This window comes from Equus caballus, chromosome 23, assembly GCF_041296265.1.
Source record: "Equus caballus isolate H_3958 breed thoroughbred chromosome 23, TB-T2T, whole genome shotgun sequence".
Lineage (NCBI taxonomy): Eukaryota > Metazoa > Chordata > Mammalia > Perissodactyla > Equidae > Equus > Equus caballus.
The window spans coordinates 45,598,324-45,670,412 of record NC_091706.1 but is presented as its reverse complement, the minus strand read 5'-3'; the positions used below and the strand labels follow the sequence as shown (position 1 = coordinate 45,670,412).

At 34.3% G+C, this 72,089-nt stretch overlaps 1 non-coding gene across 1 annotated transcript; it reads left to right on the top strand.

Moving 5' to 3' along the window:
• Positions 1 to 48,859: 48,859 nt before the first annotated feature.
• Positions 48,860 to 48,994, top strand: LOC111770256 (small nucleolar RNA SNORA70). Its single transcript, XR_002803415.1, has one exon. It is a non-coding gene; the product is annotated as a small nucleolar RNA SNORA70 (small nucleolar RNA).
• Positions 48,995 to 72,089: the final 23,095 nt, after the last annotated feature.

Here is a 72,089-nt window from a genome sequence, read left to right as displayed (position 1 = left end):
ATGAACATGAGGGGGTGCAGGTATCATTATGCCTTTGGGTTTTCAAGTTCTTTGGATAAATACCCAGCAGTGGGATAGCTGGATCATATGGTAGATCTATTCTTAATTTTCTGAGGATACTCCACACTGCTTTCCATAGTGGCTGCACCAGTTTTCACTCCAATCAGCAGTGTACAAGGGTTCCCATCTCTCCACATCCTCTCCAACGTTTGTTGTTTCCTGTCTTGTTAATTATAGCCATTCTGACCGGAGTGAGGTGATACCTCAGTATGCTCTTTGACATCGGTCTTAGCAGCATATTTTCAAGTCCCATGTCTGACCAGGCAAGGGAAAAAAGAAAAAATGAGCAAATGGGACTACATCAAACTAAAAAGCTTCTGCACAGCAAAGGAAACCATCAACAAAATAAAAAGACAACCTAACAATTGTATCTCTATGTATTGATGTGACTGATTGTTCATTACATAGAGTTAAAATATGAAAAAGTGGATTTATATACAGTGTTAAAATGTTAACAACTGGAGATACATATATATATATATATAACATATCTATAAAGGGGCTGTGTATATTATATATACAATATATGTTATATATATGTGTGCATACATATATATTCTGGGAAATGCTTATCATTTTATGTTTGATTCATCTCAACTAAATTTATGCTGCATTTACTGAAATCTTTGTGGCACTAGGATATGTTAGGGGCTTACACATTTTTTTAAAAAAAACACTTTTACTCATATTTTTACCATCTTCCTCAAAGGTCATAGTTCTTAAAAATAGAAAGTTTATCAATAATTAGATAAATTTTTGGATATTGATATGAGAGTAGTCCTAGTAAAATTAGGAATATGGAAGTGTCATAGTCTGGACATGTTTTAATTATTAAAATAATAATAGGGAATGGTTCCTAAAGTTTTAACAAAAATATTTGTAAAGTGATATTATGGAAACTAGCTCACTGAACTGTTCACAATGACTTTTAGATTTTGTATTATTAATTGAGGTTCCTATATCTAATAATTCTTTCAACCAAAGGACAAAATGTTTTAGTTTATTTGATTCTCCCCCAGAAAATAGTTTACCCTGGCTTTCTCTAATTTGCATATAATATTCAGAAAATATAGTTGTCAAGATGGAAGTATTTGCATAATACAAAGACTTGTTTTAATCAATTTTCTTTATTAAGCAGCTTGTATACTTTGACACATTTATCAAAAGGGGATTACATACTCATAGCAAACAATTTCCTTAATCAATGTTAATGCATAAAATGATAGAATATAATTTTGATTTTAAATATCACTAGATATTATAGTGCATCTAAAAATGAATGTTTATATTACTTTTTTGTTTCCCATTCTAGCAAATTTTTCAGGGCAATTGTTGAAGACAGCTTTTGTTTCTATGACCTCAAACTGTAAGAGACTAAATGAAAACCTCCCAATATAATTCAGGATAGAAAGCTCAAAGTCAGACAAAGTCTTAGACAGACAGAGGTGGAGGGAAGAGAGAGAGAGTGACTGAGTATTCCTAACGTTATCTTTAGTCAAGTTTTTGGTTTTCAGACTGAGTGGATTTGTAAATTGAAGCATGTTTTTCAATGCTATTTTCTAACTTCACGGATTCATGTGCATTTTCAAATACATCAAGTCCAAAGAAGTATAAATTGAATGATATTCTCATTGTGGAAAATAGAATTAAGAGAGAGAGGACAAGCATTTTCATTTATCCAACTAAATAGTAGGCTCTTGTTGATTTTGTTAAGAATCTCTTTTCCTCTGACTTTAGTAAGGCAAACCATTTATTTGATTCATTGCTGACAATAACACTTCTCTGGAGATAATTCTCTTCCTCTGGATACAGAGCAATGTGTTTCCAATCCTTTGTACAGCTTCCCTAACAACCCAGAATTTATTCTTTTACCTGTCACTCCTAGGATGCAAGTGGCCATTTTCTATAACTGTATAAGGTTTCAGGGATGCCTAGAGGGCCGGTAGTTAATGTCAATCAAACTATTTAATGGTGCCCATATGTCCAAGGTGTTATATGGAAAAGAACATTGGCAAAATCATTTAAAAAGAAGAAAGAAAATTGATATCAATTGTAATAAGTTCAGCAAACCCTGAATAGGGTTTTTAGGTGGAAGGAAAGTTCAGACTATGTTCAGTTTATGAAATAAAAGCTGGCAGAATTCACTTCAGATGAGATAGTGTCTTTGTCAGTTCAGGTTGGGGTAACAGATTATGATAGACTGGGTGGCTTAAACAACAAACATTTATTTCTCACAGTTCTGGAGGCTGGGATGTTTGCCATCAAGGTGCCAGCAGATCTAGTGTCTGGGGAGGGCATCTTTTTAGTTTTCAGAGGGCCTTTGCAGAGAGAGGAAGCAAACTCTTTGGTCTCTTCTTAGAAGGGCGCTAATCCCACCGTGAGGGCTTCACCCTCATTACCTCATCTAATCCCCAAAGGCCCGAGCTCTGAATACTGCCACATTGGGGAGTAGAGTTTTGACATATGAATTTTGGGGGAACACAAGCATTCAGTCCATAACATAAACTATCAGTTTATTTGGAATTATCATTTGGTCCCTGTTCCCCTCTTCTTGGCTTGCTCATGTCATTGTACCCAGAAGCTTGCAGAGAGATATCAGTATATTTAGTTGTAAACATATTCATATCCATTTGCATCTTTAAGATTGCTGTAGAGCTTAAACACAGCAACAATATCAAGTTTCCTGTATGTGTGTAACAGATTCAAGTATGCAAAACCACAGAACACTTACTTTGTAATCTCTTGCTGGACAAGGCAAAGGAAACTTTAATTAGCTAGATACCCTAAATGTATGAGGAGGACCATTAAATACCTGGATAGGAGAAGTCTGTGACAATTTTTATTTTACTTCTAGCTTCATACTATTTCATAACAATATGACTATTTTATATAAAGATCTGTATCAAGTAAGAACATGCCTCCCTACAAATTCTTTGTTCTTTTTTTGAGGAAGATTAGCCCTGAGCTAACCACTGCCAATCCTCCTCTTTTTGCTGAGGAAGACTGGCCCTGAGCTAACATCCATACCCATCTTCTTCTACTTTATACGTGGGATGCCTACCATAGCATGGCTTTTTGCCAAGCGGCGCCATGTCCACACCTGGATCCGAACTGTCGAACCTTGGGCTGCCGAGAAGCGGAACATGCTCACTTAACCACTGCACCACCAGGCAGGCCCGTAAAAACTCTTGAATTAAGTATTTCAAGTGCCCTTTATACACTGCTAAGAAAGAGCTGGTAACATAGCAAGTCTTGTCTACCAAGGAGATACATGACATAAGTAGAGATTCATAATACCCCATGCTCTGATTGTATGACCATGAAGTTCTATTGCAATAATCTATTTTTATGTAGTAAATAAAGAAAAAATGAAATACAGGCTAGTTTGACGTATATATGATGCATATTAATTTCTTGGAAGAGATGAATAAATTGTCATTAGACAATTGACAATGTGTAGTGGGAAGTACAAGAACCTTGGTATATAATAGAAGTAAACGTATTAAGTAAAATAAGATTGTTGAATGAATAGGTGTCCTAATTAAGTAGAACGAGCTCAGAAACTACAAGGCCTGGATTTAGTTTAAGTTCTTAGGTTTGTTCCCTGCCTCAGGATGTGCCAATCATTTAATCTTTCAAGTCCTTATTTTCCTCTTTTTACAGTGGAATTTGGTCAGATTTTCTCTAGGACACTTTTTATAATTCTACTCATGATTTAGGACTGTACAGATGAAAAAACCAAGCCTGTTTTTTTCTTATACCTTATAAAACTGTAAGGAGAATATTTTGAAATAAATGTTTTATTGAAAATATCATGCTTACAGCTCACATTTTCACAAATTAAACAAATCAATTTAACCAGCAGCTGGTTAAGATCTGGAGTATTTCCAATACCCTCAAAGTTCTATTGTTCTATATAGTTACTATATCCCAAAGCTAGATACTATGATGGCTTTTATCACCATAGATTTGCTTTTCAAAAATTTAATATGTCTGGATTTTTTCACTTAACATGATGTATTTTGATGTTCGTCTTTTTTTGTGTGTGTAGCATTTTCTTTTTCATTCTTATTGCTGTATGGTATTCGTTGCTCATGTATTTCTAGACCTATTTATAGCTGAATGATATATAATAAGTAGTATATATATTATGTATATATATTCAGCTATATAATATCTGTATATATACACATATCACATATATATATATATATATAAATGTATTGATCTATTCTGATGTTAATGGAGTCATGGGTTGTTTCTAGTTAGGGCTGTTATGAAGAGTGTTGCTGAGAATATTCTTATATATACTCAGCCAACAATGATTTTTTGATCATAGGATAATTAAAGCTTTAGTAGATACTGCTAAATAGTTTCCAAAAAAGTTATGTCAATTCATATTCCCATCAGAATTATATGATAGTTATAATTGCTCCACATGATTGTCAGGAAATAACAATATTGACTTTAAAAATTGTAGCAGTTCTAATAAGAATGTGGCAGTATTTCTTTGTGGTTTTTATTTGCACTTCCCTGCTGAGTAATGGTGATGAAGCAATTTTCATAAGTTTATTAGACATTTCATTTTTCTCTTTTGTGAAATGTGTATTTAAGTCTTTAAGTATTTTTTGATTTTTCTTTAATTGTTGATATTTAGAACATTCTTTATTAATACTAGTCAATTATTAGATATATGTATATAAATATATGGTCTCATTGTATGGCTTTCCTTTTTATTCTCTTAACTGGTACTTGAATGAAGAAAATTTATCATGTCAAAAACATTTTCAAAAATGACAAATTTTTTCAAAATCTGGGCTAGTGCTCGTGGTAGTCAAGCTGTGTATTTCCATTTTATATCTACTACACAAGAGAAAGTAGCAAATATATTTCATTATTCTAAAATTTTTTTTTAACTAAGAAGATCATTTTGTTATCTTATCAAAAGATGTACCTATATATTATCATTACATACTTTAAACTACTAGAAGAAACACATTATTTTATAATAAAAGCAAATTTTATTTGATAAGAGTAATGAATTAGGAATTGTACAGTTACTTTCTTGCAAGATGTACTATGAAACTTGAGGTACAGAGTATCATCAAGAAATTACTTTAAGTAATTTGAACCAGATAATTGGAATTTTTCTAACTTTTAGTTGATGTTGCAAAGTACAAAAAGCAATTTATTTCAACAACTTTAGATGATTATAAATGTCAGGCTAAGTCAGATGTAGAATTAATTTTTCTTCATAGTATATAAGTGGTATATATCTGTCAGAAAGATTTGATATCATATTAGTGACCTCTTTAAAATATATGTATTTTTCATAATAAATGTCAATCTAGAAAGAAATAAGAAACCCTTTATGTATTATAATAGTGGAATTCAACTCATGGTACTTTGGGCTAAAGAGAAAAGTCCTTGATCTTTTAGGTGGGTGCTAATTAGTTCCTAAAACTAAATCTACCAAGGAGGCTTGTTAAAATTGATTCTGAATAATGATCTACACACTTTCATCGCTAGTGTTTGACACGTCTGGCAGTATCTCCGAACTTTGCATTGGCCAAGAGGCAGCCTAACTTCTCATCCTCTAAACTGAACCCTTCCTGTCAACTATTAAGAATTAGTTTGACACCTTCTTTAACAAGCTGACAAACCAGACATTCTCAAACGGGATTATTAATATCAAATTATTTTTATTAATTGCTAATTTAACCAGAGATTCAAAACTCTACAAAGCAGGTAAATGAGACATAACATTTTAGGAATGTCAGACTGAGAAGGCAAAAATGACATTCTGTGTAGTATGTGTGGTGGTTGATGACATAAATTTGGATAATAAGCTTGAGAGTTTGGTGATGACATAAGTTAATGGAAATAATATCTGTGTGTATATATCACATTGGAAATATTTTCCATTATCCATTTGTTATTGAAACTATAGTAGTAGTCATTTCTTTTCTTTTTTCTCCTTTTTCCATTCTCTTTTATTCCTTTCTATTCTCTTCTCTTTCTGAGCAATTCAACCATAAAGCCATTCGATGGGCAGATAAAGAGAGGCTTCTGTGCTAGAAGTGGGGGATGAAGGATCTGATCGCCTGGAACAGACAGTTAGAGCCTAAACAGGATGAAAGTGGAGTCCACTCAGGGGACTTTTTAGCATAGTTAGAGCTTATGTGGTCCAGAACAGGTGTCGTAGCCTAAGCAGATTGAGGAGGAAATTCACATGATGGGGTCGGTTGTAGCCTAAGGGTGATGAAGACACCCTATGGGGATGGAGTTGATGATGGAGAAGGAAGATTCACAGGGACGTTGATCAAATGAGTAAACGTATTAAGGATAATGGGATCTAAGTATATCACGTTCAGAGAAAGATGTTACAAATATGAAGATGGAGAAAACTAGATTAAAACCTATTTATTGAATTGCAATTGGAGGTATAGGTATGAACTCATGTTTTTTAAAATATGGAGATACATACAGAAATAAATACAGAAGTAAATGTCTCTGTGTGTATGTATAGTTCTATGCACTGATAGAACGTAGAAGCCGCAACCGCAGATATAGTAATAAGCATATCTAGCACCTAAATCTTGGCTTCTCAAGACCATTCAAAAGCAGAAAGACTCCTCTGAAAAATGACTGATTCTGTGGCTGGGAAGAGCAAGTGCAAGATGAACTTGGAGCATTTTTTTGTACCAGAAAAGACCAGAGTGCTCAAAAAATAATTGGGATATGTCAGAAGGATACAGGGATAGGCTTGTGTGTGCTCTCACTGGCCAGATATTGGACAATTTGAGCGTTAAAGTAAACATTCCATAATGATTTTAATCCACTTAATAAAATAGGAACCTATGAATCAACATAGATACAAATAAAGAATAATTAAAATTTGAATGAGAACCAAGATATATCATATGACAGTGAATAATGGGAAATTAACATGTAGAGATATGAAAGGAGGGGAGAAGGCATATGTGTGCTGATGAATAGAAGAGTGACTACGAATTCTAAAAGTAATACTAAAAATATTACAGAGGCGTATCTTAATGCTATATTAATACTAACATTCATGGAATACTTTGTGTCAAGAACTGTGCTTATTTTATTTTATGTATAATTTTATCCTGTGAAAAAACACAAGAGGTTAGACTTATCATCATCTCCCCCATCTTTACAAACGAGTAAAATAAGGACTGGAAATTGAAGTACCTTCTTAATATGGCGGAGTTATTTACTCCATTACCAGTTTGCCACCCTGTGTTGTATTGTTCTCTCTCTCAAAAACATCATTTGTCACTTTTAGCTACTTTGTGCTACATTTGTAAGGACACACCAGCCGACCGGTTCTCTATTTTTAAATTGCCTTTTTTTGAGACCTTTCTTAGAATATTGAGAAATACAAATAAATTTGGGTAAAGAAAACCATTTCTGTCTAATGTTGTCATTATTATAGTAAAACCTATGTTTGAGACTGCTTTTCAGAGTTCCTGATTTGACTTACTATATAACTGGATTGCAGAATTGCAAGGTGATTTATAACATGTTTTATTGTATTTGATTCTCCATGAATAACAGCACATGTGTTACTTTGGCTGATAAGAACCTTTTCTATTTTTCTATTGCCTAGTCTTTGGAAAAAGGGTTTGCAGCATATATTAAAGAAAAAATACTTTAAAGTCTCATATATTTTTTTATGCAAAGCATGGCAAAAGCTCTAATTCTTTATCCACTGTAGATAAAAGTAAATAACTACCCAAGGTGGATGTATGAATGTTAATATTGTGATATTCTGGTATGCCTTATAACCTCTTCTAACGTTTCTTTGTGTTAAATGAAACTTTATGAGAAGTGTAATTTGAAAATTATTTTATTGTGTATTGGCATATGAACTAGATTTATGTTGTGTTTATTTGTGGTTTGCATGGAAGAACTAAATGCCTGATAAAATAGTATTCATTCAAAAGAAAAAAAGTAATTATAGGTGCAGGAAAAATCCATCTAAATAATAAAGATGGAAAATGTTCCCTCATGATTGAGGTGATAAGGTTTTAGCCACACTGAGATTGAGTGTCTTTCACGCTATTTATTTCTAACAAGCTACAAGTGTGAACTTCATGGAGAGTTGAAGGAGGATTGAGCTGTAGGTGATGACAGTTCTGTGTTTATAACATATTCATAACCAACAAATGAAGATGAATGCAGTCTTGGTTAATGCTGAAATATTTCACTATCCTGTAGGTATGCTTTAATACTCCGTTCACACAAGGAATACTGATTTGGTCTTTTCAAGTAAATGAGTTAGTAAAGCATTTGAATATGCACTTATAAATCAAGTTTAATCTGAGAATAAATGGACACTGTTGTGTTTAGACAAATTACTGGGCGTCCAAGGACCTTCCAAATATCAGAAAACAAGCAGTTATCATGCTCAGATTTTCCTCTCTATGATGAGATTTGATATGTTTTCTTCTAGATATTTCGGTGTGCGTGTCATATGCTAAATCAGTATGATATATCATATCTATGTGTGTATGCAAAAGTGTACAAACAGCTTCACATCAATTAATTTCCACAGAGTGGACACTAGCACCAAGATCAGAAACACACTATTCCTAGCACCTCAAAAGTCCCCTCTTCTCTCTTCCAGATATTATTCCTCACTTCTAGAATAACTGTTATCCTAACTTTGAAACTAATTTAATCAATTAGTTTCCCTGTTTTTAAAACCTAAGTAATTAGACTAAAAAATACGTATTCTTCTGTACCTGGCTTCTTGTACTCACTGGTAGGTTTGTGAGAACCATCCGCGTTTTCGTATTTTGGAATATCAAGGCCATAGGACGTGTGCTTATTTAGCTTTAATGGATTCTTTTCAGGTAGTTTTCCAAATGGGTTTTGTCAATTTATACTCACAGCAGCAGTAAATGAGAGTTTGTTTGTGCCACACCTTAGTCCATGTTGATATTATCTGCCTTTTCTTTTCATGTTAGCTATTTTGGTTAGTGAATAACAATATATTGTGGTCCTAATTTGCATTTCACTGATGTCAGAATTGACACACCTTTCCATGTTTTATTGACAACTTTCATATCACCATTTGTGAAATTTCTGCGTGAACCTTTTATCCATCTTTCTGTTGGATTCCCTACTTTTTAAAATAGATTTGTAGTAATTTTTATAAGTCTTGGGCATCAACACTTACATATATGTGTTGAAATTTTAAAATTCAAATTAAATTCCAATTAATTTAATTTTAATTCATTTCATTGTAGTCCAATTTATCAAAATTTCCTTTATGATTAGCTAAGCCTCATATTTTAATATATTAATAAGCATATAATATTCTCCATTAAGTTGAATTTATATAATGGCTGGAACAGTCACTAAAAACGCTTCAAATTGCTTTTTCTCTCATTTTTATCTATGTAAAGTATGGTATAGATGAGATGACATCACACAGCAGAGCCATGACTAAATTGGATATTGGATATTTTCTCTTATAATTAAGCCAGGCAATGCATTGTGGAGAGTGGAGCAGGTTGATTGAATTTAAAATCTAGACTTGTGATTTTAGAGTACCTGAGCTACTAAGTAATCACATTTATTCTCTCTCTCTCTATATATATGTATCATATATGCATTATAGATTTTTCCAAATATATACATATATATTCATGGGAGATTTTATATATAATATCTTAATACAATAAATTAATTATAATAATGTAATATAATTATTTATGTTATATATACATATATATATATATATATAATATCTACCCTGAGTGCCAAACTCCATATATTCCAGCTGCCTGCTAGACATCTCCTCCAGCTGGATGCCCTGTAGGAAATTTAATATCTCCATATCTAAAACAGAAATATTGACTTCTTTCCTACTCTTCACCTAGTCTGTCAAATTCTTCGGTGTTTTCCATCTCAGTCCTTGGCAATTCCACCCATCTGGTTGCTTGAGACAAAACAAAACCCTATCACTCATTCTTGATTCTTCCCTTTGACTCTACCTATAAAATTAAGTTCTAAATTACTTCAATTCTCACCTTTTACTCAACCACCATCCTAGACTAAACAATGTTCATCCCACCAAGATTACAATAAGACCTGCTTAACTGGTTTATCTGATTTACTCCTACTATTCAATCTTTGCTGAGCAAAGTGGTCTTTCACAAAGGTAAATCATATCACATCACTTTCCTGCTTAACTCTCCAGGAATAGCCCATTCAACTTAGACTATGATCCAAAGGCCTTTTGCTAACTGATCTGGTGCACTGCTGGACTTGGACCTTATCTCATTTAATCTGAGCAGGTTAGGATTGGTTTACCTTCCCCCCAAATGCCTGGCACCAGCTAATTTGCCAACGAAATAACTTGATTGACTCCCTCTTTCCCAGTAGCTCCTCAGTTTCTATCAGGAAACCCAACCTCTTTTATCTTTTTTTTATCTTACTCCCAGATTTTGGGACCTTCATCTTTCCCTTCTTGTCTTCCAGGGATTGGAAACAAGATTATTTACCTTTTACCTTTATTCTATTTCTTATTTTTATTATAGCATTTATTCTTTGCTGGGTTCCCTTCTTGATTTTCTTTTCTGATTCTCAAGAGCTTAGCATGGAATTCAAACTAGAAAAATTGTTATCACTTCCATAAAAGTTTTTCTGCATGTCTCCAATCTGTTTATCGTACAGCAGATGGAGACCTGTCTATAGGAGCCTTTCCTTGACTCTTGAGCTTTTACTTCGTTCTTAGCTAGATTTCACTGTTAGTTAACAGCTCAAAGCAACTGTAATTACCCATGAAACCTGGTGATAATGCAAGTCTAAGCATACGATGATCCCTTGCTCACCACTTCAGGGCCTATGTGGGTCAATGAGACTCTTGCCAATGAGCTCCTAAAAGAGTAACTGACCTTGATGTCCCATTGGCTGAAGTGGTTGCTCCTTTAAATGGTGAAGGTTGATCCTATGAATAAATTTCCCAGGCTAGTATGACTAATAATTATCGGAATTGAAATCCTGGTCAATCAAGTACTACCGTATAAAAATTCCAAGCTAAATTATAATTTTAAAATCTACCAGGTTGTATTACATGTCAATTTCAATGTAGAATGTTGAGTATGGCTTTTGAATACTTTAAAAGCAATTTGCGATGTTTTATTCTAATGGCAGGGTATTTTCAGGAAATTTCTCATGACTTTATTTCTGTGAAACCACCTATTTACTCTTTATGTTTCGTTTTGGTCTTTATGTTTCGTTGGTGACAATTTCTCACAGCCTTGACTCTGTAGACAATTCAGATTTGGTCTTATTGAAAATGCCAATACCTAAAAATATTCATATTTCTATTTTAAGAAGAATTTATAGACAAATAAGTCTGAATATGACATTGAAACATCATCTCATCAATACTTTGGACTTCTGACAAAACTACAATTAAATTACCCCAGAAAGGTAACTGTCTATGTTCTCTTTACAATGACAAACAAGACTCAACTTTCTCACCTCGAGAGTGATATTCCCTCCTGTGTCAATTCAGAAAGTTCCTCTTGATTACTAAATTGAACTTCCTCACTATTACTTGTTTATTTCTATTTTCCTCATCTCAGAAATTTTTGAAGAAATGCTTCTAGCCATTGATAATAGAAAATATTTGTTTTTGGATTTCATTATTTTTTGTTCTTGATTTTGTTAAGGAAAGCAAAATTCACATGTAATGCAGCTAAAGGCCAATAAGACTAAGTTAAAGCCAATTTTTAAAAGCTATAATTGTTTTCAGGAAAAAAGAGAAAATTAAAGTCAATTGACTTGGGCAAACATAATCATAACATAACCTAATTATCGCTTATTGTTTCCATGATTCAGTTTCACGCCTATGAAATGAGCAGAAAAATCCTAAACCATTTCCCAGTGTTGTAACATCAAAGGGATTCTGTAAGTGGTGGTGTTTTTCTTGCTTGAGGAGGAAGGATCTTGGAATTAGAAAGACTGAAATCAAATCCCAATTCTGGCCCTTACTACAGTGTGAAATTACTTGGTCCTTAAAGCTTCATATTTTCATTGTAAAAATGGGAATAATCATAAGTATGTCATTAAAGGTCATAGTTTCATAAAACAGCATAATACATGACAGGGATTCAACAAATTGTAGTTATGTAAAACTACTTTATAAACTTGTAAACAGCTATAAAATATAAGATTGATAATTGCTATCATTATTTCTTTCAAGTACTAAGATGAAAGTCACTCTAAAAATTGTTAATGTGTAAAACAATGATATTTATAGTTCAGCCTAATTTTTCTCTTTATCTCATTCTGTTTTGAGAAAAGATGTGCATTTGCTTCATAGCATGAATTGTGTTTTCTTCATAAGAAGACTTTAAAATTGCTAATAATAATTATGAGACCGAGAAGTCCCTATTGCAGTAAAGAATGCTTTGTCATTCTAATAAGTCTTGTCATGAGCAGAGGTGAGCAATTTAAAGGAAGACATTATGTACAAATTTTTAAAATGTATTATTGTAGCTCATGAGCAAAGTTCATGCCCTAATTTAGTTGCCTGATTCTGCACCTTATCAAAATGATATTACAGTTGTCTTCAATTAACTTTGCCTCAGTAAAACTTACAGAATTGGGTCATATTAGAAATTTAAATCTGATTTTTGGAAGAATAATTTTGAGATAAATGATACTAGCATATTTTAAATGTGGTATTTCTATACAAAATCAAATATATCTTAGGAATACGGTTTTTACTTTTCAAGAAAATGATGTACTTTTTAAGTGTCTCTCTCTATATTTTATAATTATAATGAGTACATTTCACTTTAAAATATTCATTCTAAGTCTCTAGTGAGATACTTCATCTTTTTATTTTCTGGGTGATAATATCGTTAATTCAAAGACCTTGGCAGCTAACACCAGATTCTCTATGGAATCTAAGCCTGTATCTACTGTGTGTTTTAATGTCTTGGTTTTGGTTCCAGTATTTTGGTGTTTCAAGTTTTAAAAAATTGATGTTTTTATCTTTTTTAAAAAACATAAACTCCTCAAATGATGTTATTTTTCCCCATAGAGAGTTCATCTTTCCCTCTGGTAGGCAGAAGAGCTGACAGCCAGAATGAAGTGCCTTCAAGCCAGCCCAGCTGACTAGAAGCGCTGAGGCTGGCTTTCCTCTATGTGCCGTCACATGAAGAAGATTTGTGAACAAAATGAATGTCGCCTTTGTTTTAAGACATTATGTGTAGGAGGAGTTTCTGTTATATAGAAATTGATAATGGAAACAATAAGCAACAAATAAATAGAATGTACACATTTTTTGAAAAGGTTTTTAATACAACATACAAATATTAATGTTTAGGAATAAAGCAAAATATTAAGATAGCTCCAAATTATTAAAATTCCCTCCAAGTTAGTCTGTAAATCCATTGCAATTTCTATCAATATACCTAGTTCTGTAGAAATTATTAAGCCGATTCTAGAATTTAAAGATAGATTTATTGCATAAAGGCAATCTTTATGGGAAAAAACAAAGCCTGAGAATTTATACTACTAGGTGTCGGTATTTCTACATAAAGCTATAGAGATTAAGACTATTTGGTGTTTGTTTTCGGTGCCATGGTGAAAAAAGATAGATAAATGTAACATAATAGAGCATCCAGAAACAAACAATGCATACATGGTCACCTATTTACATCTAAGGTAACATGATAGTACATTGGGACAAGGATGGTCTTTTTAAACAATATGTTCTGGATTCATTGGGTATCCTTTTGGAAAACATTAATCTTTCACCCTACCTAACACCATGAACAAACATTAACTCCAAATAGGTCATAGCCTGTATAGGAAGGTAGAAAAAAGAAAGTTTCTACAAAAGAACGTAGACAGTGTCTTTATAACTTGGTGTAGGTAAAGATTTCTTAAATAGGAAAGAACATAATGAAGGGAAAACTGATAGGTTAGATTATATTAAAATTAAAAAATTTTGTTCACTAAACAAAATCACAGAAAGACTGAAAAGACTCATATCCAAAACTTTTATATCTATTACATATACATATTAATATATATTGATACGTACATATCAAAAGACTCTCATCCATAATATATTTTAAAACCCTTCACATCACTAAAGTAAAGAGACAACCCAATAAAATAATGAACAAGAAATCTCAAGAGGCACTTCACATAACAGAAAAGAAAAGATAAATAAGCTTTTGAAATGGAATTCAGCTTTATTCATTATCAGGGAAATGTAAATTAAAACCACAATGCAAATTACTATACATCCAACAGAATGGCTAAATTTTAAAAAGGCAGACAATATCAATTATTGATAAGATGTGAGAAACAATTGAATTATCATAACTGCCATGGTAAAGTAAGTTCATACAAATAACCTGGAGAAAACATTTGCCAGTACCTACAAAGCTAAACCCATATCTACCCCATGACTCAGCAATTCCATTCCTAGTTAAACACCCTACAAAATTAGGTGTATACTTCTCAAATATAAAAGTAACCAAAGTATCCATCAGTGGTATAGCATATAATTGTGGTATATTCACACCACAGCAAACTGCACGCATCTCACAGACAAAATGTTGGAAGAAAGTGGCCAAATACAGATGAGAATCTACTGTATGTTTCCACTAATCTCAATTTCACATTTTCTATATGTATGTTATAATTAAATAACAAATTCCAAAGATACAAAGAATATTTCTGCTTCTGATTCTGAGGTTGCTCATTCACCATCCTATTTCAGAAGGTCCTGACCCTAATGATTTCATATAAAGATTTTATTTACTCATATTTGACACAAATTGAACCACAGTTTAAGTAAATTTGAGGCAAGAGGTACTAGTTGAAATTGTAAATAAAACAATAAAGCATTTCTCTAAGTTTGGTTTATCTTCTGTTTATGTCCGTTTCTGAATGACTGTAATTGATTGTTTTATGTCACATACAATGTTTCACTGTGTTTGAAGCATTACTCAATCACAATAAGTGCATGTTATACCCATTTTATAGTTGAGTAATTTATTCTTGTTGGACTCCAATGACCTTTTTCAATTTTACAGTAGTAGAGAAATAATTTTGCATCAAGCCCAGTTTTTATCACTATGAAACTAGAGTTCATTGCCACTGACAAAGACGTATTCAAAGACATGTGCCTTTGTAATTTACTTTTTATTTGAATATTTCTATTAATACGGTATGGCCACAAGTACAATAATAAAAATAACATGTGTTTAGTACCATATATTTTGTAAAGCACTTTTGTCTAAAGAGTTACTCTCCCCCGCAAAAAAATCAATCACTTGGCCTCTTAAAAACTTTTTTGCCTGTTTTAAAAATTAAATTCACATTCTGCAATATACTGCATATTTTATAGTATTCAAGATATTCAAATTTCTCAACTCTAGATTTGGTTGCTTATGCTTGCCTGGGTTCAGGTAATTAGTAAATTGTCTGCTATGATATGTGGCATAATTGATACAATTTAATAGAAAGTAATTTTTAAACCCTGATGTACTTCTCAGAATTACAGTAATGAAATTAATATCTAAAGGTCGCAATAATGTCAGTTTTGGAAAGCATTCATTCAGGAATGAATTAAACATGAGTCATATTTTTTCATATGATTGATTCCAAAAAATAAAATCAGAATTTTTTAAAGATGATTTATACATTAATGTTCATATAGTGTTGACATTTAATTTTGGTAAATAAGTTTATCTTACAATGTCTAAAAATCAAGGAAGAAAATTCTTTAGAAGGCCACATCATTGAAATGTATTTATGTGAACTTATCAGAATAATAGAAATGCAGAGTTTGTATAAAGGTGTAAATTTGCTTTTATCCTATTAAATTGAAATGAACTAATGATTCATATTTTATATGTTTCAGGAACATCTAGTTCATGTCATAATAAGGATAGTAATAAACTGAAAGATCACTGTGCATTCTGAATCATAAGTATAATCAATTGTTTGTGGATGTTTTAAATTTTAGCTTCATTGTATTTTCTGTGTCTACAAAAACTGTTAATCTGATTATTGCCACCAAATAAGAGTTAAATATTATTTCATATATGACGCTTTAGGATGCAATCTTAGAAATGATAATAGTTGTTTATTTGTTTTTAATATTAATGATTATATCAGATCATTTCCTAATCAGCTGATTTTACAGGATTAATAAAACCAAACAGCAATATGTAATAATGTAAAATTTCATTGTAATATTATTCCATTCCATTCTGGACTTCCTGAAAATTTAAATTTCAAATGTGCTGGCATTTTTTCCTTTCCTTTTCTTTATTTCCATTTTTGTATATTTATGGGAGAAATATTTTCTAAGAAATTTAATAACATAAATGAGATAGCTGAATTTATAACAAAACAAATGTTATCACAACTAAAAATACAAAGAAAAATGGCATAGTTATGATTATTATGCAGCTAAATTTTTCTTGGGAAAACCCAAAATGGGAAAAAACAAATTCGCTGATATTTCTAGGAGAGGCATCAACTTTTTTATCCCTATAGTTTCTTGCCCTGTTATGCAGATTCCTGAGTTTGCAGTATCCTTCCAAGAGAAAAATGGCTTTTTGCCATTATGCGTTCTTAAATATTTTAGTAGTGCTACTGTGTACAAAGGATTTACTACTTTCGAATTAGTGTCTTTCATGAAAGGAGATTTGATAGAATATGCTAGCACTATTAGCAATTGTGTGTATTGATCACTTGAAAATAATAATGGTGGTTTCTTAATAGTCAAATATTGATTCTATTTCATACACCTATTAATCTATAACAATTGGGTTTTCATGTCACCTAAATGTTTCTAAATTGGGGATACAACAATGAAAATGATTAATCAATCCATTGGAAGAAAGATGGAAATAAGTTCTGAATTGAAATAACTGTGAAATCTATAAAGTTTTATTTAAATGATTAGAATATAAGGGTTTAAGTTAGGAATGCATAGATTCTCCTTGTAGTTTCGATGGGCTTATATCATTAAAGAATATTAAAATGAAAATGAAATATAGAGATATGTCTTCCTTTCTCTGTTACATTAAATTCTTATATTTCTATAATGAAACCAAGGTTTATGTCTAGCAATTCTCACATTATGCAGTTTTATTTTTAGAATTGGATGAGTTAGTTTATTTTAAAAGTCTAAGAAATACGTGAAAACATTTCAGTTTTAAGGGGTACAGTAGAGAAAATAGAGTTTAATAAAATGATGGTAATTACCTATTTCCAAATATTGTCACTTTCTTTTATTATTTTTTAACTATCTTTTCAGGATGAGAGATTAACATTTTAGAATAACACTTTTGAGAAAATTGCATTGTTTTCTCACTAGGAAATATATCTTCTAAAGAAATATTTCTCCCTTTGTATGCAAATTCCCCAAACAACGGGCTGTACAGTTTCTCCAATTTTTCTCCTGGTTTCTCTTAAATTCCCTCTCCATTAAAAACTCAATACAACATGACAACCAAAAACAAAATGATTTTGATAGTTTTACCAATGGTTCCCATATTGATAATCTAATGGATAATTTTTAGTCCTCATCTAACTTGATCAGACAATAGGATTTCACATGGTCAATCCTCCTCTTTTCTTTGACACTTGATTTCCAAGACCTCATTTTCTTTGTAGGTTCACTTACATTGTAGGGCAATGGTTGACCAATTCTTGTCCTCTTCTCTCTATCAACACTCATTCCCTCAGTGATCTCAAGTAGTAGCCTGGCTTTAAATTTAATCCACCTATCAAACTTCCTAAAATTTATATCTTCAATCTAGACATCTCTGAAACACCAGATTCATAGTAGAATTGTCTACTTAATATTTTCACTTTTGTGCCCAGCAGATATTCCGTATTGATCAAATCCAAAATTAGTCTTCTGATCTTCTTCAAACCTGCTCCTCTCACAGCCTTCCACATCTCAGTATTGGTTATCAAAGTCTTTGGTGTCTTTCTTGATCCTGCCCTTTTTCCATTTCCCAGGTAGATGGGATATATTCAGCACCAGACAACATTTTACCATCTCCACTGTTAACCCTCTGAGGCAAGCTAGTGACCCTTCTCCTCACGTGTATAATTGCAAGTGTTTTGAGTGATCTCCTTACTTCTAACCTTGCTTCCCTAAAGTGACATCATGTAGCATATGTAGTGAACCTTTTAAAATAGTTTAATTAATTAATTAATTAATTTTTATTTGCCTTTTGTGAGGAAGATTGGCCTTGTTGGCCAATGGCAACATCTATTGCCAATCTTCCTCTTTTTGCTTGAGGAAGATTGTCACTGAGATAACATCTGTGCCAATCTTCCTCTATTTTGTATGTGGGATGCTGCCACAGCATGGCTTAGTGAACAGCACTTAAGTCTGCACCCAGGATCTAAACAGGTGAACCCCTTGCCACCGAAGCCAGAGCACAAACATAACCACGAAACCACTGGGCTGGCCCCTATTTGTTATTCTTTTAAATACAAACTGTATATGTTTAAGGCATACAACATGATTTGGTATACGTATACATAGTGAAATGGTTACTATGATCAAGCTAATTAACATATCCATCTGCTCACAGTTACCTTTTTTTTATGGTGACAGCACCTGAGACCTACTCTCAGAAAATTTCCAGTATTCAATACAGTATTATTAACTATAATCATCATGCTATACATTTGATCTCTAGACTTATTCATCCTATATAACTGCAACTTTGTACCCTTGGACCAATACCTCCTCATTTCCCCCATCTCTCTGCCCCAGTAACCACTGTTTTACTCTATGCTTCCACATATTTGACGTTTTTAGATTCCACATGTAAGTGAGATCATACAGCTTTTTTTTTCTCTGTCTAGTTTATTTCACTTAGCATAACGTCTTCCAGGTTCACCCATGTTGTTGCAAATAGTAGGATCTCTTTATTTTTTATGGCTGAATTATGTATATATTTGATATATACGTTGTTACAATTCTTTATTCATTCAGCTGTTGATGGACACCTTGGCTATTTCCATATCTTGGCAATTGTGAATAATGCTACAACGTACATAGGAATGCAGCTATCTCTTCAAGGCACTGATTTCATTTCCTTTGGATATATACCCACAGAGGGGTTGAACTTTATCAATGTAAGTCAGATCACCTCTTTCCTCTGGCTCCCTATTTTATTCAGAGGAAAACCAAAACATTGCAATCTCCACAGTCTTGTATTTTCTGCCGTTTCCAGTTCCTCGTTTGACTTCATTTTTTTATGTCACTCAGCTCTAGCCAACACTGCCTCTTTGCTGTCACAAAATAGCAAGCACAAGTCCACATTTTCATTGTTGTCTGGAAATATCTTCCAACAAACATCTATGTGGTCAACTACTGAACTTCTTTAAATCTTCTCAGTGTGAACTGCCCTGATCTCTCTGTATTAAAATTGCAAACTACCCCTCCTGCCCTTTGACACCCTTCCTCTGCCTTTTCTTCCTCCCGTAGCACTCATTACCTTCTAAAATATTATAGAGTTTACTCTTTTACTGTATTTATTATTTTCTGTCTCTCTGACACATAGAATATAAACTTGCCCAAGACGTGGATCTTTGTCTACTTTGTGCACCTAAAATGAAGTAAGCACACAGCAGACTCTCCAAAAATGTTTGTTGAATGACTGCATATCAGAAGTTAAATAAAATGATTCATAGTTATATTTTGTTATGCCATGCAAAGCTGTTGATTATATCATGCTTAACATAAAATGCATCAAAAAGTGTTTTATAAAAGTATGAAAATTAGCGAGCACTTCAGACCTGGCCCCTGAAGGCTATCTACCTATGCACCGCTCTGGCTAAGAGGATTGGATACAATTACCAGGACAACCCCGGAAGGTACATGTTGAAGGCTGTAGAGCTTCCATCGACCTAAATTTTTAATTTGCTAGAAGGTGGATTATCATAGAAACTCTTCTGATAAGAAGTTAAGGAGTCTAGGGGTGTGATGTCAACAAGATGGCAAAATGAAACTTCTCACCACACACACAAAAAGATACTAATGTGAGGTGATGGGTGTGTTAACCTAATGTGGTAATCATTTTGCAGTACATATGTATATCAAATCATCATGCTGTATACCTTGAAATTACACAATGTTAAATGTCAATTATATCTCAGTAAGCTTGATAAAAGGAAGTTGGTGAGCAAATAATTGGTAAACACAATTATGTAAGAAACAGAAATGAAGTTTTCTCTTACATATTAAAATTAACTAATTTTAAGACTGTAAAGGTTATAGATGTCTGTCACTTCTCAGTGTTTAACATATAAAAGATAATTGATATACAGTCATTAAATTAACATATTACTTCTTGCTCATTGTCTTTCATAGAAAGCTTCTACTCTCATACCCTTCCAAACAATCCTCCATAGCGACAGTATTGTCTTTTTTAAATGTAAACCCAATATAGCCTCTATTACTTAAATATCTTCAACAGATCATTATTATAAAGATCGTATGTTTGAATATGGTTTGTATCCTCCATTACAATTTGGGTTTTCTTACTTTATTATCCAGTCTGCTCCCAAGTGTTATAAATATACGATATCCAAATGAATTGTCTAGGACTTTTGCTTCCGGACATAATGAGTTGCTTCTATTAGGCTAATCCTCCTATGAGGAAAAAGTAGAAAAGACATCTAGAAGTCACCAGAGCAGCTGAGACAAAAAGGTTCTGAAGGTCAGGATTGCAGAAAGAAAGGAGTACCAGTGTGTGAGTTAACATTCTGTAAGAAAATTTTCTTTCTGGCCATTTATCTTAGAGCAGGGGAGATACTGAGAATATCAAGCAGTGACAGCCATGTAACTGACAAACCACAAGTTTCGGCAGTCTGGTAGAGCTGGAGAAACAAAGAATGGAATTTGACACTACCAAGGTGGACAGGACTTGAAGGGACCAATATTCCAGTGAGAAGGGACATGAAGGGGAAGTGAGCCCTACCCTCAGCAGCTTCCTCCACAGGGCTTTTACAGAATTGCTAACTGCAAAACTAAGCAGAATATTGCTGAAACAGATGGTAGTTTACGGCAGTCGTGCAGTGATGAGGAGAATAATACTGGAATTCAGAACCTTCCAAGGAAGAGAAGCCCCAGCAAACTCCCTAGACTCTCAGGTAGGACCCCTGGGATACCACACATGGGTAGGCAGAGCTTAACAAAGCCTCCAGCCCCAGCATCCGGTGAGCTCAGCCTCTAATTAGATTAAGATGTTCTATTTCTATCCTGTTTATCTACCAGAAAAGATTCAGCCTATCTTAAAATAAGATGGTAAAGTGTGTGACATTTTATCAAAAATTACCCTACAGAACAAGAATCAGAACGAAGAGACAATGCCACTGATAGATGACCCAAATAATTGGACTTTTAAGTCACAGATTTGAAGCACTTGTGCTAAGTATATTCAAAAAGGACAGGCCAAGATGGAAAACTTCACCAGAGAACTGAGTTATGTATTTTTTAAAAAGTCAAAAGAAAAATCTAAAACTGACAAACACAACAATTAAGAATCCAATATATAACAGTATATAGAGCCATCAGGAAAGAGATTAGTAAATTGAAAGAGGAGCCAATAGAAACATCCATTTTGAATTATGGAGAGCAAAGCAGATGAAAAAACAGAGTGTCAGAAACATTGTGACACAGTGAAAAGTTCTAATACACCAAGAATTGCAGTCTCAGAGAAAATGGGATCAAAGTAATGTTTGGAGAGAGGAAGTTTAATAATTATTCACACACATAATTTTTCACCCCAATTGCTATTCTGTTCAAATCATAAATTTTTTCTTCATTTTGCTTTGTGCTTATTTATAACTGTTTTTACCACTAGATGTTGCAGTTATTTATATATCCACAATATTTAGCACAAGAAGTTCTTAAAACTTCCTTTCTACTCGACTAAATAAATATTTAAAGACATACTCTATAGCGCAGATTTCTCTTTCATTATATGCTTCCTTTGCTATTAAACTCAATATTTCAGACCAGTAATCCCTCTTTAAGGTAGTTGGCTGGAGGAAATCACAAATAAAGACTCTGTTGAATATCAATTGATTGAATTTGAGAAATCATTTAAAAATATTTGTTTAAGAGAATTATGGTGGAAATGAAACCCCTTAGGTTCAAGAGAAAGGAGCATATGTTTTGAACTTACCTCTTTGCAGCAGAGGGCAGCATGATATTCCTTTTTTTACTCTCAATTGCCAATATATGAACTTTGAGATTCTCTTATTACTATAGACTTTCATAAAAGTTATGGTTTTATGTCATAAAAGGAGAATGAGACAATGAGATGAAGAGTAAAGTACTATTTTCCTCTTTTATGATTTAAGAATTCACAAATATTATCCGTAATATCATGACTTTGACAGCAAACCAGCAGTAGACTTTCAAAGTGAAATGAAGACAGTATGCCATTTGCTTTCATGAAGCCTTTAAAGCCTTAAAAAAACATGACATGGTTAAGAATGTTCAGACTTAAATCAACTCTCAATGCAATTGAGTCAGGGAACAGAAAAAAATAGGCTTTGACTTCTCTGTCTTGGAGAAAATTGCCCTTATACTTACCAGACCCATTGGGTCAAATGTGAAGGTAAGCCAACCGCACATCTTTGGTTTATAGATGATTCTAACAGATGCAATCAATAAAGTTGTTATGAACGTGCACCCAGAATGAAAGGGCACTTGGCACATCCTACATAATTGATTTTAAAACTGATTTAAAACTGCATGATCCTTACTTTTAAATTTTGAAAACCCAAAGCCATAAATAAAAGATTTCTGTTAACACTAAAGATTCTAATGTGTGATATACTTCTCTGACACACAAAGCAGACAGTTTTGTCCTTGTTATGGTATAAATTGAAAGGAGCAGGAGCAAAATTGATTACTAATTGCCCTGAAAGTAGTAGAACAAAATTAATAACGTCTAGACTGGGATCAGTGGTTTCTTAAACAATACATAAAAATTTCGTGAACTATACTCAATTTTACCTGAATTAGAAGATATTACTGGAAATTAATGACCATATAACTTTGAAATCAATGAGGTCTGCCAAAAGAAATTGTGGAGTCCACCCCATTTTAACAATTTAGGTAATTTGGCTCAAGATTATTATGAAAAGGAGCTTGGGTAATTGTAAGATAATGATGAAATGATGTATGAGCCAGAGTCAGGAATTCAAGAATGGTATACCTGATATATGACTTGTTTCTCCTAGAAATAAATATATTTTTTCTGTATTATTAGAAGTATAATAACATATGTAACACTTATTATGTTTGCAAATATTTAAAAAATAACTCGTCTTAATAGTCCTATCATAATATTTCTATTTATAATTTATAAAATTTCATTATATTTCCATTTCTATCACACCATGGTAAAAATGAGTTCTCATTTATTAGATTTAATATAGCATCTTATCATAACTGCATCATTTTCACAGCATGACCATTTCCTCGGCATCAACAGTGTTCATGAGAACTGCTAAGGACGGTCTGTTAAGTATAGGATTTAATGCCAAAATATTTCAAACATGAAATAATAAATATTTCATTCATTCTAACTTTAATTCAAAATATAGGCATTTATATATTTCTTTAGGCTAAGATTTTTTTCTATTAGTTAAATTAAAACATTGTTATTTATTTTATCATTTGTCTGCATTTCAGATTGAAAATTTTAGGCTTAGATCTAAAACATTCAATTAGACTGTCATAAAGCATGTGCTTGCCATTAGGTTTATAAGTTGAAACTACCTTACGTAAAGCGGAAATTTCTTCCAGGTTAGACATCAAAATCATGAGTTTGTGTCGACTTATCACTTTCTATGTAAAATCAAGCATCTGATCCATTGATAATACTGATTGTCTTATACTCTTGTCCCCTGAATGAAAAAGGTCTTATGGAGCCTTTTCCAAAACCTATCCTTGTGAATGTAGAGATGAAGCTTTTACTTCAAGTAGTCAAATAAGTAATACAATGCCTTTGGAAAGGTGATAGAACTTGGTTTGATGTTTGTGTCTTCAGGGAAAAATCTGTTAACTAAGAAATCACAGAGGATATGAGTCTTGGAGTTCATAAAATGAACTGCAGCATTAGTTTCCATGATAAAATGATGTTCATAGGGAAACACGGGAATTTAGAATTAGCTTCGACTGATTATACTTCTGCCCACAAAACCAACATGCACAATCCTCAGTGGGTCAACCTTAGGACCCAGAGTTTTCTTGGGAAGAATAGGAAATTGTCCATGAGCTGTGTCTGAAGGAAGGCAGGATAAATCATCTGATCCTCATAGGACAAGAGAAAGCACAACTATTTCAAGGTCGTTAAGTTTCCAAGTGGCAGAGCCTGGATTAAAATTGAGATTGACCAGACCCTGCCTTTATTATAATCACTACACCCATGGCTTTCAACCTATTTTTAACAGCTGAATTTTTATTGAATTACAGGCCCAGGTTAGATCATATCAAAAATTGAGCAGCACCAGGGGCCGGCCCAGTGGCGCGACGGTTAAGTGTGCACATTCCACTTCAGTGGCCCGAGGTTTGCTGGTTTGGATCCTGGGTGCGGACATGGCACCGCTTGGCAAGCCATGCTGTGGTAGGTGTCCCACATATAAAGTAGAGGAAGATGGGCACGGATGCTAGCTCAGGGTCAGTCTTCATCAACAAAAAGAGGAGGATTGGCAGTAGTTAGCTCAGGGCTAATCTTCCCCCCCCCCAAAAAAAAACACAAAAAAACAAAACAATAACAACAACAAAATTGATCTGCACTGGTTGAAGTTGGGGTGAGGAGTGATCCATTTATTTCTGTTTTCACACCAAACCTCCCCCATCCCTGTCCTCCACAGTCATCTCCAAGGCGCTTGTACTGAACGAAACCTATCCTTCTCTAAAAGTGTTTTAAAATCACTGCATTTAAGATTCTAGATGCCGCATTAATATACCAGTTTTTTCTATAGACATTCCCATGATTACATTAGAATGAATTAGCTTACTAGCTGGTTAACTAAAAACAGAGAAGAAAATTAAGCATTCATTATTCCTTGATAACAACCAGACTATTCTGAAATATGTGTGAAAATCTTGACTGAGATTGTGGGAACTAAGTGATGCAGTTACGTCCTTTAAGAAAGTGCATAGACCTAAAAGCCATTGCAAGGGTAAGCAAAGTGAAGGGACGTGATGAAGCGCAATCAGAAAATTAGCAATAAGGTGTTATAAAGCAGTTGTTCTAAGATCTTTCACTTTTGTCTTTCTTTTATGTCAAAATATTACAACCTATGGTGAAGTATGATAAGTGGTATAAATAAGAAAGTGCAAAATATAAAAAGTTAGCAGTAGGTGATAGCACTTTTCTAGGTAAACTCATTGGGAAGACGTTCATGGCTGTAGTGGTATATAATTTGGGCTAAGTAGCACAAAAGGGGAACTGGAGGAAATGGGACACAGGGTAAATATATCAAGGCATCATTGATTATTCTTTCTCTTACCTTTCATATACTTTGAAATTTCCTATAAAGTAGTATTATTCACTTTAGATCATAGTATTTCTTATTATTTGTGTCACCTTTGATACCACAAAGAAAAACTTAACAATCTTATCATTTCCTTTGATGTTTTCTTCCCTCAATAATTCCTTAAAATTGATCAATTCAAATATTCCTGGCACTGTGTTTCTTAAAGCAAAAAACTTTTATGGTGATGCAGTGGTGACACCGATCAGATGGTAAAACCTCTCAAAATCTAACCCCACTCCTCGGCCTTAAGATTGGAAAACCGCTCCAGAGACGTCTCCAGGACTGAGGGCCTCTCCAGGAAACAGCATGGAACAGACACTGCCAATAAACTGGAGTGAACCTCCTCAGTCACTCGTTACTGGAGAGTCACTGCTGCAGCTACCAAGTTCTCCTAACTAGGCAAATTGGTATTATGTCTTCAATATTTAGATTCTGAAAGTCATAGATGGGATAGTCCCTTGTGACTTAGAAACTACCCGGTTGTCTGCAAAGAGAGGAGATCAGTCATGGGTCAGTTTGCCTACAAATCTGTTATTGGAAAATTTCCTGGCTCTTCTCATATCTCTTCAATCTGACCTTTATAATTTCCTTGTCACTTTCTCACACATATTTGCTCAACCCAGGAGATCCTAAGGCATGAATGATTACCCAATAGTTTCACCAACATTGTCCCGTACATGACATTTCTATGATTAATTCCAAGGCACTAGCACAAAAAATAAATAATACAAGTAGCCATGTACACCTGGGGGATGTGAGTTTCCAAAAGTCATTTATCCTAGTACACTCTACAACTCTGTGAATTTCTCTAAGAAGTGGAAACTATTTGATTCTTCTCTTCATTAGCTACGTCATCTAGCTCACTTTCAGGCAAGCAGGGAATAAATATTTGTTTAGTAAATAATTGAAATTTTCTTCAGTAAATATTGAAAGAAACAGCTCATTTACTAGCTCATATGTTACCATTATATTAATCTTTGTTAAAGTTGTGTTATGGATTAATGAATATATTTAGTCATTTAAAAATGAGTGTAGTCTAATTATTATCAATTATTTGAGAAACATACTTTATTTAAGCTTCCAGAATGCCCAGATTACAATGCAAAATATGCAAAGATTTTGGCTACATTTCCTGGTGGAAATGTTGTAAAATATGTCATTAACTATATGTAAAATATCATTTAGAATAGTCATACAATACTCTTAAAAAGAGAGTGATGAAATTTTAGGAAGAAGTTGTGCTGGTGTTGAGATTACTACCTTAGGGAGATATTTGTGCTTACATACAGGTACAATGAGTATTTACTAGATGGATGGATGGATGGTTGAAAAATATATACATAAAAACTTTGATAGGGAGAGTGTAGTAGGTTGAAAACTGCTCAGCAATTTCAGCTGGAAGGATGCATGTAATCACAGAAACAAGGAGAATAAAACAGATTTGGGAGTGAGCTAAAATCAAGGTCATCAGATTTTGTAGCCTCTTGTGTAAACTGTGATAGACTCGAAAGACAAGGACAGAACAAGACATAACTTTCTCCTCCTCCCTCTCCTCAGCTTCCTCCTCCTCCTTTTCCATCATCTCCTCCCTCTACCTTCTCTTTATCTCTTGAGCCCACCTGTGACTATCACCAATTTTTTGAAATAAGCAAGAAATCATATAGACAAATTGGAAATCTGTTTGCAAATAGTGAACAAAATTGTTTTAAACAAGGGGGTGGGATTGTATCAAAAAGCAATTTTAGTTACAAAAGCCCTAAATAAGCAAATTTTGCAAAGAATAAGAAGTTAAAATCAAAATAACACATTAACAGAGAGAAAATGCAAATAGTGGCATATTTTCTAACTTTTTAAAAGCAGCTTTATTGAGCTATACTTGATGTACAATGCACCGAACATATTTATTGTGTACAATTGGATGAGTTTGATATATGCAAATACCTCAGTAGATGTTGGATCTGTTGAGTACGTTCATTGTGGTAATGGTATCACACAGGCATATTTTAAGGAAACAAAATTAGTTGACTAATGGCATTTAAAAGCTTCAGTCTGAGCAGATGTAGTTTCCTTATACAGATTTTTTTCTCCAATATTTCTGTTCCAATTTGATAAATGGGATGATATTCGAAGGAGATCAAAAAGTCTATTTTTGCGCTTGTAGGTAGTACCATGTTAAGCTATTCATGACATGAAACTTACTCATTAAAAAAGCCTAAAGAATGAAAGACTTTTTATTAGGTGTGGATTCTGATATTTCTTGTTTGATGATGTGGTATAGTAATGTTAAAACTAGAAGATTCAGGGGCTGGCCCAGTGGCGCAGTAGTTAAGTGCACACGTTCTGCTTCGGTGGCCCCCGTCTCACCCGTTCAGACTCCGGGTGCAGACATGGCACCACTTGACAAGCCATGATGTGGTAGGCTTCCCACGTATAAAGTAGAGGAAGATGGGCACGGATGTTAGCTCAGAGCCAGTCTTCCTCAGCAAAAAGAGGAGGATTGGTGGCAGATGTTAGCTCAGGGCTAATCTTCCTCAAAAATATAAAAAAACTAGAAGATTCAGATTGTTAGAAAAGGTCTTGTAATACAAGCCATGTGGCCTTGGGCAAACTTGAATCTCAGTTTCCTCCATAGTTAAACTGAAAGATTTACATATATATATATATACATATCAGATATTAAAATGTAAATGATTGAAAGTTTTCTGTAGTGGATAGTAATCTCATTCCATAAACTCAAATTATTTTCTTTTCACTCCAGTTTTGCTGGAGTGGTAGTAATTTTATCTCTGTCATTTGGAATTCTTCCCTTTTTAGGAGTTGTGTCTAAGTTCTAGGGGCTTGTGTAAGGTCAATATCTTAGTCGGTTGGGAAGGATGCTCGTGAATTCTTCAGTGGTTATATAATACAGGCTAATAACCACTGAGGAACTGATGCTTTCCCTAGTCTTCTGTTGTTGGTTCACGTAGGTCACTGCAGAGTCATCCCTCAAGCTTATTCATAATCCCCTTCAAGTCCAAGGCTTTGACTGCTCCTTCTATGTTCCACTAGGCCTAAGAAACCCACTATTTTCTAGAGCTCCTTCTCCTGTAACACACTTTGGAATAATCCTAATGTTTTCATACCTTGTTAGCATGTAGAATTCTGGGCTTTTACAGATTTGGCAAGCATGTGCCTATAGATCCATCACAGTCTGAGATTTCATTACTCTCTACAACAAGGGTGATCCTTTTCTAATTCCATTGGAAGGAATTTTTATAGTTTCTGACCTATATTCTTCCATGTCTATTGCCTATAACCTGTATTTCTTTTATTAGGAATTATTGAAAGCATGGGCACTGAAGTCAGACTAGGGTTGAATACCTGCACATCTACTCACTAGCTTTGCAGCCATGTTATTTAGCCTCTATGCACCTTGCTTTCTTCAACTGATAAATAAGAATGATAATATTATTTACTTCACAGAATTTGCTATGTGCAAATAACCAAAATTTTGTCCGGCACCAAATAAGAACTATACAAATGCTAGCTATTATTATTCCTATGAAATTCCTAGGGTGCCTTTGTAAGTCAAAAGTGTGAAGAAATTTGCTTTTCTTTGATTTGTGTTTGCACATCTTTTCTTTTAGGGTTGAGCACAGAATGACTTATATGCTATCAGAAAAATAGTGGGAAGAGAGCCAAGTGGGGAACAGGAATGAGCAGAAAAAGAAAACATAGTTAATATTTTATTAGTAAGGTGTCAGCGAAGTAGCTGGAGTGGTAGTTTATACAGACTGTTGATTTCTCTTGCACATGGCAGTCGGTTGTTGAGCAATACAGGCTGTCAGGACAGTGCTCCTCAAAACAATCTTCCAAGAACTCAGATTGTTATAATCTGGTGACATTCTTCTTGTGCACTGTCATTCCCTAGAGAATTGTCCTTATCTACCTGGTTGAAGCTGGCCCATTGCTTTATCTGTCTTCCATCCCCCAAGACTGATTGTGGAGGGAATTCAGGGTAAGTTTCACCAGAAGTCACACAGATCTCTTCTAGCACATCCTACAGGATGGGACTAAGTCAATGGTACACTTATCTTAAGAGAAGCTGGGAAGCAGCTTCTAACTAGGTAGCCATATGCCTAGATAAAGCTGAGAGGGCTCCTTACTAAAATGGAAAAGGAAAAAATTCATGCTGATGTAGCAGTGTTTACTACAGTATTTAAAAATTTTATCCAATGAAAATTACTTTAATAATTATTCATTCTATAATTTGCAAATATGTTTTCTTGTTTGGTATGCAGTGAAGATGACAAAGAGGCTATCATTGTAAAATATTTTCTCATCTACACCATATTGTTTTTACAGTAATCATGCTTATGTTAAATTTGCAAAATCCATATCTCTTATTACACTATAAGTATTACACTCATACTACTCTAAGTTGTATTATAATGAATTTATAAATGCAAATTGTATACATTTGACAATAGTATATTTCAGGATCATATTCATTCAAAAATTTTTTAATTCTTCCTATGCCCAGGATTGTTAATAAGATAATCTGTCTTCTACATATGTCTAGGTGGATTTAAAAATAACTTTGCTCAAAAGCAGACATGCTAGCATTTGAGTTCTACAAATTACTATGTTACCTTTTGATAAAGTAAACTTTCTCTGAGAAAGTTTTATAGCCTTTTAAATGGGTTATTATTATCTCTGGGTAGTTGTGAGAGTAAATATACTTAAGAATGTATAAAGCCTAACACAGAAGCTGGTACTATTTTTTTTTCTTTGAGGAAGATTAGCCCTGAGCTAACTACCGCCAATCCTCCACTTTTTGCTGAGTAAGGCTGTCCCTGAGCTGACATCCATGCCCATCTTCCTCTACTTTATATGTGGGAGGCCTAGCACAGCATGGCGTGCCAAGCGGCACCATGTCCGCACCCAGTGAACCCCCAGCCGCTGAAGTGGAACGTGCACACTTAACCAATGCGCCACCGGGCCAGCCCCCTAGAAGCTGGTACTTAATAAATGCTGTTCTGTTCCTCTTCACCCTTCTCCTATGTGTGGGTTAGGAAAAATTATTTCTATTTTCAAGTCAGGGAGCTTGAAAATGTGAAGATTACCAGAAACTGTCAAATTGATCAAGTTTTCCTGTCACCACACTAACAAGATCTTAGTGTTTATCATTCTTCATTTCCAAATCCTTCACGAACACATTTCCAAATCTAAATTCTATCTGCTTACTTTGCTTCTCAGAGATCTGAATGTATCAAGGACTCTTATTTTGTATGTGGAGAAGAAAACACAAAGAAAGAGATGTATTTTAAAATACCTTTTTGTCTGAAACATTCCATCTCAGCTAACTAATTTCACCACTATGTAAATAATTTTTCATTTGATTAATCGCCATGTCCACCTTCACTATTTACAGTTTCAGTCTCTACTTCTGGTTGTATTATTTGTTTTAATGATTTGCTTCAATCTAATGTACTTTAAAGAACATGCAGAAACAATACAGGCATGTTTTTAATTTTACAACATGTAAACCTTATAGCTCTGTATTTTCTTTCTCTTATGTTTCCTCTTTAGTTTACCTGTGATCTTGTAGCCTTTGGCTGTAAGCGTTATCCCATTCTATGGAGAACACTTGAAGTTCCCATCAACCATACCCTTCCCACATGGCCATGCCTGTGCTTTCCCTGTGCTGAGGACAGATTCGCCTCTTTGGATCAAGATGAGCAGATAAACTGGGATGGGCCAATCATTACTCTCAAAATTATTCTTGATTCCAGGCTGAGCTCATTTGCTAAGCTGACCAATCTGGTAATTTCTTAGTATATTTTTCTTACTGGAGATGGCAATGAAGGCTTTCCTTTTGCCTTGATGGAAAGTCTATAATCCAGAACTGCTTTTAACAAGGTGGCAATGGAAGTGCTCCTTAAAAAGAGTCCATCCAACAAAATGAAGACCACACCCAGAAAGATGAGGAGATGAGTAGTAGGGAGAGAGAAGAAAGAGAGTAGCAGTATACAAGCCTTCATGTCCTTGGTTTTATTTATCATTGATGGAAGCTTATGTCTTTTGTTTAGAACTGAAAACAGATTTTCAATTTTTACTTATTTATTTAAATTGAAGTTTTGTTACTTACAAATAGATACCCAAAAATTGCACAAGAATCTCAGTTATGTTCATATTTTGGATACCAGGAAAAGAATTATTTGGGAAGGAAATAAAATCCACCCAGAATTATGGTACATTCATTCATTTATTTATCCATCCAGCTTATATTAAACATTTTCTTGCACCAGGGACAAAGCCTTTTTGGAAATATAGTCAAACCAGATGTACAAAGATCTCTGCTCGCATAATACTCCCAGTATATGGTAGGAAACTGGAAATTATACAAATCACTACAATGGAAAGTGGTGTGTTCTTTAGGAACCATATACAAAGTGCTAAAGGAACATGGAAAATAGACAATATAACAGCGTTAGTTCCAAGTTGCCTGCTGAAAAATTATCTACTCTTCAAACATTTAATTGTCATCAACAAACAGTGTTCAGTGAGATACACTAGATTCAGTAATATACACTAAATACACATTGTAGAACCTGAAGAAGTGCCTGAATTCCATGTTGGAATCAATATGATATTGCATCAACACAACATGATCAAGATAAAACACTGGTGACTCTCAACCATGCTTGCAGATTAGCATTACTTAGAGAAATTCAAGTAAGTCCCTATACCTGGGACCCATCCTAATTTATTTTATTCAATTAATATGAGATGTGACTTGGGCATGCCTACTACTTAAATTGCTACGAAGTGATTCTATTGGGCAGCTAGGTTGGATAATCACTTACCTAGATTCCTAGAACACCCGGGTAATTTAAGTATTTCTGGGGAAATTAGCAGAAATATATGAAAGAGATTTGTCTTCTCTCTGTCTGTAGTATTGGGAATTTCAAGGCAAATGCATGCAAATTTCCAAGTACAAAAAGTCAAACATCTGACATCTCTGTTTTGTCCATAATGATCACAATAGTGAATGGTGGGAAAATAGTGGAAAGCTGACTTTCAAAAAGATTTCTGTTGGAGTCAGTTATCGAGGGACGTGACCGTTGGTTGACCTGTGAGCTGGACCCAGGTTATTGAAGGCTCCTAAGCCCCTTCCTGTCCTTGGAATGTGCATTCCGCTTGCCTTCCCCAACATAGAAGCTGCCCAAGGACATAGCCTTGAGATAGTAATGTGGTAGTGGACACATGTAATTGTGGTCTGGACAGTATATGGTACTGAGCCCAGTTAACGACTCTTTATCAACTTTAAGATTCTGGCAAGCAGGTATAGAGATCTTTTCATCTTGAAGCTGCTCAAGACAAGCCTCGTAAGTAAGTTCCGTTGCTTATTAAAATTACCAATCTAGAGTGGTCTGCCTCTCTCTTCGGTCTCTCCTTACCCTCTGTGTACAGGGCCAGTTTGTAAACCAACAATTCAATTTCAATAACAACAAAAAAAACTGTATGTAACTAATACAAATGTGTAGAACAAAAGTGGTACTGATATGCTATGATATGCTAACTATATATATTATTTCCTGTTGCATATGTATCATTTCATTGACAAACTTTGCTATCAACTGAATGTTTTACTAAGACACAAATAATCATTGTTTACATCTTAGACATTCAATATTCAATTGGTAATGTTCATTGGTATGTTATTTACATAAATACTAATAATTCTACATTGGCTTTGCTCTAGACTTGAAAAAGACTATTGAACAAATGTTTTTATAAAAATAAGCCTGCAAGTGTTTCATTGAACACATAATTCTGTGTATCTAGTAACGTTGCATACCAGGGAAAAGTGAATCACATTTTCTAAACTCTATCTTGCTGAAACAAGTCTAAAGGATGAGCAATAATACCTGTGCAATATCATGTAATGAAATGAAAATAGTGAAATGTTCTTTAAAAATATTGTAGACTGTGGAACACATATTTCTTGAAAGCTAGGCTCAAAATAGCTGTGAAAATTACTTGGATAAAAAATTACATCTGATTATTCTTTAAATATCCTATAACATATATTATAGATGGTACTATGTACAGTAAAAGTTATGGAAAAAAGATTTTAAAACATCTGAGCTAAACAATACATAGGAATGAAAAAAATTGCTATATGCAGATATCTGTCCTTTAAAACCATTTTGATTTTATGATTACTATTAAATAATAATTATATAAAAGTATATTGAGTACTAGGCACATTTCTAAGTACTTTACATGTATTATTTCATTTCATCTTCTCTAAATGTAATGAAATACTCTTATGACTAAATGACATTCTTAACATCTTCATCAAATGCCTAATTCTGAATCAACATTTCTAATATATGCTTACCTGAAGGGTTTATTATATTTTGCTTTCATGTTGTTTCTAAAATCCAATTTGTGTTCATGTGTGTATGTGCATGTGTGTATACACATAAAAAGTTGTGTTTGTGCTGGTGAGGTTTAAATGGGTCACTGAAATGAGTTTCTTAAATTTATTGGAGAATTTAGGAACTAAAGTGAATTAAATGTGCATAGAATGTTCTTTCTCTTTCAATATCTGTCTCCTTACATATCATTACGAATTCACGTGTTTATTATTTAATGATTACTATAACTATTCATTTTGATGCTCAAATTGCACCAAATGTGACCAATAAGAACTCTTTCAAGCAGAGTTCAATGTTTTTACGTGATTCCATTAGTCTTTGAGTGTTTCTTGCATAACAAAATAGATCAGTCTTATTGTATTTTTCCTGCCATAAAACTATATTCAGATATTTCTTCAAAGAGTCCTAGTTCTTTTCAGTAGCAAATGGTAGATGTAAACCAAGACCTTCGTGCTAGGTGTGTTAAATGCTTTTGGAGTGTCATTGCGTTTAGACCTTTTCAGTGGATAAATATAGAATACATTTTTTAAATAAACTTTATGTTTTAGAACACTTTTAGATTTACAGAAATATTATATGGAGAGTACACTTTCCATAAACTCTGTACTGTTTCTCTTATAATTAACATCTAACATTAGTATGATATATTTGTTATAATTAACCAATATCGAAGCATTGTTATTAACTAAAGTCCACATCTTATTCATATTTTATTAACTTTCATTTAATGTCCTTTTTCTACTCCAGGATCTCACCCAAGATGCCACATTGCATTTGGTCATCATGTCTCCTTAGGGTTCTCTTGGCTGTAAGAGTTTCCCTAGGCATTACTTGTTTTCAATGACCTTAAAAGACATAAGGAGTGCTGTTCAGGTATTTTGTAGAAACTTCCTCATTTAGAATTATCTCGATTAGAATTAGAAGGTCTGGGGCCAGCCCCATGGCCTAGTGGTTAAGTTCGGCATGCTTCACTTTGATGGCTGGGTTCAGTTCCCTGGCATAGAACTACACCACTCATTGGTGGCCATGCTGTGGTGGTGACCTACATACAAAATAGAGGAAGACTGGCACAGATGTTAGATCTGGGCAGATCTTCCTCAAGCAAAAAGAGGAAGATTGGCAACAGATGTTAGCTCAAGGCAAATCTTACTCAGCAAAAGAAAAGAATTAGAAGTCTGATGTTTTTCTCATGATTAGACTGAGCTTATGTGTTTTTCAAGGAAGACTATAGGTAAAGTGCCATTTTTAGCACATCCCATCAAGGCTACCTACAATTCTGACTTATCGTTGTTGCTGTTAACATTGATCTCCTGGCTGAGGTAGTGGTTTTTCAGGTGTCTCCACTTGCAAACCTAACTCTTTTTCCCCATTTTCATGCTGTATTCTTTGGACAGAAGTCACAGTATGAAAACCACGCTTGAGGAATGTGGAACTAAGATCAATCTCCTAGAAGGCAGATTGTCAACATAAATTTTTTAAATTTCATTTTGTATTTGAAATTTGTCTCTTCCTCATTTACTTCTTTCTTTCTTTGTTCAATAATTTATTGATATTAGTATAGAATCATGAATATTTATATTCTATTTTGGGTTAAAATGCAACACTTATTTATTTTGTTGTTCAAATTGTTTGAGAAGACTTTCAGTTGGCTCCAGATTGCTTTAATGTTCATATCATTGTTTTGTCTTGTTTTGCTTTGCTCTTTTAGAACTCCCTTACTTTCTGGTGCTACAACATGTTCCTGACTCATTTGGTATATTTCCTGCCTAGGTCTAGAATCAACAATTTATCCAAAGAGTTCTAGTTCCCTATTTTGGAAGTTGGAATTAGAAACCAAGATCCGGGTAGTAAATGTTGAGATGTCAATTTTATGTGTCAATGCCACCTCAACGTGGCCTGATGAGCGGTGCCATGTCCACGCCCAGGATCCGAACCCTGGGCCTCCACAGCGGAGCGGGAGAACTTAACCACTCGGCCACGGAGCCGGCTCCACTAATCCTTTTCTTTTAACCTATATGAAACTTCATATTTAAATTAGATTTTCCGTAGGCAAAATATAGCTGTGTCTCTTTTTTAATTCATTCTGATAATCTCTGTTTTATAATTGTAGTATTTAGACCATTCGCCTTTAAAATAATTATTGATTTAGTTAGACAATATCTACTATGTTTGTGATGTTTTCTGTGCCTTGTAATAGACTTTGTTTCTTTTTTGCACATTTTCTGGCTTACCTGATTTTGATTTAATATTTTATATGATTTAATTTAATCTCCTCTTTTAGCATATTAGTGATTTTTTTTTTTGGGTTCCCTCTAGTTTACAATGTACATTTTAACTAATCTAAGTCCACCTTCAAATAACGCTGTACTGCTTCACCTGTGAGGGGTATACCTTATAACAGAATATTCCCCTTTCCTCCCTGCCCTCTCCCTTATGGCACTGCTGTCATTTCTCTCACTTATCCATATGCTATAATCACTCAATACATTGCTACTATTTTTACTTCAAATAAACACATCTTTTAGATTATCTTAATTAAGAATAAGAAAAGATAAAAGATTTTATCTACATTTAATCCTTCTTTGACACTCTCTCTTTTTTTGTACAGATCTGAGTTTCTCATTTATCATTTTATCATTGTTATTTTCCTTCTCCATGAAGAAATTTTAACATTTCTTACAGGACTGCTTGCAATGAATTCCCTAAGTTTTGTCTTAAAAAAATTTTTATTTATTCTTCACTTATGAAGGGCTGGATTGCTACTAAAGAATCTATGTTGGTGAATGTTTTCTTTCAATGCTACATATATATATATTACTCTACTTTCTTCTTTCTTGCATGGTTTCTGACGAGAAGTCGACTTTGTTTCTTATCCCTCATTCTCTATAGGTAAAGTAATTTTTTTCCTCTGGCTTCTTTTGAGATTTTCTCTGTCTTTGTTTTTCTGTAGTTTGAATTTGATATGCTTAAGTATAAATTTTCTGGGAATTATCCTCCTTTGTGTTCTGTGAGCTTCCTGGGTCTGTGTTTGGATATATGTCATTAATTTTGGAACATTTTCAGCCATTATTCCTTCAAACATTTCTTCTGTGCTGTCTTCTCCTTGTATTTCAAATAAGCGTATATTACACCTTTTGAAATTGTCCCATAGCTCATGGATGTTCTATTCAACTTTTTTCATTGTTCTTTTCTCTCTGCATTTCAGTTTGGGAGGAGCATGTTGACATAACTTCAAGATCTCTAATTCTTTCCTAGGCTATGTTGAGTCTCCTGAAGAGCTCATTGATCACATTCTTCATTTCTGTTACAGTGTTTTGATTTCTAGCATATCTTTTTGATCCTTTCTTAGAGATTCCATTTCAATCCTTACATTTCTCATCTGTTCTCGTATGTTATTTACTGTTTCCATTAGAGTATTCATCATATTAATCATAATTATTGTAAATTCCTTGTCTGGTTATTCCAATATGTGTATCATATCCGTTTGTTTCTGTTGCTTACTATGTCTCTTCAGATGTGTTTATCAAGTGTTTTTTTAGCATGCTTTTTAATTTTTTGTTGATTGCCAAGCATGATGTATCAGAAAATAGAAACTGAGGTAAATAGGCCTCAGTGTGAGCATTTACGTCATTCTGACTAGGAATTGGGTGTTTATAACATTTGTTGTAGCTGTAGGCACCAGAAGATCAAGTTCCTGAAATACCCCTGCTTTGGTCTTCCATGTTGTCTTTGGGCTTCCCCAAGAACTCTTTAGACAGAGTCTTCCAGATCTTTACTGTAATCCCTGTTACTATACTGGATCTTGTTGGTGTGGTTGTTAGGAATGGGGAAGGGAAACATTCTATAATAGTATGATTAAATCTCAGAGTTCTAGGGGAAGTGTCCCTGAGGTATAGCTTTTGTAAGCGTTTCTTAGCTTTTTACCGCCCCCCCCCTCCCCCAGGTGAGACAGGAAGGCCAGAGGAGGCTACAGGTGGGAAAATGCTTTTTCTTCAGATCTAATAAGGCTTGACAAGGTCTTTTTCCTGAGAGTAGTCTTTTGTTGTGGAGAAAGCTCTAAACCTGTTTCATAATGGTTACTTTTTCCCTTTCTCTGACAGATTTATTTTTGTGGGGGTTTTTTTAGTTTTTTTTTTTAAGGAAGATTAGCCCTGAGCTAACTACTGCCAGTCCTCCTCTTTTTGCTGAGGAAGCCTGGCCCTGAGCTAACATCCATGCCCATCTTCCTCTACTTTGTATGTGGGACGCCTACCACAGCATGGCATGCCAAGCAGTGCCACGTCTGCACCGGGATCCAAACCGGTGAACCCTGGGCCGCCGAGAAGCAGAACGTGTGAACTTAACCGTTGTGCCACGGGGCCGGCCCTGACAGATTTATTAAGGGAGTTTTCTTGGCAGCTCTTCTCCACAAGAATCTGGGTGGGTTTTTGGAGGTGAAATTCACAGAAGTTTGTGCCCTCCCAAGATTCTAGACCCCAAGAGTGTCTCTCTCTTACTCCCATGCTAGTTTATATTCATTCTTTATCAATTCATCAGAATTACCTTTTAACTCTCCTTACCAGTTTATGGCTCCAGCTTTTCTTCTTCATGTAAGGCGCTCTCAGCCTTAACTCCTTGGATTTGTCAGTCTCTCTGGCTTTCAAAGTGGCACTTTGTATTGCAACCTTATTCTCTGATGAGTCTAAGATAGGTCATTGATTTTCAGTTTGTTCAGCTGTTTCTTGTTTTAAGAAAGAAAGTAAAATTTCGAAGTTCTTTACATGTTAGAGCTTAAACCAGAAGTTCCTGTATTTATATTTTCAAAACCTGTTTTTGTTAATATTTCAAATTTAACTACAATATTGCAATGTTTTTCATACCTGTATTGATTTTATATTTTCCTTTTCTCTAATATGGAACATTTCTTTTACTAGTAATATTTACATTTACTTATTTATTTGTGTTATCCTATGATACCTTCAAAAGATTTTTAAAGTTATAATACTAATATTGTAGCTTAAGATTCCTTGGTAGTTTATTTTGTGCTTATAATATGTCCCACAAAAGGTGTATAGTCACAGCACTCTATTCAAATTTATTACACAACACTTATTGTCTCTGTAGTTAACCATCTAATATATAGTTCTGTTCATTTTTTTCTCTTACTTTGTTAAATTTTAGGTTTACTTTTTTCTTAAAAATTGAATTTTACACTTTTTACTATGTAAAACACTGACATGATTCAAAAAAGAAAACTCTAAAAATGGTATATTCAGAGAAATATTACTTTCATTTATATCTCTTCTACTCCTTCTGCCTGCCCTCCCCATCACAAATCATTTTCAATATTTTGTGCTTTATCCTTTTTTGCAAGAATACATATTTTGCTTATTGTACCTTATATTTTACACAATTTTAGCAAACTGCAAAATACAGAGACAACCTACGTTTTTAATTTAACAACATATTCTAGAAATAAATCCACAATGAACATCTTCTTTATTTCTTTTTATACTTAATTAGTACTACCCTGTATGAATGCATTGTAATTTATCTAGCTAGTTACCTATTATGGTGTGTAAGTTGTGGGTTGTTTTCAAACTTTGCTAGAATAAATAATGGTATAACAATATACTTGTGCATTATATTGTTTTATGTTTGTAAAAGTGGATCAAGCTCTCTTCAGTAGAGGCTGTAACATTTTGAAATCCCCCACAACATACAAAAATTCCTATTTTCTAAAACTTACCTAACAGAATATATTGTCAGTCTTTCTGATTTTGCCAAGTTGATAAAAGACAAATGGTATCACTGTGTAGTTTTATGTGTTGTTGCTGTTATTATGTTCAACATAATTTCATGTTCATAAGAGCCTATGAACGCTTTCTCTTTTTATACCCTATTCACTTACTCTGCAAATTTTCTGGTAATTTTTTCTTTTCTCTCAACTTTTCAGAGCATTTTATGTAATAGGCATTTTAAGGCTTTGTCTATAACATCAACGGAAAATATTTTGTTCCAGTTCTTCCCACGGCTATTGCCTTTTCTTCAATTCAATTTTTACTATTTTTACTTTTAGATTGCAGTATTTATAAATTTTATTTCTTCTGAATTCTAAATAATAGATTATTCCATGAGCACATGAAAAGTAGCTGTATTTTATAGTATCAGACTGCAAAATTGGATATATCAATAAGAGCCTCCTTCTCGATGGCTATTTAGATGTTTTTCATCTTTACTCAATATTGTATCCATTTGATCTGAGACAAAATAGTGTGCTAGAGGTTTATTAAGAAGTGCTCTTGGGATCAATACTTATTGATAGAAATGGAAAGAGCCAGAATGGGCCAGAGGAAGTAGTTTGGCTGTCATGCAGTCTCCACAGAGACTTCAGCCAGCAAACACAAGAGGTGCGCTGAAGCTGGGATGGCTCTTCAGAGTTGTCCACTGTTGCATTGATGGGGGCAGACAGTCGTATGCTTACATTGAGTGGCCTCTGGATGTAGTCTGTCAGCAGAAAAGGGACTTGTTCTTGGGAGAGCCAGCTCCCTCCAGCCAAAACACTTTCTAGGGAGGGCTAACAACTGGGAGTTAGTAGCTGGCAGTACTCCAAGCAGGTTTGGGGAAGGTCTTTCAAGCCTGAAGAGAGTTTATGGGTAGACTCTCTATTTTCCTCTTTGTATGCCCTCTAGTCTCTGCTTTTTGAAGGTAGCTGCTGATTTTTCAGTGCACAGCAGCCAATAACTGTTATATCTTCTTTGTGACTATTGGTCATTATATTATAAAGTATAATATAAAATATATATATAATAAAATATTCTACTTTATCTTATTTAGAGTTAACTCACCTTGTCAGACTTAGCGTTTTCAATATCTGCTTAAGTTTTGTTTAAATTGTCTGATATATTTTGCCCATTCTTTAATTTTTATCCATTCATCATATGTTATTTTCAGTGTATTTTTTTATAGAATATAGAATTGTGTTTTGCTTTGTGAGCCATTCTGAAAATTTTTCTTCTTTTGAAAGGTGAGTTAAGCCAAGTTACATTTATTGATGGAACTTACACGTTGGTTTTTAGCTCCCCTATACTATTTTATGTTAAAAATACTGTACGTTATATTTACCATGTATTTTTTATTATATGGTCTAAATTTCTTCACCATTTGCTAAAGGTATTTTGGTATTTAAAACATTTCTACCTTTGTCATAATGCTTCCTTTTACATTGATGCTGTTATCTGACACTTAAACCCACTGTTCCTTGCACAGGTCTCCACTGTTTGGTTTGTGAATTTTCTATTCTTTGGTATTTAGTATTTCTCTATCTCCTCTGTAGAAGTCAGTGAGTTTCCGCTACTTATCTCATTTGTGTGTGTGTGTATGTGTTTGTGTGTATGTTCTAACCACTTTGTCATGGTGTATATAATTCATTTCCACTCTTGTCACTTTTAATTAAGCCTTACAATTATCTCTAACCAATTTTTTCAGTATCTTTTTGTCGATATTTCCTCATTTATCTTTGGATTAAATAAAACTTTTTCTTTAGTAAGAAGGGCCCCTGGAATCAGTATATTCTGATTCTTTTAGTTGTTTTACCTTTAGTATAATTACTGATATAATTTGAGTTTAAATATATCATCTGACTAACTGTTTTCTATGTATGCCTTTTATCTTTCTTTGTTTAGCTTCTTTCTAATTATTTTAACTATTAAGTATTTCCCGAGGCTGGCCTGGTGGTGTAGTGGTTAAGTTCGTGTGTGCTCTGCTTTGGCAGCCAGGGGTTGGAGGGTTTGGATCCTGGGTGTGGACCTACACACTGCTCATCAAGCCACGCTATGGTGGCATCCCACATATAAAATAGAGGAAGATTGGCGACAGATGTTAGCTCAAGGACCATCTTCCTCACCAAAGGAAAAAAAAAACGCTAGTAAATGTTTCCGTTTATTTGCTTTAATTCCTGTAGCATTTCACTCTTCTTTTAATGGGTACCATAGAGATTACTTCATGCAATCTCTATTAAATTTGAATTTAAAAATAAAGCCTTTACCATTTCCTCGATAATGAGGGACTTTGGACCACTTTAATGCTATGCATTCCCTTCTTAAGTGTGATTGTTATTATGCATTTTAATGGTCTCCATGTTGTAAATGTCACAAATACTTTTATTACTATGTTACACAGTCAATATTTTATTAAATTTACCACTAAATGTAAACTCTACTATTCATATTTGTTCTTTATCTTCAAGTTTCCTGCCAGGTTACATTTCCTTCTGAGTGAAGACTATTCTTTTCTATTACCTTTATAGCAGGTCTGTTGCTGATGAATTTTCTCCATTTTGTTTGCCTGAAAATATCTTTATTTAGGATTCATTTTATTTGACAGTTATTTTCTTGAAGCATAAGGAATATTATTCTACAGTGCTCTGGTTTCTATTCTTTCTTTTGAGATGCCAGCTATCACTTTATCGACGTTTCTTTAAAGTTTTCCTCAGAGCTTGCCTACCACTGCACCTCCCCTCCTTCAGATTGTTGTCTTTGTGTTTTGTTTTCAGCAATCGTCATACGACATTCCTGAGTGCAGTTTATTTGTAGTCACCATGTTTGAAGTTCGTAGAGCTTCTTGACTCTGTGACAGGAAGGTTTTATTATTATTATTTTTGGAAAACTTTTAGCCATTATCCTCTTTGAATATGACTTCTGCCTCATTCTCTCTCATCTCCGGCTGGAACTGAAAGAACATGTCAGTCAGACTGTCCATCAGCCAGAGCCTGGGTCTCTTATGCTCTTTCTTGTGTTTTCCTTCTTTCGTTTATGCATGTGTATTGTGGAAATTTTCTTCAGAACCACAATCAATTTCACAAATTTTTTATTTTGTGGTGTCTAATCTGCTACTAATTCTACCATTAGGTTTGTAATTTCAGTACATTTTAAGCTATATAATTTCCTCTCCCTATTTTTTAAATAGTTAACATTTTTTTCTCCCAAAATTCTTGGTACTGTCTTTTTTTATTCTTGAAAATAATAAGCTTAGTTATTTTGTCCTGTGTCTTTCTTCATATGACTTATTGTTTGTTTTTTAAGATTTCATTATTATTATTCTATGGAGTAGTTTTAGCTTTAGAACAAAACTGAGATGGAGGTACAGAGATTTGCCATATATCCCCTGCCCCCACACATGCACAGTCCCTCCATTACTAACATCTCCTACCAGTGTGATACATTTGTCACAACTGATGGACCTACACTGACCATCATAATCACTCAAAGTCCACAGTTTACCTTAGGCTTCACTCCAGGTGTTGTACATTCTACAGGTTTGGACAAATGTGTAATGACATGTATCCATCATTATAGTATCGTGCAAAGTACTTTCACTGTACTAAAAATCTTCCCTGTTCCACATATTCATCACTCCCTCCCCACTAACCCCTGGAAAACACTGATCTTTTTACTGTATCCATAGTTTTGCTTTTTCCAGAACGTCATACAGTTGGAATTATACAGTATTTAGTCTTTCCATATTGACTTCTTTCACTTTATAATATGCATTCAAGGTTACTCCATTTCTTTCATGGCTTCATAGCTCATTTCTTTTTAGCACTGAACAATAGTCCATTCTCTGGACGTACCATAGTTAGTGTATTCATTCAGGTACCAACAGACACCTTGGTTGTTTCTAAGTTTTTTTTTTTAAAGATTGGCACCTGAGCTAAGAACTGTTGCCAATCTTTTCTTTCTTTTTTTTCTTCTTCTTCTCCCCAAAGCCCCCCAGTACATATCTGTGTATTTAATTGTGGGTCATTCTAGTTGTGGCATGTGGGATGCTGCCTCAGTGGGCTGATGAGCGATGCCATGTCTGTGCCCAGGATCCAAACTGGTGAAACCCTGGGCCGCCAAAGCGGAGCGCGTGAACTCAACCACTGGCCATGGGGCCAGCCCCGGTTGTTTCCAAGTTTTGACAATTATGAATAAAGATGCTATAAACATCTATGTGCAGGTTTTGGAGTAGGCATAAACTCTCAGCTCCTTCAGGTGGATACCAACGAGTGTGATTGCTGAATCGTATGGTAAGGGTATGTTTAGTTTTGTAAGAAACTGCCAACTATCATTGCATTCTCACCAGCAATGAATGAGAAGTCCTATTGCTCTACATTCTTGCCAGCATTGGGTCTTGTCAGTGGTCTGGATTTTGGCCATTCTAATAGGTGTGTAGTGGTATCTCATTATTGTTTTAATTTGCATTTCCTTTATGACATATGATGTTAAGCAACTTTTTGTATGCTTATTCGCCATCTGAATATGTTTAATGAGGTGTCAGTTGAGGTCTTTGACCCATTTTTATTTTTTTAGGAAGATTAGCCCTGAGATAACATCTGCCACCAATCCTCCTCTTTTTGCTGAGGAAGACTGGCCCTGAGCTAACATCTGTGCCCATCTTCCTCTATATGTGGGATGCCTGCCACAGCATGGCTTGACAAGTGGTGCGTAGGTCCGCACATGGGATCAAACAGGCAAACCCCAGGCCTCCAAAGCGGCATGTACCAACTTAAGCACTGTGCCACCAGGCCAGCCCTTGGCCCATTTTTAATCAGAGTGTTTATTTTCTTATTTTTGCTTCAAGAGTTCTTTGTATATTCTGGATAATAGTCCTTTAACAGATGTCTTTTGCAGATATTTTCTCCTAGTTTATGGCTTGCCTTCTAATTCACTTGATATTGTCTGTCACAGAGAAGATTTTCATTTTAATAACGTCTAGCTCATCTATTATTTCTTTTACAGACCAAGTGCTTGGTGTTGTATCTAGAAAGGCATGTCTATAGCCAAGGTTATATAGGTTTTCTCCTATGTTATCTTTTAGCTTTATAATTTTGCATTTTACATTTAGGACTGTGATCCATTTTGAGTAAATTTTCACAAAGAGTGTAAAGTCTGTGTCTAGATATACTCTTTTTGCATGTGGTGTCCAGTTGTTCCAGCACCATTTGTTGAAGAGACTGTCTTAGCTCTATTGTGTTGCCTTGGCTCTTTTGTCAAATATCAGTTGACTATATTTATGGGAGTCTATTTCTGGGCTCTCTATTTTGTTCCATTGATCTATGTGTCCATTCTTTCACTAATATCACACCGTCCTGATTACTGTAGTAGCTTTAGAGTAAGTTGAAATCAGGTAGCAACAATTCTCCAACTTTGTTCTTCTCTTTTATTATTATGTATACATTCTGGGTCTTTTGCCTCTCCATATAAACTTTAGAATCTGTTTGTCAGTATCCATAAAACAGCTTGCTAAGATTTTGATAGATCAAGTTGGAAAGAAATGACTTTTTCACAGCGAGTCTTCCTTTCCATGGAACATGGAATATCTCTCCTTTTAGTTCTAAGTAAATGCTATTGTGTTTTTAATTTCTAATTCCACTCATTCATTGTTTGTATATAAGAAATTAACTTTTGTCTGTTAACCTTGTATCTTGAAACATTGCTACAATTAACAAAATAATTCTAATTCCTCCTTCTCATCTTTTGTATCATTGATGTCATTCATTTCATTTATGTATATGCATACATAGGCATATTTAAATATATATATATATTCATGCATAGTTTAATACATTGTTGCTATTATTTTGAACAAACTCTTATCTATTAAATCAAGTACCAATAAAAAAATAAAAGTTTTTGTTTTACCTTCATTTATCCATTCTCCAATGCTCTCTTCCTTTCTTTATGTATATCTACATCTGACCTATATTCTTTGATACAAATCCTGACCTATTTTCCTTTGTTTTGAAGTTTTTTTTATCATGTCTTGAAAGATAAGTCTACTTGCAACAAATTCCCTCACTTTTTGTTTGTCTGACAAGTATTTATTTTTCCTTCATTTTTGAAGGATAATTTCACAAGATACAAAACAATTCTACACTGGTGGGTATTTTTTTTTTTCCTCTCTACAGTTTAAATATGTTTCTCCACTGTCTTCCTTGCGTTTTTTTTCTAAGGAGAAGTGGGATGTAATTCTTTTTTTTTTTTTTCTCCAGGAAGATTAGCCCTGAGCTAACATCTGCCACCAATCCTCTTCTTTTTGCTGAGGAAGACTGGCCCTTAGCTAACATCCATGCCCTTCTTCCTTTACTTTATATATGGGATGCTTGCTACTGCATGGCTTGACAAGCGGTGTGTAGGTCAGCACCCAGGATCCGAACCAGCGAACACTGGGCCACTGACATGGAATATGCGAAATTAACCACTGCTCCCCTGGGCCAGCCCTGGGATGTAAGTCTTGTCTTTGTTTCTCTATAGATAGATAGGGTTTTGAGGGTTTTTTTAACCTCTGTATTCTTTCAGGATTTTTTCCTTATCTTTGTTTTTCTACGTTTTGAAAATGATATGCCTAGGTAAAACTGTTGTGATGTTTATCCTGTATGGTGTTCTTTGGGCTTCCTGGATCTGTGGTTTGATATCTGACATTAATTTGGGGAAATTCTCAGTCATTACCGTTTCAAGTATTTCTTTTGTTCATTTCTCTCTTTCTTCTGGTATTCCCATTATGTGTATGTTTTATTTTTGTAGTTGTCCCACTGTTCTTGGATATTCTATGTCTTTTGAATATTTTTTCTGTTTGCTTTTCAGTTTGGGAGGTTTTTGGAAATTTCTATTGAGTAATACTAACACCACAGATACTTTCCTCCACTGTGTTCACTCTGCTAACATGCCCAACAATTGGTCTTCGTTTCTGTTACAGCTTTATGGTGTTTTTGAGCTCTAGCATTGCTTTATGGTTCTTTCTCAGGATTTCCATCTCTCTGTTTACATCTTGTCTAATTCATCCATTACAGCCTTTAGCCTATTAATCAAGGTTGTTTTAAATTCTCGGTCTGATAATTCTAATATCCCTGCCATGTCAGGTTCTGATGCTTGCCCTGTCTCCTCGGATTGTGTATTTTGTCTTTTGGTATGCCTCGTAATTTTTTCTTGATAGCCGGACACAATGTACTGGGGAAAAGCAACTGCTGTAAATAGGCCTTTCGTAATGTGATGGTGTGGTATTAGGGGATGGGAATCCTTCTGTAATCCTGTGATTAAGTCTCAGTCTTTTAGTGAGGCCATGCCTCTGTACTGTGAGTTTCACATATGCTAGTCAGTTTTTTCCTTCCTTAGGTGAGACAGGATGACTACAGCAGGCTGGAATTAGGTATTTCCTTTCCTCCATGTGGAAGGCTAGCCAGCTGGTGTTGGATATTTCTCTTCCCCCAGATCAGTTAGGCTCTGATAAAACCTCATCTGGTTAAAATACGATTAATTAGTTTCTCCTGAAGGCTGACTTCTTTAAGAAGTATAAAATGCCCTGATGTATTTCAAATAGTTCCTTTTCCCTTCCTTGTGCTGGAAGCATTAGGGGGGATTTGCCTCAGATATTCACTGTGAGAATCTAGCTGGAACTCCAAAGGAGTGGTGGGCTCCCAATTACTGGATCCCTCTAAATTTTTTAACTCTTGGTGTAGTTCACTCTGAGCCTCCAGCAACTTGTCAATTACAGTTGTGTTTCCCTACCTGGCATTGGTTATGGGGCTGTTTCTTTGCTGGTCAGCTATGGTTCTCTGTATTTGCCTGTCTGTCCAGTTCTTTAGTCAGTGGTTTGCTCTGTGTCCTCACTTCTCTTAAGGATCTAAGAAGAGATGTTGATTGTCAGTTTGTTCAGCTTCTTGCTTGTTAGGCAGCTTGGCAACTTTCAAGCCTCTTGCAGCCTGGGTTCATAAACTTTTTAAATTATTAAATTTTATAAAAATATGTACATAAGTAGAAATGAGGGCCAAAGAGGATCAAAACTCAGAACTTTCATCTTCTCCTTGTTCAAATGTATTTTGAATACATTTGAGAGCTACATATATACTGAGAGGCGGGAAATGATTTGAAAGAAATTGAAGATAGCGGTCATAACATTTTCTTTCATGTTTTAGATGTAACACATTAGTATCAAAAGTTCAGAGTTGTGAATTTCTGAGAAATGTTCACAAAATAAGAGTCATGTACACACATACATAAGAAAAAGCAAATTTGATAGAAATGTAAACATTGTCAAAATCTTACTTAATAAAATAGAAAAGCCTTTTCTTTGGAAGTCTAAATTTCACATCTCTCTGGCCAGTTGGCGCAGCAGGCCCTGGTCCCCAGCCCTGAACTCCTCTCCATGCTGAAGACCCAAGACCAAGGCAGCAGGGAGCCAGGACACTTCCTGGCAGACACTCAGCTCTCAGCATCCCCCGCTCCCCAATGCACAGCCAGCACCATACAAGCCTTCAGCCTCACCCATGCTTGCCCATGCCTGTAGATTTGTGCTGGGAGAAGACCCTTCTCCCCATCTGGCCCTCCTTTTGTGCACACAGCATGCTTTCCACCCCTCTCCCAGTGTCCCTCCCTCTTTCTTGTCTCCCTATTTGATCAGGAACCAGGAACCTGTTTGCAAGTGACACAATATTTCCTGTTCTGTATATACAACCACTCTTGCAGCCTTTGGTGTTTTGTTATTGTAGAGAAACACAGGTTCTTTATACACTTGTAAGGTTTAGGCCAAACTCCAGCTCTCAATCTCTTATTCTCCCTGTGGCCACTGCACTGTTGCCTTGATGCCTCATGTTTCTTGCCCAGTTATGAAATGTATAATCTGACTTCCTGCACAGGACAAAAAAAGGATTAAAAGTAACTCACGTTCTTAAATGCCAATGGAGATTGCTAAAGTAATGGCAGAGGAGAACTGAACCATTAAGACAGAAACTCTGTCTACAGCCAATTAAGCCGACCATGTCCTTTTCCCCATGGGAGTCCGGTGTGCAGTGGTTGCAATCAGCAGCCTCCTTGGTAGTGTATGCAGCCTGTTCCTTGTATAGGTTGCCCTAAGGGACCATGGAGATGGCCCTTTCCAGTGGACATTTCATATTGGATGCTATCGCCAATCTAGGCTCCAGAACTTTGGAAGCCCCAGGACATAGTGGCTAGGGTCCACATTGGCCAGGGTCCACACTGGCCACGGTCCACATTGGCCAAGTCATTGTGTCCATCTGCACCAAGCTGCACAACAACGAGCATGTGATTGAAGCCCTATGCAGGGCCAAGTTCAAGTTCCCTGGCCGCCAGAAGATCCACATCTCCAAGAAGTGGGGCTTTACTAAGTTTAATGTGGATGAATTTGAACACATGGTGGCTGAAAAGCGGCTCATCCCAGATGGCTATGGGGTTAAATACATCCCTAATCGTGGCCCTCTAGACAAATGGTGGGCCCTGCATTCATGAGCACCTCAGCACTCCCCTCTTCTTACTCATGCCCATCAGTAAATCCTACTTACTGTTAAAAAAAAAAAAAAAGACAGAAACTCTGATTAAATACTTGGCTCTCCTAATACCAATTAAGATTTTTGTGCAAGCAGTCTAATAGGACAGAAATACTAGAAAAATGTGTTCAGGGTTTGAAGGACTATTGATGATTTCTCCCCATATTCTAACCTTATACAACAAGAAAGGAAATTTCTAAGGCTATCTTGTTAACTCATCCTCCCCAAAGGAGGACTGTGTTTAACCTGATTGATTGGAACAACATATTTAGTAAAATGTGATCACCTTTTCTTATTTGTTTCAGAGAAGGATCCAGAACATCTTTCAAATCACCTCCTTCACTCAAATACAATATTGTCTCTATCTTGTTCTCTCCTGCTGGACTAGACACAACCTTCCTCTATCCATATTAATCACAAGATTCCAGAAGCCCAGGGTGGCAAATTTGATCTATTTTCTGTCTAAGGGCTCTTGATAATTCAAAGGCAAGACTTATGGTGAGGTTTTAAGCAAAGTAAAAGGTATAATCTACTTCATCCCATGGAACTTTTAACAGAGCCTCTTTCATGTGAGGTTACCTGGTTTTTACATGGATTAATTAAGTTGATAATTGTTTCCTATTTGATATGTGCTTTCATTAGCAAAAATTTTGGAGAGTCCAGAGGCGATTTCTCAAAACCCCTGACATTTGTAGTTGGGAGAATTCTATGGAAGATAGTAAGAAAATGATACATCCAATTTGCTTTTATCTTGAAAGAAAATATTTAAATGTATATTTGTTGCAGATGTTGTAATTACATTTTAACTAGATATAACATTGGAGATATGGCCCACAGAATTTGATGTTTATTTTTCACTGCAAAAGTTGATGTTAGTTAGGGCATAAATAGAATGAATTTCATGATTTAATTGAAAAATTACACTTAAGTTATTGAGTTTTTTCTTTCTTCCTCCTCCATGCTCACAGGTTTCTTGGTATTTCTGTTGAAACTTTAATTATACGCAACTGTTTATCAGCACTATTTGCCTGATCACACATTGTCTCTACTTCGATGTGATTGCCTTTAAGTGAGATGTACTTAGAAAAAGTCCAATATGTCTTAAGAAAAAGAAGGAAAATAAATAAATAAATAAAAATATTTATGATAGTCTGTCACTGACTTGAAAATGAATTTTCACAGATTTCTTTATCTCTGGTGAATTTTGCAATTAAAAAATTATGAACATTGTGATTTCAATTTGTCAAAATCTGTTGTTCCCCCTTCTAAAGGTGAGGGGAAAGGGGTCACACTCTCTCACACCAGTGTCTCAGGAAAACATCAGTACAAGTACAAGAGTTATCAGTGGTTCTGAATGTATGTGTGCAATGGAGAGGTATCTTTCATTTCAAATTTAACTCCCAAGAAACCCGGTAGCAAGTCACTAATTAGTCAACCTTCTTGAACACGCAAGTGATATTTCCATCATGAATCTAGAGAGTTCATTTCTGTGGATGGAATTTGGTTCAGTCATGATGTAGAGGTTTTTGGTGAGAAAGCATGTCAGGGGGTAAGAACACTAGAGCATTGATTGATCGGGTGGAAAAAAAAATAGATGATTAACAAAATAGACTTTATCAATCTAAAATAACTTCAGATGAAAAAATTCAAAAAATAGTCCATGCTCAGTCTTGTGATACCCAAGATGTTTTCTAAATTCTTTGTGTTACAGAAAGAACAAACATGTGAGAAGGAGACAAGAAATGAATATAGCATGTCTATTAGAGTTCATTTGATTAAACCAAGAACAGGTGCCACATTAAAAGTGTGATGTAACTGTTCCTATATTGTTTTCTTCCCCCCCCCAAAAGTAATGAGCTTAGTTTTCACTGACACCAAGAGGCCTGAGCTGACAATTTTAAATTTTGCTTGAAATCACTTAAAATGTCATTCAGAAATATTCACACAAAAAGAGAGAAATACATAGCCAATATTAAATTCATACAGAATAAAGCACTGAAATAAAGCCCGGCACAAGAAGATTTATTTTTTTTTCTGCTTTATCTCCCCAACCTCCTCCCGCCACCCACAGTAGACAGTTGTACATCTTGGTTGCAGGTCCTTCTAGTTGTGGGATGATTTTTTTTATATTACATCTTTATATTGAAATATGATGTGAAATTTATGCTGAAGTGATGAACAGCGAATCAGTATTGATAATCACTGAGAAAAAGAAATGATTGTAACATATTGATGGTCCCATAAAGCTCATTCAGGAACCTCCCATATTTAAAAAATGTTTGAAATCTTTGCTTTCTGAGTGTTAATTGCATTTCTAAGAGAGATGCAAAGCCATCTCAGAGAAAAGGAGAGACTTTCAAATTAGCCTGAGTTGAATCTAAATATACTACACAAATGTGGACATAATGTACACTGGGAAGGAATGGCCCTCAGCCACTGAAGCAAAAGAACGGCAGACCTGATTTGTCAGAACAAAAACTAGGGAGGTAAGGAACATAACACTCTGTTTCTGCAGGATCTACACCTTCACTGCACAGATCTTGCTTATTTGGGAAGAGTGGATCTCATATACGGGGCAGAGTGTGTGGATTCTGTAATGCCTTTGCTATCTTGACTGGCTTCTGTTAAATATTCAATTCATCAAATCTCATCACATTTCTCTCTTAGCTAACAAGAGCAAGTCTCCCACAATCTGATCAACATCAGTGCACAGATAACAAAAAAGTGCTGACATTTTTTTAAAAACAAAGGGCAGCATAGGGAAAAATAAAAATTTGCAAAAGAAATCAACAACTTATCGTATCCATGGAGGGAAACTAAAGTAATAGAAGAACTCTTCACAAGATACTGTTTTTTGTTAATAATTGCTCACATGAGGAGAAGATAATGTTATTACCACCACAAAATAAATAAGAAAATACATTTCATAATTACAAACTATTACATGTCTTTCCATTGCTCTTGCTTCCCTCTCGCATATGACTAATTCCCAAAGGTAGACTTCTGGCCACTTATTTTGGTGTTTATCTCCTTATCTCTAGATAACATGTTTATAATTTTACTGCTTTATGTTTTAGATTTAGGCATTAGATAGGCACTTACCACTGCTTAAAGATAAAAATATAGCACTGCCAACTAAACCTCAACATATGTAACATGGCATATGTGATGCCATCCTGTTAAAATAGTTATGAATGAAAGCATAATACGCACAGCTGAGCCTTGTGGTGTACTGCTTGGTACATATAAAGGAATATATGTGTCTCTGTGTGAGTTTTTTTTGGTAGAAATAATAATTACATCTTTTGAGATAAAATGCTAAACTCAAAATGAAAACAAAAATAATTGAGTTTTAAAGAATTTAAAAAGTCCTTTGGAAAAATTATATATGTAAGTATATTTGCGAAGGATTTATGGGTATGGCAATGTTTATCACGTATGAAAAACACTGCATAGTGTCAAACTTTTTAATATTGTATGACGTTAATAATTTTATCATTACAAATACTCATCTTTATCTATTCAACACAAATATAAAATTTACACATTTTTGATACCATATCTTTTAGAATGTACCTTCATAAATTTATTGCATCTATCAAATTTTTCTATCTATCAAATTTTACAGTTTTAAACACTACTAATTTTTACATCTGTCACTACTGTGACCTGTGACATTACCTGAAAATTATTTTAACTGATTTTGGAACAGCAAAACCCAAAATTTCTTACTCTTCATAACCAAAAGTTAGGTTAATAAGTCTATTTGTAGTAGAATTTGTCTCCTCCTGAAGACAATTATCTGCTCTTAGTCTCCCATACAGAAGTTCTCTTTAGCATTTCCTTTTTTAGAGATTTTTCTGACAAAAAATTTTCTAAAATATATATATATATTTCCTTGTTCCTTAATGAATGCAATGTTTTTTCCCCATTTCTAAAGATGTGTTTGGTATTATTTTTTCAACATTTGCCTCTATAGCATTAAATCAACATTTAGTATTTCATGCAAGCATTATGTTCTTAATGGTGTTATGAAGATTTCTTGTATAATTATTTTTCAGTCTTTAGCAAGCCAGGAAGTATAGGTACAATTCGTAATTTAATAAATTGAGTCAAATAATTTGGTTGTACTCTTATTAACCTACAATGTGTTTGGCTGTTTTCGTAAGATAATTTTGCTGGTTCCGTTATGAGATTATGAAAGTTAATAGTTCTTCCTAACTGTCCAGTCATTATACATGTAGAAAGTAAAGTCTCTGATTCGGGCAGTAACCTACTGTATTATCTATTGGAGTCATTCTTCATTGATAGGCACAGAAAATTGTACAAACTCTTATTGAATAGGTGACATATTTTAGAAAGAAGAGATGATACAATAATGAACTTTTTATGTCCAATGTGTTCTCTGATGTGAGGCAAGAATAAGTATTTTACTTTAGAGAAGGAGGCGGATTAACGTAGTTCGTCAGCATAAAGAAGGGAAATCTGGGTTAAATTTCCAGGTGCCCGAAGCCTAACCTGATTAGTGATTACACTGGGAAATTAGTCGTCTGAGGAGTGAGTAGCGTTCTCTACAACTAGATGAGATTGTAGAGAGAGACTAACTGCCGTACAGTGCAATAAGTTTTTCTGTCCTTTAAAGGTTTACATTTGACATCTAAAATGATTTAGCTCTTATTCAATCTTAAGGTAGATTTTTAATCCGGGCTGCAGATTGGCATATTCCTTTGCATTTAATGGAAAAGTCACTTGAAACTGTAATTTAAAAATTTAATATACTTTAATAAAGGCATGTAATTAGTTCAATAATATGTAATCTCTAAAAGTTTGGTAAGTTCGTTGCCACTGTATTGTAAAAGAAATCTCATTTCTTTACGCTGATAGTGATTTTAATGTGAATATTTAGATTTTTTTTTCATTTTGAGAGCACATAATTGAACATAACTATGTCAGTAATGGTTTAAAAATAAGTAATACTGGATATATTCTTGTGATTTTAAGCAACAGCACTTAATTAGTATTAGTGAGAATTATTAGGAGACTGTGTTTTATTCATAAATATAACTTATTTTAATTAGGTATTATTTTTATTTGTTGATCAGAGTGACACTTTGGATAGTGGGAACCCAAGAATTTTGACTCTATGTCTTCTCAAAAAGTGCTTTGCAAGCATCTTTCTACTTCCTTGCCCCACGTATGAGATGTGCTCTTCCAAAGTAAGTAAAAATTTTGCCAAGAGGGTAAATGTGATACCTTAATTCCATTTCACTTCTGTGATTAGAGCTAGAAAAGACATAATAAAAAAATTATAGGCTCACACCTACAGTTTATTTCAACTCAGTACTTGAATAATAATTTTTCTTTCCTTTTATAAATTTTAACTACACATTTTTTCATGAACACCTAAAGCAAGGTAATTAGTGTCTTCTTTGTAAGTGATAGCACGGACACTAAAAAAATTGTTGGTGATGTTTTAGCTTCATGCATTTCCTGTTTAATAATTATTTTAAAACAAAGTATGTAATTTATTAGCCTCTTTTCATAGACCTATTTTTTCACACTAATTCTTTTTTTGTTTGTAAACTATTTTCTCTCTTTGCTGTTTTTCACAGAATTTATATGACATTTTTACTTATATTTATGTCTTTCTTTGTGAAATAGAACAGGACAGATTTTATAAATATTTTACTTTCATTTGAAAATTATGTCCTCCACTTCTTGCCTGCAGAGTTCTTTGTAGCCATATTTTTACTTGAAAAAGCAAATTAATTTTCTTAATCAAATCTCTATTATGCTATCATTTTTATTTGGCCATCAGGATCTCTCATGTTCTAATGTAGACATGTTAACATCTCCCACTATAGCCATGAATTTGCTAGTTTCTCCTAGAAATTTTGTCACTTCTTGATTTTCATATTTGAGGACTCTATCACTGACATCATGCAAGGGATAGTTTTTTATGTATTTTTCTTTATTACTGTTGTTTCTTATTGTTAACTTTATGGTTACTTATAACTTTTATTCTACTCTGATATTTAGCCCTATTTTGTATTTATCTACTTTACTTATTTTCATCTATTTATTCTCAAACTTTCTACATTCTTTTGTATTTTGAAAGTATTGTTGTATTTTTTAATAGCAGTCTTCTATGTCCCTGGTTTAAAAATGAGTTAAGATGTATATATATGTCACCAAAAGCTAAAATAAGTTTTATAAACATTATATTGAGGTAAATACATACAGAAAATGCATATATCATACCTGCAGACTTCGCTGAATTTTCACTAACCACACACACCTGTGCAACCAGCACCCAGATTGACACTAGATATTACCAGCCACAGAAACATACCTCATGCTCCCTTCCAGTCAATACCAGCTCCTTCCTGAACGGCAACCACTATCCTAACTTCGAACAGAGTAGATTTCTCTTGCCATATTTTGTAATTTTTATTAATAGAATCATACAGTGTATACTCTTGTGTTTGGCTTCTGTTACTCAGTGTCATGTTTGTGAGATGCATCCACGTCCCGGACTGAATGCGTTCTCCCAAAATTCTTACGTTGAAGTCTTAGCCCACAGTGTGACTGCATTTGGAAATAGAGTCTTTGGGAGGTAATTAAGGTTAAATGAGGTCATAAGGGGCGAGCTCTCATCCAATAGGATTAGTGTTTCTCTAAAAAGAGAAACCAGAGAGCTTACGTGATGACACAGCAAGAAGACAGCCATTTGCAAGCCAAGTAGAGCACTCCTGCCAGAAACTGAATCCTGTCAGAACCTTGATCTTGGACTGTCCAGGCTCCAGATTGTGAGAAAATTAGTTTTTGTTGTTTAAGCCACAAAGCAATCCAGATGGAGGTGTTTTGTCATGGCAACCCAAACTGACTAAAACAATCCTTTAAAGATTGTTACTGCTGTGATTGTTCCATTGTGTGAATGTGCCACAATTTACGTATCCATTCCTTTGTTGAGGAGCATTTTGGTAGTTTCCAGATTTTAGTAATTATGTTTCATGCTTCTGTGCACATTCTTGTACATGCATATTGGTGAACATAAGTGCATGTTTTTGCTGTTTATATATTCAGGAATGGAAGCTGAGTCATGAGGTATGCATAAATTCAGCTTTAGTAGATACTGCAAAACACAGGATCCTGCTTGTCCACATCCTCAGCAAACTTGATGTTGTTTCTTTTCATTTTCTTCTCATTGGCTGACATTCAACAGTATTGTCATGAAAATTTGAATTTTCTTGATGACAAATGAAGTTGAATATAATTGTTGCCTTTGCAAATATCTTCAATCACCATATATGTTAACTTTTCTCACTGCTGTTACTTTTGATGAATAGATGTTTTTAGTGTTACTATAATTAAAAAGGCAATTTTAAATTGATGATGCATACCTTTTGTGTCATATTTCAGAAATATTTGCCAACCCCAAGGTATTACTGTGTATCCCTATATTTTCCTCTAACAAGCTTGACTGTTTTGCTTTTAATATTTACATTTTCACTTCCTCTGGAATTTATTTTCATTTAAAATGGGAGTAGAAATCAAGATAATTTTCTTCTTTCATTTGAATATCCTGTTGACACAATCTTGTTTATTGAAATAAACATTCTTTCTCTTCTGCACTGCAGTATTGCACTTCTCATAGTTAGGTGAACATTTATGTATGGATAGATTTTGGAAATCTCTATGATATTCTGTTGATGAGTTTGCATATCCCGGAGTAGTGCAAGCATTACACTTCCTGATTAATGTATTTTATGATGCGTCTTTGTATATGGCAGTGTAAGTTCTCCAGCCTTGTACTGCTTCTTCAAATTCCCACAACGCTTTTACCCTTTGCATGTCCAAATGAATTTTAGAATCAGTTTTCAACCCCCCTAAACCACACAAATGTATGGACAAATGCACACTGCTGTGATTTTGATTGAGATTATAGTATATATATATGGTTTACTTTGGGTAAAATTTGTAATTTTACATTGTTCATTTTTTCCAATATACGAATATTGAGTACCCTTTAATTCTTTTAGTTAATTTTACTCAGTAATAATTTGTAGTTTACAATGTAGATCTTTCTGTGTGATTTTAGTTTTGCTGTATCATTCACAAGCACCATAGAACTTTGTTAATTTTTAAATTAATTTGATCCATGTTTACTTTTAAAATTTTGTATGTTTCTTTACCTTCCCTCATATTTGACTCTTGACTTACTCTCTTTTTGCCTTTCATTAGATTTAATTTTAATTCCTCTTTTTTTCTTTCCTGATTTGTAAATGTAGATTGTATGTTTATTATTTCATTGCTTTATCGCTTCTCTTTATTGTTTTGATGTTGGAGTATATTTTCTAACAAAATCTAGTTATTGAGTGTTGATACCCTTCTTTTGAGTAGAATTCTTTAAAAATGTGCTTGAACTCTGCATTGATCATCTCTCCAAATTGGTATTCTCATTTAGATTTTATTATATATCTATTTAACACAAATATGTGAGTACTATTTTAATATAGTACATAGTTAAATAAATTTAAAAGATTTTATAAATTTCTATGCAACTTTGTTTTCTTTACTTCCAAGCCTTTCTTCTTTCTTCAGTTGACATCATGATGAACTGTGTTGCATAATATGTGTTTTTAAATAGGGACTAGTGAGTGGTAATCTCTTTCAGCTTTTATGTATAAAAGATTATTCATCTGTCTTCATTCATATACAATTTTTTGACTATGTATTTTCCCAGTTTACAGTTATTTTTCCTCAGTGTATGTACAGTATCTCTCCAATATCACAGAGAAATTATTTTTCCAGTGAGAAAACTCTCCCCTAATTGTTCATTCGAAGGTAATCTGCGCTATGTTCCATTCCTGTATAGCTTTTATGGTACCTCCGTAGCTTTCCTGATCCTCAATTATACTATAAAGTGTCTTGGGTTGAATTTATGTGTTATACTTGTGTGGTGCTTGAAGTACATTTTTTATCCGCAAACCAATATTTTTCCTCAATTCAAAACAGTTTTCAAAAATAATCTTTTCTAATATTGTTCTCTTTCATGCTCTCCAATCTCCTTTTTTCTGAAATACTTAGAATATTCAGCCTCTTCATATTATATCCAGATCTTTTACTACTGTTATAATTTTGTCTGTCTGTGCAATGTTACAAGTGCCTTCCTTAGTCTTATATGTAATTTACTGGTGTTCTCTCCTCACCTGAATCCAGTTTAAAGCCCAGATTTAAATATCTGCTGTATATTTTAGTTCCACATTAAAAAAAAAATCCAGCTATTAACAATTTGCCTTCTTTTAACTATTTGCATACTTCAAGTACATACATATATATTGTTATTTTTGTGTATTAAACTCTCATTCTATGATCTTGCTATAATCACTTAGTTTCAGGAATTTCTTTGTAGATTCTTTAGGATATTCTACATAAATAATTGCATCATCTGTGAAGAAAAATAGTTTTACTCCTTTCTTCTCTATCTCTATGCCTTTTATTTCCTCTTCTTGTCTTATTGCATTAGTTAGGACTTCCAGTATGACACTGAAGAGCAGTGGTGAAAGGGACTTTCCTTGCTGTGTTCCTGACCTTAGTAGAATAGATTTGACCTTATCATCAACTATGACATTAGCTGTAGGATTTTTGTAAATATTCTTCATGAAGTAGAGAAAATTTCCCTCTCTCTTATTTTACTGAGAATTTTTATTATGAATAGGTGTTGAATTTTTGTCAGATGCTTTTTCTTCATCTATTGATATGATCATATGTCTTTTCTTCTTTCGCCTATTGATATTATGGATGATTTTTGAGTGTTGAACTAGATTTGCATACCTGGGAAAAATCCCAGTTAGTCATGGTGTATAATTATTTTTATACATTGATGGATTTGATTTGCCAATATTTTGTTGGGTATTTTTTTGCATCTACATTCATGAGAGATAGCGTCTGTAATTTTCCTTTTTTATAATATCTTTGTTCTTTCATCTTGTTGCATATTGCAGGATTTCCTTCTTTTTTGGGTTGAATGATATTCCATTATATGTATATATCACATTTTCTTTTTTCATTCACTCATTGATGGATGTTTAGGTTTTCCAGCTATTGTTAACAGTGCGTGGATATTGGGAAGAGTCCTGCAATGAACATAAGCGTGCTAATATCTCTTCGAGATCCTGCTTTCATAGTTTTGGATAAATACTCAAATGTGGGATTGTTGGATCATATGGTAGTTCTATTTTCAATTTTTTGAGAAACTTTCTTACTATTTTCTGTATCATATGCATCATTTTACATTACCACCAACAATGTATAAAGGTTCCAATTTCTATACATCATGCCAATACTTTTTTTTGTCATTGCCTTCCTGATGGGTGTGAGATGGTATCTCACTGTGGCTTAGATTTGCATTTCTCTGTAGATTAGTGATGTTGAGCATCTTTTCATGTTCCTGTTGGCCATTTGTATGTCTTCTTTTGGAGAAATGTCTATTCAAGTCCATAGCCTATTTTTTAATTGTGGTTTTTCTGGTTTTTTGCTGTTGAGTTGTAGCACTTCCTTACAAATTTTGGAAATAATTCCCTAATCAGATATATGATTTGCAAATATTTTCTCTCATTCTGTAGGTGGTCTTTCACTTTTTAATTATTTCCTCTGCTGTGCAGAGCCTTTTGGTTTTTTATGTAGTCCTACTTGTCTCTTTTTACTTTTGTTGCCTGTGCTAAGGTGTCACATCCAATAAACCATTGCCAAGACCATGTCAAGGAACTTTTTCCCTTTGTTCTCTTCTAGGAATTTTACAGTTTCAGATCTTACATTTAAGTCTTTACTCCATTTTGAGTTGTTTTTTGTGTATGGTATGAAATGAGTCTAATTTCATTCTTTTGCATGTGCATATCCAGTTTTCCCAACACTATTTATTAAAGAGATTCTTCTTTTTCCATTGTGTATTCTTGGCACCCATATTGATGATTAGTTGACTGTATATGTGAGTATTTTTTTCTAGGCTCTCTATTCTGTTCCATTGGTCTGTATATCTATCTTTATTCCAGTACCACACTGTCTTAAATACTATAGTTTTGCAATATATTTTGAAATCAGGAAGTGTGATGCCCTTAGCTTTGTTCTTCTTTCTCAAGACTGATTTGACTATTTAGGAATCCTTTGTGATTCCATATGAATTTCAGAATTGCTTTCTTGTCTATTTCTGTAAAAAATGACATTGGGATTTTGATAGGGATTGCATTGACTCTGTAGATTGCTTTGGGTAGTATGAACATTTTAACAATATTAAGTCTTCCAATCCATGAGCACATGATGTCTTTTCAGTGTTTGTGTCGTCTTTAATTTCTTTCATCAATGTTTTGTAGCTTTCAATGTTCAAGTCTTTTCATTAAGTTTATTCCAAGAATTTTATTCTTTTTGATGCTAGGTAAATGGGATTGTTTTCCTAATTTCCTTTTCAGATAGTTTGTTAGTGTATAAAAGCATAACTGATTTTTGTTTGTTCATTTTGTATCCTGCTATTGTACTGAATTCATTTATTCTAACATTTTTATTTTTTGTGAAGTCTTTAGGGTTTTCTATATATTAGATCATGTCATCTACAAACAGCAATAATTAAGATTATAATGTAACAAAAATTGGTCTGTTTGACTGACTTTGGGAGAAAATGGAAATTGAACTCTTGGGAGAAGCAAATAGAGATGACTCCTTTAAGGATTTTTGTTTTAAAAGGAAGGAGAGTAATACGGTTGTAGCTGAAGATAGACATGAAGTCACACTTCCAAATGAACCAGGTTTAAAGAAGTCTGAAGAGAAATTAAAAATATTTTGAACTAATTGAAAATGAAAATGGAACTGAATGTATGAAATGGAAATGAAAATTGAATCTATGTGTAAGAAAAGAAGAAAAATTCAATAGCCAAAAAATTCACTTTTGGGAATGAGAAAAAGAAGAACAATTTAATTTCAAAGGAAGCAGAAGGAAAATAAATAGAAACAGAGCAGAAATCAATAAAATTGAAAACAGGAAAAAATAGAGAAAGTAAAAAAGAGCTAGTTTTTTGAAAAGATCAATAAAACTGATAAATCTCTAGCTAAGCTAACTAAGAAAAAAACAGAAAGTAAGAATTACCAATATCAGGAATAAAGGACTGGTCATCATTTCTGACTCATGAAGATTAAAGAATAACAAAGGAATACTATGAGCAAATATATGTCCATGAATTTGATGACTTATGTGAGTTGAATTAATTTCTTGAAAGATATAAGCTACCAAAATTCATGCAAGGAGAAATAAGAAAACCTGGATTGGCAAAAATCTATTAAAGAAATTGAATCATTAATTAATACATTTCACAAAAGAAAGCATAAGGCCCAAATGACTTTCCTAGCAGGAAAAATTTTTTTTCTCATGTTTTAAAGATTTAATTAATTCATTACTTAATAAGGTAACCAGTAGATTTTACAACCAGTTCGAAGGAGAATTGTAAAAACACACAAGTTAGCAGCTATCAGGAAGGCTGAAATGAATTTACAAAAAATTGGTCAATCTTCATACGTCAATTTTTATGTATATCTGTACCAGGCAGAATTTGTATTTTTATGGACAAGGAACATTTCCTCTTCTGTTAATATTCTACAAATTTCAGAGTTTTAAAATGGCTCAAAGTTAATGGAAGGCAGAGATAACCTAGAAGGGTACACTCAATGGGACAGTAATCATTTTTGCTCATTTCAATGTCTTCATAATTTTTCCTGATTCCTGCTACCAATGAGAGGGGAGAGTTTTTACAGAAGCTCAGATCAGTTATAGAATAGAAAGTTATACTTTCTGCATGTATTTTAGAAGTAATATATACATTGGGCTACTTCTACCACCTGCCATTAACAATCATCTGAATTAATTAATGCACTGCAGAATTGAAGGAACTTACTGTGCCCAAATCTCCCAGAACCTGAAGCATTAATGTGCACAGGCCCTCATGCCAGTACTGCCAGGGTCCTAATAGGGTCTTAACTCTGATGAAGTGAGAAGAATATCTCTACCCAACCTGAGCTCAAACCTGATTTATATGAGGAGACCCAAAGCCACAGCTGCTCAGGTTTACAACATCTTAGAGAACTGCCCTCTTGTTTTCGTTGTATTTCCTTCTCCCTAGAACTCAAATTTAAGATCTTGAGGATCAGGGAGGATCAGGTTTGCTGGTCATATGGATGACAGGAAATAATAAACAGATCCAAACTTTTATGACAATCTTGAATTGCCAAGATTCAACTCCTGTTTGTGATATTATTCCATCCATCTATTTATCCAGACTTTCAATCACTAATCCTAAGATAAGTTCAGAATTAATGCTAAATCACTGGATAAGCTTATCACAAATTAGCAGAAGGTTCCTAAATCCTATCATCTGATACCTTTCTAGAAGGTTCTGTCTTCTGCTCCAGGGAATCAGCATGGTGTCTTATGGAAGTGCAAGATGCTAGAGTGAAAGAAACTCAAACTTGTGAGCTCTCTTCCTCATCAGGCACGTTATCATTTGTGAAATATGAGGACTATGATTCCCTCAAGTTCATGTCATTGTTGTGATAATTAGGGATGCACTTGACAAATAATGTTCAATCACTGGTGCAAAGTCCTTTAGTGCACCATGTCACCATTTGTCTAGGTCTCAGATTCAGGCCAAATGCTGGTAACACTTGACTCTTCCCCTCACACTTATGTTATTTTATTTGCAATCAGTCATTCATGAAAAATTTCATGTCTCAGTTCATTTTGATTGGTGTACTAGAACAGTATCATCCTTTACCTAATTATACTATAATTAATTAATATTATAATAATTATAATGTTATACTCACTGTTAACCTTTTGATAGCTCAATTGTTTTGGGCTCCAATTATTTAATTTCTCTCTACTTTTTCTGTACATTCACCATGACTGTGTTCATCTATTCCTACAGTTTTTAATAATTATTGAAATATCTGTACCAATCATTTAAGAAAGAAATTATACCATTTCTCCACAATCTCTTGCAAATATTGAAAGAGCAAACAGTTCCTAATTCATTCTATGAAGCCATCATTACCCTAAACAAAATCAGATACACATTACAAGAGAGGAAAACTACAGACCAGTATCTCTCTTGAACATGGATTAAAAAATGCTCAACAAAATATTAGCAAATTGAATTCAAAAGTGTACAATTTTTTCAAAAATATTTTACTCCACCCAATCTCCAAATTATTACTTGTTCTCTAAAGCATTCTTAATTTTCCTCCTATAGGTAAACATATGTTTGCCTAAAATAATGTTATGGAGGTGAGGAAAACAACAAAGATGGCAAAACAAAAAATAAATATTTCATCATTTGTGAATAAATTAAAATATATAATTTTTTACCAAGACTTTTTAAAGAAATTAAGTAACTCTATTTGCTACCAGCATAAAGGTCAACTAAATTACTCCTATTCTATTTGGTTCCATGATAATTCAGTAAAAAGAAATCTATGAACATAAATTATTAGTAAACATGACTTAGGGACAAAAAATAATCTAAAAGAAATCCTGTTTAACTTTAGATATAGATGATGTGCTTAGAAATTAGTAAAAATATTTTTGAAAAAGATAATGGGCAAAGGAAATTCTAACCAAAATTATCTTTACAGGAGGTTAACAGGGCCATTTTGATCTAAGGAAACTGATATTTATTAATCATCTTTATGGGCCTCAGGAGATATATTTATAATCATTATAATTTAATCTTCCCACCAAGCCAATTAGAAAATGTTATGTCAAATGCAACAGCAGAGGAAAAAATCCAGTGTGGATATTTTCTAAAGTCATACATCTAAGCGTTGGGCAGTAACATTAACTTAGGCATAACAGCATCGAGTGGGAGTCTGATTCCATTCAATAATGGAGATTTAGGAGAGCATTCAATATCAAGGAATCATGACATATATTTTCTTCCAAATTCAAGCTGTTTTGATTAGGAATGTTTTCAAATGCAAGCAACAGAGTATTTGGCTCACGGGTGCTTAAGCAAATAGCATCTTTACTCTGTTCTCTCTCTCTCATGCTCATACACACACACACACACACACACACACACATTCATTCATTCATATAAAAACAGAAGGAAGGTAGTCCAGGGCAATTGAAACTGTTTAATAAGATTTTTTGGAAATAAGCTCCTATTTTTCTGTTGTACCATCCTTATTGTGTGGAATCTACTTGTTCTCGGACCCTTGTTCCCTACGATACTCTAGACATTACATCTCAGTTTAAAAAAGGGAGCAAGTAAGAGGGCAATGAAGACAAAGTTGGACATGCTGAATCTATTTTTGTTTTGTTTTAGTCAGGAAAGCAAAATTCTTCTGAGAAACTTCTCTCAGCAATTCCACCTGCTATTTCTTAATACATGACTATTTGGAGACAATTCTCCATGAGTCTCTTATGCTTTTGTATGTATGCAAAGGCACCCACAGTATTTTGTTCTACATGATCTTTCAAGATATTTATATGGTGAACAGCCTTGGGAGATAGAATCTCCTTCTAGAGCAGAGGGCAAGTTTGTATGTTGCCTAGTAAAATCAAGATAATGTCTTCTTCTGAGATAAAGAGCGGGCATATTTCCTTGCAGCCATTATAAAATGTTGTGGTTTTCTAATCTCAGAATCCAGCTTCTGTAATGCAACCCACTGTACGTGAAGGATTCACCTGGTTTTTACTGTAGGGACTGAGGTTTGGGGATCTGAGGATGACTCCGCCATGGCATCCTGGTAATCTTGCACATTTCTACATAGACTACATAAGCAAGACTTGACTGCAGCTGATCTAAGTCTTGGTAGAATGCTCTGGGATCCCCTGGAACATGAGATCATGGAAAGTTTGTGATGAGCTGTTACAAGGCTGCTTTCCACTTGCCTCCCTATTTCCGTGGCAGGATGTCATGAGACATTTTTTCATAGCCTTTCGGTTTCTGATAAGCCATGAGGCTGTCTGTTGTGTCTCCTTAGGGTACAGCTGCAGGCTCTAAAACTGCTTAGCTACAGCATGACGTCAGCTCCCCAGCAACAGGATCTCCCAACACTCATGTTGTATAGTCATGTCATCTGTCCCCTTTTGCTTTAGTACTCTTTAGGGACAAATGACAGAAGCAGGCTTCTTTGTTTTCTTTTTGCTGTGTGTCTATGTAATAAACAGTCTTAATCTAAAAAGAACTTGCCCTTTCTTTACCGGCCAAATTTTTCAGCCTTGCCTTCATAATGGATCAGCACAAGAAAATGATGATACTCTGGCTACTGTTATTGTTGCGAGTAATAACTGTCCTTTGTCTTTGATCCAGAAGCGTCATGTCTTCTACCAGCATCCACGAAACTGTGACAACCACATTTGGAAGCTTGAATAAAGTACAAAATATACATTTCCGAATTCTTGACAATGACATTGGCCAGAATTGTGTCACATATTAATCCCAGATGGATGGTGACAGGGGAGAAGATTATGTATATAGCTTGGGTTCCCAACCCACTGTATCTACCATATAAAGCTAAATTTCTGAAAAATATTTCTGAAAAATATAACAGAAGAGATTAATATAAAGGCCTGATTTTAACTAGTAATATGCTTGAAACATAGATTAAAATTCAAAACTCTTACCATAGTCTTCTTATCAATCTACTACTATAATTTTGCTAATCCCCTTACCTGATACCTTTTTTTTAATGAAGAAATCCTATTGAAATTATATAAATAGTTGGCTGTTTTCAATGAACATAATCTAGAGAGGATCAGGAAATATATTTCAGAGCATTTCAAAACACTTGGGTTCTTTCCTCCATGCTTAGGATGTCGTTATCTGTTGAAGTTGGGAGCACTTTAACTGTTGAGACTTTAAAATACAGATGTTAAAAAAAGTTATGAGTTTAAAAAAATGATCCTTTTAGGAGTTGAGTGTACTTAAGTGCTAATTATAACTTTTAATGATTATAAAGTGCCCTGGGAGACTTAAATGAAAAAGATTGTAAGACTACATTTCCACTGTAAATTTTCCTTTCCTATACACAGTGTAAGAGTAAAGAAAATGTGTTTGAACACCCAAAGGACAGAGCTAATTGTAGAAAGTTCACTAAATGTTACAGTTTCCTAGTGACCCAGGAGTCATGTAAGGGAATTATAGACACATGTTCTGAGAAATCTTTGGCAGTATTAGTTCTCTAGAGTTTAAAAAACGAAATGAGCTGAGAAAATTTAAACAATGATATTGCTTGCTTAGCCTATAATAGATATTACTTAAGTTAAAAGTACTGGAAAGAGGCACTATAATTTGTGATTTTATTAGGGGAACCTCTTGCTTGTTTTTAATTGACTTGCTGAAAACTGTGTGGTTTGCCAGCAATATACTTCTAACTTAAAATTGCTCGCAAAATCTCAAAAGTCAGGGTCGTCGGCATGGTAAGTTATGAGTTACGTAATTAGTACTAAAAGTGCTATTCCCTGAAAACATTATTTCTGGACATGAAATACGTTATCTGAATTGCTTCATACAATGGTTCATTTGTACTCAACATTTAACATTTCTTTCTCCAACTTTTTGCTCTCTTATGGTTGCTGCAGTTCCAGAGGCTAAGTGGTACCATTTCTCTTAATTGTTGTCAGATGTGAGCATCACGTTACAGATAGAAGAATGAAGTGTTTTTCCCTTTGGAAATAGAGCAAGGCCCTTTACAAGCTAAGTTATATCTTCCACAGAATTAAATGGCTTGTCCAAATTAGGTTGCTTACATCCAAAACTGATCACGTCAAGTAAATAATGTTTATTTCCTGCTTTATTTCACTATTTATCCTTAAGATTACAGATGGAATTTTGATTTTTAAAATATCCTTAGGCTATCCCAAGGAATCTCCTATGGACTCTTTCTTATTTTTAATTTTAAATCTGTAAAATTATATGAGTATTTTTTAGGGAAAGGAGAGCACAATCTATGGATATGTCAAATGGTTTTAATGACAAATACCTTCCATATCCAAATATCAGTTCATCTGTGAATCCTAGCAGAGATGGAGGTCCAGGATGGACAATAGCGTGACCAGTAAAATCTCTAAAAGAAGGAATTTTATCACTAACAAGAGTTTTGCCCTCCTTCTTGTAAGAGTTTACAGACCTTTTGTCAATTTTCCAAACCAAACTAATAATAATTAGAACAGCTAAGGTAACAATACAATAATTGCTACAATTTAATGAAGATCTAATTGCCAGGAACTTTTCTAAAGCAATCCCAATGATATCAAGACTCCCAAGAAGGAGACTATATTTATGAATTGATGGTTATACACAGACTGTACATTCCATTTTCTATAATTCCTACATTAATGGTAAATTATGAAAATTGACATTTTCTATACTTCAAACAATTCATTTTATGTAATTAATTTCAAAAACCTCTAAAATAATGTCTGGGTAGCTCTGCATGGACCTTATGGGATAATGACATTGCTGAGTATGCTGAGTCTATGATAGACATGGTTTTCCATAAAAAACAAATGCATCAATCCAGTGTAATAAAACCAGGAAGCAGGCATAATGATAATTGAATTTAACTGCTCTATCCTATTTTTTTTTCATATCCTTTTTTCTCTTTATTTCTTTTGGTTTTTTGAGAGTAAGTACGGAGAAATTGTGGCTGTTGGCTAGGGATAAATGTCTATATCCTGTTATTATTACGCTGACATGTAGGGGACTATTGATAGAAAAAGGCAGGCTGACTTGAGAAATTGTGAACAAAGTCAAAAATTACTATTCCAACTAAATATAATCAATTCACATTATTCTGTAATTATATTTATATATGATATTTACATGCACTTGAAAATATATTTTATGTTTTCACTTCTCTTGGGATTCTGATATGATGATTTTATACTTTGCTTTACTTAAACCTAAGTTTTGTTTTAAAAGTTTTTTCAAGGTAAATATGCTGGTAAACCAATGAGTTTTTAGAAAGTTAAGTGGTGGATAACCATGGAATGCAAAACTAATACATAAGCCCATGAAATATCATTTTTATGATGGAAACTTCCATATTTTCTGAAAACTTCTATTTAGGACATACTATACCATATTTGAGGATGATGAACACCTTGGATTTCTAGAAAATGATATAAAATATTTTCTTTTCCACTCCGAAGTTCATGGAGTTAATTTATAAAGGGCATTCCTATGATTTTCCTTCTTTCCCATAGTTTTATTCCTTTATCTTCTCATCAACCCCAAAGATTTTTCATTTGCTTGTTTATTTCTTGGGTTTGTTGCTGCATGTGTTTGTGTTATTGTTTTTATTGTTACTCCTGTTAACTTTATTCCACCTAGGTGTGCTAAAAAGTCAAAACTAATTTTCTAGGCTCCATCCTAGAATGTCAAGGAACATCCTTGCAGTCCTCTGTAGGTTTTATAAGTTTTTCGCATTCATCAGAAAAGAGAATTTACAAACAATTATTTTCTTTATAATGTTCACCATTTATCAGAGCATAACTCCATGAATTATTAATTTAAAAGACTCTACTTTCCTTAGGAGTAGGATGAAATAGATAAAAGAAGGGATATGGTGACTGGCCCAGTGGCACAGCCGGTTAAGTGCTCACGTTCTCCTTCAGCGGCCTGGGGTTCGCCAGTTTGGATCCCAGGTGCGGACATGGCACCGCTTGGCACGCCATGCTGTGGTAGGCGTCCCATGTATGAAGTAGAGGAAGATGGGCACGGATGTTAGCTCAGGGCCAGGCTTCCTCAGGAAAAAAGAGAAAGATTGGCAGATGTTAGCTCAGGGCTAATCTTCCTCAAAAAAAAAAAAAAAAAAAGAAGGGATATAGAGACACAGTCCTCTCATACACAGGTGACTAGAAGGAAATACTGCTCTCTTTGTACTCAATCTAAAAGTAGAGAAAAAGGGGATTAATGTTAACTATGGTAGTCTGCACAACTTATTTTTGAATGGGCTAGACGTGATAGGCTAAAAATTAAAAAATGGCTATATTCCGTTATTTTCAAATGTGCTCTCTCTGATTTTCTGTCCCTACTTCTGAACATATATCAGGAGACTTCTTATAATTAGGGAAAATTTTGCATTTGCTTATGAAAACATTCAGTCCAGTCTAATACAAAAACTCAGTCTCACATACAATGCCAATAATTTCCCCTCTCCTCAACTCAGTTCTTTCCTTTGGTTCGGGAGTCTTCAGGGGCAAAGAGAAGTGTGGTCCACTCTTCAACCCTCCCTTTTCATCTCCTCTTAGCTTCTTGGTATTCTAGGGTCATGGCTAGAAGAGGACAGAAGGAAAGATGCTAAGGCCACTTTATTTGCCTGGTGCTATTTAATTATCTCTTTGGATGATATTTGCTGGCACTCACATGGTTTCTTCACTGCATTTATATTTACTTTTAGACCCTCTACAGCGGCACACTGCACCATTCTCTGACATGGGACATGACCTCTCCTACTATCTTGTGATATCACTCCACCTCTCATATTCTGTTCTGTGGTGGTCTACCACACAGAGCTTCTTGCTGGTGAAATTCTTCTATACTGGTAAGGCCCTCCTAGGTTGGGTCCTTTCACAATGACTCAGCCATCTCTTCACATGGAGTTCACTTGTTCCATAGAATGCTGCACATTCTAATTTGGCTAAATAGTGGAAGTACAATTTATCCAAATGCTAACTAATCTCTTTACCCTATGTTTGCAAACTGCTAGAGCTTGCATTTAGTCTTCATATTTTTCACTTGGTAGGCAAGAACCAGAATCTATGCCCACACATGTCCCAGTTTCTAGCGTACACATATCCCTTTGTCCCTAAAAGTCTTACTACATGTGGTAGGCTGAATAATGACTCCCTAAGAATATCTATGTCATAATTCTCAGATTCTGTGAATGCGTCACCTTCTGTGGCAGAAGGGATTTTGATTAGAAGATTAAGTTAAGGATCTTCAAATGGGTAGATGATCCTGGATTTCCACGTAGGCCAATGTAATCATCAAGGCCCTTATAAGAGGGAAGCAGAAGGGTGAGAGAAAGAGAAGGAGATGTGACAATGAAAGCAGAGTTTGGAATGACGTGGACACCAGCTAAGGAATGCAAAAAGTCTCTAGAAGCTGGAAAAGGCAAAGAACAGATTTTCCCCTAGAACCCACAGAAGGAACAGCTCTATAGATAACTTTATAGATCCCTATAACACCCATTCCAGATTTCTCACCTCCAGAAGCAATAGACAACAAATAAACTACAATACCTTCAAGAAGCTATATGGAGTTGGTTCTATAACTTATGCAACCCAACAATTCCGTAGCTCAAGATGGAAATGCTAGGCTTTCCTTCTTGCAAACAATTTATATATCTACAGTTTGGGTAGTAGAGGAGAGAACTCAAAGCACATGTAAAATTTATCAATGAATCTCCTTCAGAATTTCTGGTCTCTTCTTAAAAAGTTTGGCGGAGTGATAAAGATGAAGGTTCCAAATCCAGCTGTTCTATTCCTTGGTAATTCCTGCATAGATGTGTGTAGCACTTCTCAGTACTCTTGGAATATATATAAATCAGATTTCTAACAACAAATAAATGGCACAGCCAAGATTTTTCAAGAAGAGTTTAATAATAAGACTACTGACAAGGTCTGGACAAAGTGAAGAGAATCATAAAGAATGGCGCAGTACTCTAGGGCTCTGACAACCTTAAGAAACAAGAAGAGGAAGCATTTATCAGAAACCAGAGAAAAAGTTTAATAGAAAGGCTACCTTGATAGGGCTTGTGATCTTTCCCTGAGGGTTTCCATCACTCTGAGGTGAACCACACACCTCCATCTCTTATATCTTATGTCTGCTACCGTCCCTCATTGGCTAAAACCAAACAGGAACCAGAGGGCAAGAGAATCCAATGTGTTTCCATGGGGTAGACAGAAGAATGGAGAAAGACTCAGCAAGTTGCAGAGTGGATCCTGATGAGCAAATGAGAGATATCTAATAGAGTACTTACGCACATTTTTTTTAAGCTTTAGGCCTTCATCCAAAATTCTGGAGAGCAGAAAAAACACAGTTCAACAATATGTAACAAATAATTATACAAAATGAGAAATGTTATAATAGAGATAAAAATGAATCATTAAGGAAACACAGAGGGGAAAATTTAACTTTATTTGGAGACTCAAAGTAGGCCTTCTTAGAATCCAAAACATTTGTCGTTTGCAGTGATTGTTAAGGACAAAAAGGTGTAGTTCAAATGGGTCATGAGAAGGGATCATTTTATAGAAGAAAATTTCTATTAGGCCTCATGACTAAAATAGAAAACTAAAGCAGAAGATAGCTTGACTTTTTATTTCGTTCCTGACATTTCTGGATTTGAATAAAATTGTATTCTTTTTTACTTATTCTTCTAAAAACGATGTGTGATTCCATTTTTGATACTTGCATGCTGACTGATTTGAGGCTCCACTCTTCCTCCTTCCCCTCTTGCCCCACATTTGAGTAAGCAAATAAGGATGGCTTCTTGCTGCCTCCCTTATCATTGGTGAGGAAGTTCAAACCACTTCAGCCCACAAAACCTTCACCCTGCTCCCCCCGTCCATCCACAATCAACACCAAAGCCTGTCACTCAAGCCATTTCAGATCAGCTTGGGTGACTGG